The 72,089-nt window shown below is 43.5% G+C and overlaps 1 long non-coding RNA gene across 1 annotated transcript; it reads left to right on the top strand.

Moving 5' to 3' along the window:
- Positions 1-19,278: 19,278 nt before the first annotated feature.
- Positions 19,279-56,825, top strand: LOC138920374 (uncharacterized). Its single transcript, XR_011431450.1, has 5 exons — positions 19,279-19,553; positions 39,794-39,972; positions 41,498-41,692; positions 49,888-50,078; positions 55,874-56,825. It is a non-coding gene; the product is annotated as an uncharacterized lncRNA (long non-coding RNA).
- The last annotated feature ends 15,264 nt before the right edge of the window (positions 56,826-72,089 follow it).

Genomic DNA, 72,089 nt, shown 5'->3' with positions numbered 1-72,089 from the left:
GGCAAAATCTCAGCCCTTCACAGTCCTTGACATAACCTCTAACTGAAATCTAGCATTTCCTTCCATTTTAACGTAGGCAATAGACCTCATACTATGCACAGTACCCATGACTTTGTAACCAACAGAAAACACAGATATTTTCATAACATGTTATATTTGTATCAAATGTCTCTAAATAACATTTATGCACATCAACCCTTTGAAATCAAAGAACTTGATCTTATTAAAGTATAGATAAATAAGCACAAGTATTACTATATCACAAACTTGTTTTTTAATATATTGACAACTGTATTTCAATATGATTGGTTTCTTTTTTATTTTGTTTTTGTGAATTTAAAATTTTTATTCTGAGAAGAAGTCTACAGCCTTCTGATCTAGGCATTCTGTGTTCATTGCCTAAGGGTACGCAGAGCACAGGAAAAGCCAGAAATGAAAAAAGTTTCAATGATTGGTCTTTGAATTTCCAAAGCCCTGGAAAAATAGAGGGCCACGGGCACTTAGAGAGAAATTTGGAAGAAATGCCTAGAGAGAAGCCTAAATGCTTGTACCTGTATCTGAATCTAGAAGGGATTCCCTGGGTTGGGGGAGGGGACTGGACACAGGGGTGAGTCTGATGAAGTCTAGATGGAGTCCAGAATATGGGGGGTGGATTTCACCTCCAGAGGCCATCAGCCTCCTCGACTTCTACCCGGGCTCATGGGGGCATCTCCAGGTCTGCAGCCAACTGCTCTCCATCTGAGTGAGCTGTTCTTGCGTAGACCACAGACTGCCTCACTCAGTTTTCCTTCTCAGAGTCTGGTGAGGGTCACCTTCCTCCACAGCCAGAAGCCCCCACACACTGCCCAGGAGGACTGTGCTGTGTCGGCCACGAAATTGTGTTCAGTCCCAAACAATTCACCTGTCCCCTTTCCATAGCCCAGGATGTAAGCCCCCTGAGAAGCAGGGTAGGCCTAAGCCCTTAGAGGGGTGGTGCATTGCGAAACAGAAGGCCCTTCTGATCTAAATATCGGGGCACCTCTGTATTGAGTGAGATTAGTCAGAACCATCTCGAGATTTTTCCACTGCACTGAGTTAGAGAAAAACTCACTACCATCATACACAGGAGGGGAAGAGGTCTGGAGGTCTACAGTAATTTGCCCAAGAGATGATATTTCCTATTTTTAATGTCTATGAGCGAGGAAATGCAGAGTGGCTCCCTTAGCAGGCCTGGGGTGGCTGACAGAGAGCTGGTGTTGTGTCGGGGCAGGGTGCTCCCCACCTTAGTGCTGATTTCAGCAGTGTGCTCCTAGTGCTGTGGTAACAAGCCGTGAAGGCTTTTCAAGTGTGCCAGGAAGAGTAACCTTCATAAAAGGATAAATCAGGGCTACGGTTGGAAATATGAAAAGGAGTCAGAGTAGAGTGACATGAGAGTCTGAGTAAATGATGGAAAGAATACCTTAGTAGAGCGAGCTTAACCCAGGGGAGGAGAGGGGCTGGCAGAAGGGGCCCTCTTGGAGGGGCTCGGACGTAGCTTGTCCTACCCCCAGTTGCCTCCCTGAGAAAGTCAAACTGTTCCAGACACCTGATATAGCACCATGAGTTCTTTTTCTCCTTGTGTGGTTACACCGTCCTCTTCCCAATACATATGCGTATTTCTAAGCAAACCCTCCAAGAGAGAGAAAAGCACATATATCAAGGCACTAAGACTTTTGATAATTTTTTAAACAGGATCTTTTTCTGGGCCAGCCCGATGGCCGAGTGGTTAAGTCTGCTTGGGCGGCCCAGGGTTTCACTGGTTCGGATCCTGGGTGCTGACCTGGCAGTGCTCATCAGGCCATGCTGAGGCAGCATCCCACGTAGCGCAACCAGAAGGACCCACAACTAGAATATACAACTATGTACTGGCGCGGGTTGGGGGAGAGAGAAAAAAAAACGCAGATTGGCAACAGATGTTAGCTCAGGTGCCAATCCTTAAAAAAAAATAAAAGATCTTTTTCTTTTTCTCCACTAGCATAGAGCACTGTTCACATAGGGATCGAGCAGTTGGGAAAGGGAAGGAAGGAAGGAGGCGCAGACGACAAAGGAGGACGAGGAGGGAAGAATGGAGAGGGGGCTCCTAAAGAGGGGTGTGTGAATTGTCTAAGATTCCAGGACTAGTGTTGAAGAAAAAATTATTCCCGACACTTGTCAAAGGTGGGGAGGAAGACTTTGTTCAAGGGGGCTACTGCAATCGGGTTTTGCGTAGGAGGGCGAGACTGGGCTCAACTCCAATACGATAAGGAAAAGTGGGCATTTATGGCCGAGGAGCAGAGCGGAGGTCAGGGAATGGAAATTACCAAGAGGAAACATCAGGAGTGACGGGGATTCTGGCTAAATCAACCTCAGAGGATTCTTGCTGAAGGGTGATCAGACATCGCCTGGGGTGGTGAGGAGTGAAGAACCCCATCAGATATCGAGAGTGACCAGGCATGGAGAATGGTGGATTCCTGCTAAACTGACTTAGCAGGGTTCTTGCTAAAACTAGACAATGCAAAGACTTTTGAAAGCCCCAAAGTCAGGGCCTGGTTGAGAAGAGAGTTGCGAGAGCCTGACTAGAGTGACTAGAGTTTGGTCAAGGAGACAATCTTTGTTACTAGTCCTGTCCCCTTTGGTCAGTTTTCAGATGAGGAAATGAAAAAGGCAAGAGCTTCAATGATTCATTTAGACATCCCTAATGACAGAGTCATGAAATGATGATTTCTAAGACCCAGGTTAATGGGACTTATTTCTCCTGTGGATTAGGAACAACCGTATTCTGTCTTCATGCTTGATGACATCAACACAGCCCCAATTTAGGCATTTCTCCTGAAGTCTCAGATCGACCAAGACCTCAGATTGTGAAATCAGACACTTAGCCCTCTCATCAAAGGAGGTGACTGGGATTCCAAGAGGCCACCACCATGTAGAGTTGCCGGGATGGCTAAACAGTCCCATGTGGTGCCCGCATCGTCCGTCTCCCTGGATGCTTCCTCGGTGGTGAGGGCCTGGCTTCCCCTTCTCACTCTTGTTTGTTTCCCGTGACAAGAAACATCTGAAAATATAGAAGTAGTCAGAAATACATAGATGCATTTCTAGAAATAATTTACAAATTGGAGTTAGAAGCCTATTTCACTGATTCTTTGTATGTCATGAGTTTGATTTTAACTAATTTTATCAATTTTACAACTTCCATTATTAATATTTAGAGATCAGTAGTAGCTAATTAAATATTGTTTTCCAACTTATTAATGAAATCTTGTAATTCTTTATCGAATTTGCTATAGTGGTAACCAACAAACCCAGAAACAAAAAAACAGGAAAGAAGCAGAGGCAGAAGAGGGGAAAAGTAAGGTCAAAATCGAGGTTCACATACCCAGAATCCCTTTCTTAGCCATCAATGACAAAACAGGAAGAAAAAAAATTAGAAAAGAACATTTATCGATCTCAGCAGCTTTTCCTTCTTTCCTCTCTAGTTCCTCAGCCTTGCTCTCACTCCTCATGGAAGGGTGAGATGAATGTTAAAGCATAAACCATTTCTACTTTTAGGATTTGCATTTAATAAGGAATTAAATTGAAGGAATGAAGATCCAGCTTGGAATTTGGGGCATCATGGAGCAAGAAGTATGGAGGAAAGAGACATATGTGAAAGACCCACCAATCAGGTGGTTCCATCTGGACTAAGGCTGGATGAAAGGCCTCCTATGTAGACCCTTCTGAGTTAGCATCCTGTTTTAAAATGTACCTGGGATTTTGTTTTCATTCAGATATGGTGAGACCAACAGATCAGGAGACAACTGCCGTAGAAAGACAGTTTGTTACTCACAATTCCCAAGAGGAGGGTGCACACCATGCTATGGGGGGCGTGGGGGTTGGTGGAGGGTGGCCACAGAGAGAAGTGCCAGGGTTGGTGGAAGGCAGAGGAAGTGAGGGGCAACTGTGGACAAGAGGCTTTATTGTGGTTTCCCCTGGAAAGGAAAGGCAGGGCCGGGTAAGCAGACTTAGGACTGGCTATTTTGAGTAATTGCAGTGGGCCCTGGGGCATAGGATTGTCTCTGGTGGTCTGGCTCCTGGTCCTGGGTTGACTAGGGCAGGTGGACAGTGGCTGATAGAGTAAGAACCAGATGGAGGGGCAGAGGCGTGGGCTCTGGACAGACAGCTTTGCACTGAACCTTGAGGTGCACTTAAAGAGGAATCCTTTGCTATCTCAAGGAATTAGTTAACCGTGGGAGGGGCAGTGTCTCCTTGGTCACTGAGGACCCAGATCCAAAGTATCAAGAATACAGAAAATAAGAAAACAGTTAATACACATACCAGCAGTCATTAATCTCTGAGTTCTCTTGTGTGCTACCCCAGCACACACTCTTGAAACCTCCCAGTGTATTTCTTTGGGAAATTACAATAGCACTTGTAACTCTTGTAGATTCTGAGCTAAAATTAAGGTTTTTAATCAAATTTAAGAATAATATATCTTCAGGGGGAATTTAAAACAACGCACTGGACACCAACAAATTCTACTTATTGAAATATAAATTGTATAATATGAAACATAACCTGGGAACTGAGCTTGTATCATGACTTGTTCTTTGTTTATCAAACATGAGCAAAAGCTGGTTTTATTTTCTATATTAAGTTGCATTTTAAAAAATCCACAAAAATGTGGTCAATTGATATTTGACAATGGGGCAAATATAGTCTTTTCAAGAAATGGTTCTGGAACAACTGGACATCCACATACAAAAAAAATGAATCTAAACACAGGTATTATACCCTTCACGAAAATTAACTCGAAATGGATCATAGACCTATATGTAAAATGCAAAACTGTGAAACTCGTAGAAGATCAAGTAAGAGAAAACCTAGATGACCTTGGGTATGGTGATGACTTTAAAGATATAACACCAAAGGCGTGATCCGTGAAAGAAAAAATTGATCAGCTGGACTTCATTAAAATTAGAGACTTCTTCTCTGGGATTGAAAACTTACGTCCACTCAAAAATCTGCACATAAATGTTTATTAGCAGCTTTATTCATAATTGCCAAAACTTGGAAGCAAGCAAGTTGCCCTTCAGTAGTGAATGGATAAATAAACTGTGGTACATCTAGGCAATGGAATATTACTCAGCACTAAAAAGAAATGAGCTATCACGCAGTGAGAAGTCATGGAGGAACCTTAAATGCATATCACTAAATGAAAGAAGACATCTGCAAAGGCTACACACTGTGTGATTCCAACTATGTGACGTTCTGGAAAAGGCAACACTCTCGAGACAGGAAAAAGGTCAGTGGTTGCCAGGAGTTGGGGTAGGGGGAGGATGAATGGGTGGAGCAGTGAGGACTTTTAGGGCAGTGAAACTACTCTGTAATGATGGTACATGTCATTTGTTTTTTCAAACCCACAGAATATACAACACCAAGAGTGAACCTTAAGGTGAACTGGACTCATGGTGTGATGTGTCATTGTAGGTTCATCACTTGTAGCAAATGTATCACACTGGTGGGGGACGTTTATAATGAGGGAGGTTGTTCAGGTTGTGAGGAGGAAATCTCTGTACCTTCCTCTCAGTTTTGCTGTAAACCTAAAGCTGCTCTTAAAAAATAAAGTCTTAAAAATAATAATAAAAAAATAGCAGGTGGTACACTTGTAATCAAACTGTTTGTGAATCACGCTTCATCTTTTTATAAATTATTTGTCGGTATATCCTTGCATTAGTTTGCTGGGGCTGCCATAACAAAGTGCCGCGGATCAGGCGGCTTCAACAGCAGAAGTGTATTTTCCCACAGTCCTGCAGGCTGGCGGTCTGCGACTGAGGCGTGGGCGGGGTTGGTTTCTCCTGAGGCCCTCCCCTTGGCTGGCAGATGGCCTTCTTCTCCCTGTGTGTTCATGTGGCCTTCCCTCTGGCCCTGTCAGTGTGCTAATCTCTTCTTATAAGGACACCAGTCATGCTGGAATCGGGCCCACCCTAATGACCTCATTCTACTTTAACCGCCTTTTCAAAGACCCCGTCTCCAGCAGTCCCATGCTGAGGCACTGGGGGGTTAGGGCTTCAGCATATGAATTTTGGGGGACACAACTGAGCTCATAACATGTTGGTAAAACAAAGACTGTTTTGTTACTCGTAAGCACCTTTCTAAAAGTGGTTGTGGCAATAGAGAATTAAATAGACATCATTCCTTCACTACACGCTAAAACAAGTAGTTGCTACCTCTACTCTTATTAAAAAAAATAAACAGCGAAGTTTTAAAAAGAGCACAGACCTTGAAGTCTGGTAAATACTAATACAAACATCTGTGACAGTAGCCAACGATTTCCAGCGACTGCCATCTGTCACGCTTTGTGCTGAATTCTTAGTCCCTGCAATAACAACTCTATGAAACAGATATGACTGTTATTCCTATTTTATAAGTGATTACAGGTCTGGAAGTCAAGTGACTTGCTCCAATCATAGGAAGCAGTAGAGGTGGGCTCGGAAACCACATGGGTCAGGCTGCAGAAGCTGGGCTGGTGACTGTCATGCTGCACTGGTCATAGTTCATATTCTGATGGCCCTCCGAGTTCGTGGACCCCAGCAGGAGGCCTTTCTGACCAAGGTCTCTTAGTGGCCAGAAAACATGAATTCAGGTCAGGCTCTGCTTTCTAATATAAGACTAGACCACCATTCAGTGACGTGGTGTCCTTTCATATATGCCAAAAGGTTGTGTTTTCATGAGGGAGAAAAGAAACTTTCAGTGGATCAATTTCTTACTTGCATGTAATATTTAGATACAACGAAATGCACAGACATTCTCTGAGTTTTTGTTTTTTGTTTCCCACCTCAAAAGAGTGTTTTTATTTTATTTTATTTTTTCAGGTGTACAACAGTATAATTCACTAACTGTGTGCACTACAGTGATCACCACCAGGAGTGTGGTTACCGTCCATCACCATACAGTTGGTTCCCTTCATCCATTTCAGCTTCCTGCCCAACCCCTCCTCCTCAGGTAACCATCAATCTGTTCTCTGTATCTATAAGGTTGTTTTTTTGTTTTGTTTTGTTTGTTCATTTGCTGTGGTTTTTTCAGATTACACATATGAGTGAAATCATACAGTATTTGCTTTTCTTGGTCTGACTTATTTCAACTTAGCATAATATCCTCAAGATTTGTTCACGTTGTCATAAATGGCAGAATTTCTTTCTTTCTCATGGCTGAATAATATTCATACCACATCTTCTTTTTCCATTCGTCCCTTGATGGACACTTAGTTTGCTTCCATATCTTGGCTATTGTAAATAATGCCTCAGTGAACATAAGGGTTCTTATATCTTTTTCATATCCTATTTTCATTTCCTTCAGATAAATACCCAGAAGTGGGATTGCTGCATCATGTGGTAGTACCATTTTTACTTTTTGAGGAACTTCCGTACTGTTTTCCATAGTGACCGCACCAATTTGCACTCCCACCAGCAGTGTACGAGGGTTCCCTTCTTTCCACATCCTCTCTAACACTTGTTATTTCTTGTCTTCTTAATAATAACCATTCTGACGGGTGTGAGGTGATAACTCATTGTGGCATTCACTGGGTTTTGACAAACTCATTTGCCCGTGTAACCACAATACCCTATCAAGATACAGAATATTACTGTCACCCCGGGAGGTTCCCTCGTGTAATCTTCCAGTCAACCCCTGCTCATCCCGGAAAGCTAAGAACAGTTCTGATCTTTTTTTCACTTGGGTTGGTTTTTAAAAGATTTATTTCCCCTTATGTTAAGTTTCCCAGAGGCTTTCAGCCATTTTTTACGTCTTTATCAAACTCCTTCAAAATATAGTGGATGCTGGGGATTGAGGAAGAAAGATAGGGAAGGAAAATTGCATTTTTTAGTGTTTTTTAAAAAATCTATAGAGATGATTATTCTGAGTATTTAAACTAATTTTAGTTAGAACGAAAGACTCACCCCCAAGCAAATGATTAAAAAGAGCAGTCAACTAAGTCAGGCCCAGTTAATTCATACAGTTTCCAAAACACCACCAGACAGTTCAGGCTCTCAGAAAACAGAGAAGCAGGCTGGCCCTCCTCGCCCAGGACCACCAGTGAGCTAGTGTTCTATCTTCCCTGCCTGCATCCTTCCTCAGGAGTAGCTTCTTACTCCCTGTAGCCCTGTGGTGGCCACAACAGCCCCTACCAGGCCAGAGGAGCAGGAATTAGAGTCCCCGTGATACAGAAGAGGACAGTGGAGTTCAGACGGTAGACAGAGTGAACAGAACGGCCGGTCTTTCCATCCACCACAGCTGCCCCTTCCACACTAAGGTTCAAATGACTGACACGAGCTTGCATCAGACAGTCTCACCCAGTAGGTCCCAGCATTAACCAGTGTCCAAGTCAAGTCCTGCCGTTACCTCTTAGGACAGAGACCTGTCAAACTGTCATTGTATGAAGCGCTCTGAGAGAGAGACGTAAGAATTTGGGTGAGCGCAAGGTAGCTCTTCTCTGGGAAGAGGTTGAAAGCCTCTGTCTCAATTGCAGAGGCACTTGCTTTTTATTCCTTATCCCTATAGCTGAAGGATTGGGGTCTTGACCGTGGGATTTCAGGGCAGATCTTGAGTGGAGAGGCAGCTTTTAGGCATCTTGACCTTGAAGCCACATCACACTATGAGGCAGCCCATATGGCAGAACCTTCAAGAAAGCACTATAGAACCTGTCACCTGGCATGCCTGTTTGAAAAGTTAGTGTTGGGTCCAATCTTTAGGAATATTGATTCCGTAGGTGGAGTCGTGCCCATAAATCTGGATTTTAAATGAAGATCCTGAGTTTGCTCTACACTTTGGGAAATGCTACCTTGGGAATGAAGGAAATGGAGCATGACACAATGTTGACAATGCTGAGCCCTGAGAGAATCTTCCAGCCCAAACACATGGCAAATCGAGCGGTGTGTATTAGTGTCCTCGGGCCGCGATAACAAATTACCACAAACTGAGTGGCTTAAGAGAACAGAAACGTATTCTCTCACATTTCTGGAGGCAGAGTCTGAATTCAAGGTGTGGGCAGGGCCGTGGTCTCTCTGAAACCTCTAGAGAAGGATCTCCTCTTGCCTCTTCCAGCTTCCGGTGGCTGCTGGCAATCCTTGGCATTCCTTGGCTTAGAGCTCATCATTCCAATCCCTGCCTCCATCCCCACGTGGCCTCTTCCCCTGTGCATCTCTGTGTGTCCCCTCCTCTGCTTATAAGGACACTAGTGGTTGGATTTAGGGCCCACCCTAATGCAGTATGACTTCATCTTAATTTATGTCTTAAATATATCTGCAAAGACCTTACTTCCAAATAAGGTCACATTCAAAAGTACTGAGGGTTAGACAATGAACATATCTTTTGGGGAACACAATTCAACACATTACAGGGTGTTATCCATTGCTACTCTGCGTATGATCCTCAGTCCAGCAGCAGTGGTCTCACTTGGGAACTTGTTAGAAACGCAGAATCTTGGATTGCACCCCCAGCTACTGAACCTGAATCAGCATTTAACAAGACACCCAGGTGATTAGTCTTCACATTAAAGTTGGAGAAGTGCTGTGTTATAGGTCTGAATAGTTCTGAATAAAAAAGGACATGTGTTCTTTTCACACCTAACTCATGAAATTAGGGTTTGCTTTCCCTGGAATTTCCAGCTAGATTCCACCTATCCTGCTGGAATCATCTCTTTAACCCCATTGCAATACATTCTTTTGAGAACTGGTTCAGGCAGCTGGTTTTAGAGATGGCGGAGACTAATCACGTCCCCTGTCATTTGTTCTTCTATTCTTTTCAGAGGTAGGAAGGTTGAGATCAGTGGGGCGTGTGATGACCCTGAATGAATTCTTCATTTCCCCAGCTTCCCTGGCAGTAAAGCCTGCGCATGTGATTAAGTTCTGGCCAGTGGGATGTAAGGGGAAGTGCTGTATGTAATTCCTTGGACATGTCCTCACAAGGAGGGGATGTGTGCCGTTTTCCTCTTTCCTCCATCCTGCTTCAGTGTTCATGTGGTGCTCAGTCTTCTTGGGTCTTGTTGATGCAAGCTATAACTTAGTTATAACAAGAAAGAAGACTGGAATCCTCTTTTTTCTTTTGCTTAAAAATAAATTATAGCCCCAAAGTCGCCCCAGATGCTTTAGTATGCCTATGAAAAAAAATTGTTCCACACAGTCATTGTTAAGACATCTAACAAAATTAATAATAATTTTCCTAATATCATCTGTACTGTTCTTATTCAGATTTGCCTTATCTTGACCTGTGTTTGCACAATAAGCCTGTTGTTTTTTTCCTTAGGTTGTGTGTTTATCTGGGGTGGCTGATTAGGGGCTGCCCCTCCCCCATACTGCCCTGTGTCACTGGTCATAGCACTGGCACCCAATCTGAAGAAGCGCTTCGGTTCTGCCTGTTACATTCTATTTGTTTTTATTTATTTATTTATTTTGTGAGGAAGATTGCCTCTGAGCTAACATCTGTGCCAATCTTTTCTGATTTTGTATGTAGGATGCCGCCATAGCATGGCTTGATGAGTCGGAGTGTAGGTCTGTACCCGGGATCTGAACCTGCAAACACCGGGCCCCTGAAGTGGAGTGTGTGAATCCAACCGCTATGCCACCAGGCCAGCCCCTGCCTGCTGAATTTTAGATCCTCATGTCTTGGAATGAAAACTGGGGCTAAGCACCAAATTAAGCTTCTCAGCTCTTGCAAGACTTTGCTTCTAGTGGGCGGCCCTGCCCCAGACCATTGAGATCAGAGTCTCAGAAGGGATGGGGGACCTGAGCCTCTTTCTGTTACAGCTCCTCAGCTGATTCCTCTGGGCTGAAAAATGCAAATTGGAGATTGTGCATCTTCCTTAAAAGTCTAATTGTTGAGATTCTGCTTTTAGCCAAGGTGGAGAAACAAGAACCAAATTTACTCTCTCGCCTAAAATAACCAAAAAACCCCATATTCTTCTCAAGTGCACCCAGAACATTTACCAAGATAGATCACTTCTGTGCCATAAAACAATTCTCAATAAACTTAAAAGGATTCAAGTCATTTAAAGTATGTTTGATCATAAAGGAATCAAATTAGAAAAATCAATAACAAAGAGCTCTTGAAAATTCCCAATTGTTTAGAAACTAAATAACACACTTATAAATAACCCAGGACCAAAGAAGAAATCAAATGGGAAATTAGAAAGTATTTTGAAATGAACGAAAGTGAAAACACAACATATCCCAATTTGTGGGAGGCTGCAAAAGGGGAAATTTATAGCATGAAATGCCTGTATTAGAAAAGAAAGATTTCAAATGTGATTCCACCTTAAAAACTAGAAAAAAGAGAGAAAATTAAACTCAAGGAAGCAGTATAAAGGAAATAAATATCAAATTGGAAATTAGTGATATAGAAAAAAAATAAAGAAAATCAATGAAACCAAAATCTGGTTCTTTGAAAAGATCAATAAAATGATAAACTTCTAGCCAGATTGATCAAGAGAAAAAGGGAAAACACGAATTACTCATATCAAGAATGAGAGGGGTGTCAGCGACAGATGTTAAAAAGATAGTAAGAGAATATTCTAAACAACTTAATGCTGATAAATTCAACAACTCGTATGAAATGAGCAAATCCCTTGAGAGATATAAACTGCCCTACCTCACTGAAGGAAAACATGCATAACCAGAATAGCCCTGTATTTATTAAAGAAATGGAATTTGTAGTTAAAAACTGTTCCATAAAGAAAACTCCAAGCTGCTATGGTCTGAATGTGTCCCGCCAAATTCGTATCTTGGAACCTACCCCCCGAGGTGATGGTTTAGGAGGTGGGCCCTTTGGGAGGAGATTAGGCCGTGAGAGTGGAGCTCTTGTGGATGACGTTAGTGGCCTGAGAAAGCTCTCTCCCCCCTTCCACCACGTGGATAAAATGAGAAGTGGACAGGCTGCGACCGGAAGAGGGCTCTCACCGGAACTTGACCATGGAGGGCACCCTGATGGCAAACTTCCAGACTCCAGAAGTGTGAGAAATGAATTTCTATTGTTTATAAGCCAGCCGGTCTATTATTTTGTTACAGCAAACTGAAGGGGCTAAGACACAAGCCCCAGTGGCTTTACTGGTGAATTTTACAAAGCATTTAGGGAAGAAATAATAATTCTACACAAACTCTTTCCGGAATGTTGAAGAGGAGTAAGAAGGAATGCTTCCCCACTCATTCTATAAGGTGAACATCAACCTGATACTGACAGCAGTCCAAGGTGTCACAAAAAAGAAAGCTGCAGACTGTCGGGGAGCAGAATTTGCCACCCCCAAATGTGTGTCTTTAGCTTGAGGATTATTTTGGGCTGATGATTTTTAAGAACAAAGGTCTCAGGAAGGAACTTTGACCTTTCTCCTAACTGCTTCAGAGAATTTGAGATGGAAGGCCTGTCCCAGGAAGGAGCTCCCACAGGTGGCTGTGGTGTAACGTGAGCTGGGGGTGGTGGACAGAGAGGGCTAGCAAGGCCTCTGAGCAATGTCCCGTCCGTGTCCCATTGTCTGTAGATGGCCCAACAAACGCTTGTTTACGAAACCTTCACCCTTTTCCTCTTCCTGGGGATTGCCTCCTTTCTCTTTGAAGGCCCAGACCCTGCCCCCTACCCTTAGTCCAGAATGACATAAGTGTCTGATTTTGCCTGACTGCCTATGGAATTTTTCATGCGTATGTGACTTCCCTGTGTGCATGTATTAAACTTTGTTTGATTTTTTTCCTGTTAACCTGCGTTGTGTCATTTTAATTATTGGACCAGCCATAGAATCAAGATGGGAAGGGGGAATTTTTCCCTCCCCCACAAAACTAATATCTTTAATGAATATAGTTGCAAAACTTCTGACAAAATTTTAGCAAATTAAATCCAGCAATATATTAAAAGAATACTGTAACCAAGTGCGGTTTTCCCAGGAATGCAGAGTTAGTTTAACGTTTGAAATCAATTATTGTAATTCACCGTATTAACTAAAAATCCAAAACCGAACAGATAAATCATATGATCATCTTGACAGATGAGCAAAAAGTACTTGACAAAATCCTGCATTCATTCCTGATAAAATCCCTCAGCAAACTGATGATGAAAGGAAACTTCCTCAATCTGATAGAGGACACTTACAAAAAGCCCGTCTAACATCCTCGTTTGTGGTGAACAACTGAATCCTTCCCCGCCAAGAACAGAAGAGGACACGGATGTTTGTCCCCACCCCTTTCATTTAACATTGTACTAAGGTTGCAACTGGGCAAGAAAGGTAAATGAAAGGCATCCAGACCGGAAAAGAACAAGTAAAACCATCTTTCTTTGCATCTATCAGATCATGAGCATCCATCAGGTCATTCCATCAGAAAATTTAATGGAATCTGCAAAAAATTCCCCAAAAAACAACAAGAGAAAACTACTAGAACCAAGAATTTGGCAATTTCTTAAAAAAGTTAAACATACATCTACCATGTAATCCAACAATTCCACTCCTAGATATTTAACCAAGAGAAGGAGATGTTCATCCACGCAAAGATCTGTACGCAAATGTCCATAGCAGCTTGGTTTGTCGTAGCCAAAGACAAGACACTACCCATCAATGGGCAATGTATCTATATAGCAGGTGCTGCAATACAACTCAGCAATAAAAGGAGTAAAATATTGGCACACACAACAACATGGATGAATCTCAAAATAATTTTTCTGAGTGAAGAAGCCAGACAAAAAAAAGAATCAATACTGTATAATCCAATATATAGTAAAAAAGTTGAACTTTTTTTAGAATTGGAATTGGAGGAAGTTGGTCAAAAGGTACAAACCTCCAGTTAAAGATAAATAAGTACTAGGGATGTAATGTACCACATGATGACAATAGCTAATGCTACTGTAGGATATATGAGAAAGTTGTTAAGAGAGTAAATCCTAAGAGTTCTCATCAAAAGGAAAAATTTTCTTTTTCTTTTTCTTGTTATTGTATCTATATAAGATGAAGGACGCAACGAACTTACTGTGGTAATCATTTCACAGTATATCTAGGTCAGATCGTTGTGCTGTATCCTTTAAACTTATACAGTGACGTGTGTCAATTATATCTCAATAAAACTGGGAAAAAAGTCTACAAAATGCAATCTAGTCTATATGGGCAGAAAGCACATCATTGGTTGCATGGGAGTGATGAGGATCAAGGCTGCCCCAGGGAGAGAAATCAAGGCATCCTGCCCTACATACCGATCTATATCATCCTCCAGGAAACATAGGATGTCCTGACCTGATCCCATCTGATTCTTATCTAAAGTTATAGGACCACTCAGTAACCAGACCCCACCTGCACTGATACTATTTTAATGACTTTTTTACATGATCTTTCCTTTGTCTTGTAAAGAAATAACTCACACACCTATGCCTTATAAACTTAGCCCCACCCTCAACACATTGCAGCTCTTACTGCCCATGGGTCCTGTCCCCATGCCTGTAGCTCTTACTGCCAATGCGTCCTGTCCCCATGCTACTCCATGCTATTCTCTGAATAAAAGAGCACTACTGCCAGACCTTGAGAGTCCAAGAAGTCTTTCTTTCAACTCCTTGACTCGCCAAGCCCACATCAGGATGGGGAGTCGATGGGGAGGGTCAGGAGGAACGGACCACTATGGGGACCAAGGGGACTTTTGAGGGGGTTGACTATGTTCACTGTCTTGATTGGGAGGATAGTGTCACTGATCTGTATTGTCAGAGAGAAACAAAGCTGGCTGCTAGGTAAAGGCGGTAAGACAGACGTTATTCAGTGCCACTGCAGTAGGGGAGAGACCTCAGCATAACCTGAGCTCAGCTCTGTAGGAACAGAAGGCAGGAGGCCTTTTAAATGCTGGGGTGAAAAAAAAAACCAACACTGGGGTGAGCCAAAGGAAAAATACTGGGGGGTGTTAGGGGTGTGGTTGGGCATCTGTGTCTGCTAACTGGGGCTTATTGAAGTTGGGCTCCTGCCCTCCCACAAGGACTGGGCGACAGGGGCCCAGGTCTTCTTCTTCTTTTTTTAAAATTATTTTATTAAGGTCATATTCGTTTATAACATTGTGTAATTTCAGGCGTATGTTATTATATATCAGTATAGACTACATCTTGCTCAACCCCAATAGTGTAGTTTTTATCCATCACTGTATATATGTACTCCTTTACACTTTTTGCCCTCCTCCCACCCCCTTCTCCTCTAGTAACCACTGATCTGTTCTCCGTATCTGTGTTTATCTCCTATATATGAGTGAGATCATGCGGTGTTTGTCTTTCTCTGTCTGGCTTATTTCTTTTAACATAGTACCCTCAAGGTCCATCCATGTTGTCACAAATAGGATGGTTTTGTCTTTTTTTATAGCTGAGTAGTATTCCATTGTATATATATATATGCCACATCTTCTTTATCCAATCACCAGTCAATGGGCACTTGGGTCGCTTCCACGTCTTGGCTATTGTGAATAACGCTGCAATGAACATAGGGGTGCATAAATTTCTTTGTATTGCTGATTTCATGTTCTTTGGATAAATATCCACGAGTAGGATAACTGGATCACATGGTGTTTCTATTTTTAAGTTTTTGAGAAATCTCCATACTGTTTTCCATAGTGGCTTCACTAGTTTGCATTCCCCCAGCCACGTGTGAGGGTTCCCTTTTCTCTACATCCTCTCCCACATTTGTTATTTTTTGTTTTGTTAATTATAGCCATTCTGATGGGTATAAGGCAGATGAGGATCAAGGTTGCCTCAGGGAGAAAAGCCCAAGGTGTCCTGCCTTACATAAAGATCTACATCATCCTCTGGGAAGTATAGGATGTCCTGACCTAATTTGACCTGATTCCATCTGATTCATGTCCAAAGTTATAGGACCACCCAATAACCAGACCCCACCTGCACTGATACCATTAATGACCTTTTTTTTTTTTACATACTCTTTCCTTTGCCTTGTAAAGAAATAACTCACATACCTATGCCTTATAAATTTAGCCCTACCCTCAACACACTGCAGCTCTTCACTGCCCACGGGTCCTGTCCCCATGCTACTCCATGCTATTCAATGAATAAAGCAACACTGCTGCCAGACTTTGAGAGTCCAAGGAATCTTTCTTTTGACTCCTTAGCTCACTGAGCCTGCATCAAGGTGCTATCTCAGTGTAGTTTTTTTTTTTCCTTTTTCTCCCCAAAGCCCCCAGGTACATAGTTGTATATTCTTTGTTGTGGGTCCTTCTAGTTGTGGCATGTGGGACGCCACCTCAGCATGGTTTGATGAGCAGTGCCATGTCCACGCCCAGGATTCGAACCAACGAAACACTGGGCCGGCTGCAGCGGAGTGCGCGAACTTAACCACTCGGCCACGGGGCCAGCCCCCTCAATGTAGTTTTGATTTGCATTTCCCTAACAATTAGTGATGTTGAACACCTTTTCCTGTGCCTGTTGGCCATCTGGATATCTTCTTTGGAAAAATATCTGTTCATATCCTCTGCCCATTTTTTGATCAAGTTGTTTGTTGTTTTTGTTGTTGAGTTGTATGAGTACTTTATATATTTGGAAAATTAACCCCTTGTCAGATATATAATTTGCCCATGTTTTCTCCTAGATGTTGGGTTGTCTTTTCATTTTGTTGATGATTTCCTTTGCTGTGCAGAAGCTGTTTAATCTGATGTAGTCCCATTTGTTTATTTTTTCTTTTGTTTCCCTTGCCTGAGTAGACATGGTATTCAAAAAGATATTGCTAAGACTGATATCAAAGAATGTACTGCCTATATTTTCTTCTAGGAGTTTTATGGTTTCGGGTCTTAAATTCAATTCTTTAATCCATTTTGAGTTAGTTTTTGTGTGTGCTGTAAGATAATGGTCTCCTTTTGTTCTTTTGCATGTGGCTGTCCAGTTTTCCCAACTCCGTTTATTGAAGAGACTTTCCTGATGGTCACATTTTAAAGGAAAGGCTCTCAGGCCCTTGAGAAAGACATTCCTGCGTTGCATATATGTCCATGTCAAAAGGACAGGAGAAATGATTTACAATTGCAAGTTTCTAAAGTAAATGCTCTAAGAAAAGGGAGGTCAGGGGCTTATCAGGTCTTGGCTAGAACAAACAGTAAATTATTTTGGGAGCCTGAGCTTTCCCAGGCAAGATCTTAAGGGGGTTTGGGTCATCCCAGGGACACGGCCCTAGGCTACTAAATGCCATGCTGAGTTTGGTCAAGTCTCTTAATGTTGGGAGTCGGATGGACTCTTTCGTGTTGAGTTTTTGCAGTTCTCAGTATGTATGTCAAACATCAAATTATACACTTTAAATGTGTACAGTTTATTGTTTGCCTATTAAACCTCAACAAAGCTGGCTTAAAAAGACTGAGACTGACGTCTCAGATGGAAGAGGGAACAGAAATTCAGCCTCTCTCGATGGTGTTTTGACTTTCGGACTGGATGTGACCGAGGCATAGTGTTGAACACCACCTTTCTCAGACACGACCTTTCTAATATTCTTAGAAATAACTCACTGTCTTTGGAAACTCCAAGAGCCCTAGGATGCAAACCTTGGTTTAAATCGATCTGATGGACAGTTCGATTTCTTTTTTTGCTTACCCGTGTGGAAGATAAGTATTGCTTTCTGATAATTTACTCCTGGAAAGTTACGTAGCCTGGACTTTAAGAAGTGGCATAAATGCTTTTTGAATTTCATTTTCTGCGTAGGTAACACAGTCACATGATTCACACGTTGAATGTGTAGATAGTGAAAAATATCCCCTCCTGGTCTTCATTCAGCCAGCTCCCAGCCTGCAAGAAGACAGTCACTGCCATCAGTTTCTTGTACAGCCTTCCAGAGTTTTTATGCATGTGCACTCTATTCTGTACCATTGATCTATCTGTCTGCCATTACACCAATACCATGGTGTTTTGAATAGCGCAGCTTCATAATAACTCTTGAAATCAGGTAATGTCTGCTCTCTAGCTTTGTTCTTTTCCAGACTTGTTTTGACTCTTCTAGGCCCTTTGAATTTTAGAATCAGTTTGTCAATTCCTACAAAAAAGTGTGCTGAGATTTGAATTGGGATTGCATTGAATACACACACACACACACACACACACAATGTTGCTTCTCTTTATCCCAAATGAAGAATGCTATCTACAGGTGTCTTAGAAATTATTTTAAGTTAAATTCAAAAGATATCAAAAGATAATGTCATGCTGTAACAAATTAAAGATAAAGTGAGAAGTAAACTCCACTCCCCACCTTCTACCGCAACTCCTAGTCACGCAGTTTCTGTGCCTAAAGGAAATCTCTGTTGCCGGTTTCTGGGGAACGTGTCTGAGTTTATTCTCCGCATATTCCCATCCTCTCCTTCTGCCTCTCCACAAGTGGGAACACATCATACCCACTGCTCCGCTCTTTACTTTTGTCAGTGTCCAGTGTGTCTGGGGCTCGTTTCCTCTCAGCACATATGGATCTACCTCATTCTTTTTAGTGGCTGCACGGTCCTGACCTCAGTGCTTTAAAGCCATGCATGTGAGTGATTCATCCTCCGTTTGCTCGGCTCTGAGGTTATGGTTACACAGGCTTGCTCCTGGCAGCCCCAGTATCAGATAGGTGCCGCTTTTCTATTCCACCCCATCTTACTGTTGACTTTGTGGGTCCAAGAGATTACGAGTTTATTGAGGACAGGGACTCCAATCTCCATAGCTGATCCCCCACAGCAAAGTAATATTCTGCTCTGCAAATAGCACATACAAACTGAGAACAAAGTGCAAAGCTTGCACTCACCAGCTTCAACTTTGTAGAGCAAGCGACAAAGGCTCAGCGAGAATAAGCATCCTTTCAATTAGAGAAGTGGTGCCTGAGGGACAAACTCTGCATGCTTGAAAGGCTGTTCTGAGGTCTGTGATAACACCCCTCTGTATTTGGATTCATTTGCAGAGTGTTTGTCTTCTGGAATCTTTTCCACAACCTCCTTTAGAAGGGGTTTTGGAAGTTGTGGAGAAATCAGTGTATGCAGCCACTGAGAGGGCAAAAATCCAGTCGTAGTTTTTCACGGTCATTTTAACAATCAAGCCATGTTTGGACTGGGGATGGGGAGGGGAGAAAACAGGCTTGTGTCAGGCATTTTCTATAGAAGAGCTCAATGGATGTCTACTGAGAAGGGCTGCGTCACTTCTGCTTCTGGGGCCCCTCTTTGGCAGTGTGGGCCTTTGTAAGGAGCCAGCTGGGCCCCCAGACACGGGCATCGATTCTTTGGGCAGAGAGAAGGAACAGCTGTTCATTCGTGAAGAACACTGGCTGTCTCCATAACAACCACTGTTAGCTTGACTGTTTCCGAGATACTGGAGTGGCCCTCCGGTCTCCTGGCCTGGCTGCCACCATGCCTGAGGCTTTCGATTGGGCCCACTGAGTGCCTGCAGGGCTGTGAAATAGGTGTGATCTGGGTCAGCCTCCCACTGGGATTGGGACCCTGAAGCTAATGAACCTGTGGATGAGGCAGGGCAGTTTTCCAAGACTCTTCTGAAATGATTTTGAAATCGATGCTGTGTGTGTCTATGAGATCTAGCCTGGAGGAAAGTGCTGTGCTCATTTGTGACTTATTTTCTTGGTGGTAAGCTTTATATGTTGTCTAACTTTTATGTTTATTTGTTTTGTTACCGAGTAAGTAGCTGTCACAAGAACAGGGACGATTTACTTAGTCTTTGCAGTCTTGTTTTATTTGATTCCTCTAGGCAAGGGTCCACTTTAGAGATAAGAGCTTTGAGAATTATAAATTACAGATAGTTTTTGACCTTCAAACAAAACTGACATATTTAGACATTGGTAATCGGTATGTACATAAGATTTGGCAATATACCTTTCAATAATCATCACATTATTTGAAGTATTTATAAATTCATAAACATAAATGCACATTGAAACAATTTATTAACAAGGCCCTATAAAGAGTAAATGCACCATGAATACAAAATAAACTATTGGAGTTCATGAACAGTACCTGCATATTGAATGCAATATGAATTTTTTGTGACCTTCAGCAGTTCAGCAGACACTCAAAGAAGACAGAAGCTTAGCAGTAGGTTTTCTCTACCTGAGGACTTAGGTCATTGAAGAACATAAGTTCAGGCTTAGTGGATCTGCCTCTTCTGGATTGTTGTAAAAGTCTGGAAGATTCTTCTTTCTTGGTCATGCTAGGTATTTCACTCTCTAAGGCTGCAGTCAAGGGAACCTGACAGAATCTCCCTAGAAAGAAAACCACATCTTGCTGATCATAAGGATGAAGGTGAGGATGATGATGGTGGTAGTGCAAGCATCATGAGATGGCCAGAGCTCAAAGAAGCTCGGAGTAAGAGGCAACAAGCCACAAGGGATCTAGGAAACATGTATGCACTCACTCAGTGCTGCAGACTGGGTTGTGCCCTCCAACTTTATATGTTGAAACCCTGACCCTAAATGTGACTATATTTGGAGATGGGGCCTTTAGGAAGTAATTAAAGTTAAATGAGGTCATAAGTGTGGGGCCCTGATCTGATAGGATTAGTGTCATTGTAAGAAGAGACACCAGAGAGTGTCTCTCCCCCCCCCCCCCCGGCCCTCCCTCCCTTTGCCATGGGAGGACACAGCAAGAAGGCAGTTGTCTACAAGCCAGGAAGAGAGCTCTCACCAGGAATCAAAACAGCCGGCACTTTGATCTTGGACTTCCCAGCCCCTAGCACTGTGAGAAATAACTTTTTATCATTTAAGGCACCCAATCTGTGGTATTTTATTATGGCAGCCCAGACAGACTAATACACTAAGATCACTGATTTGATTACTCATTCATTTATTTATTCGCTCAAGAAATTCAATGACTCTTATTGAGTTTTTTATATACCAGGCAGTGTTCTGGGAGCTTGGGATATATTGGTGACAAAAGAGATAAAGATTCCTGCCGTTGTGAGTTTACATGTAGCGAAGAAGAGACAGACAGTAAACAATAGACAAAGGAAACTAAACCCAAAAAGCACTGTACATTTTGTAATGTGCTTTAATCGTCCATAAATGTTTTTCTTTTATGTAGTAAATGGCTAGTAATAATTATAGTAGCTAAAATGTATTGGGCATTTCCTGGTGCTGGGAATTATTCTAAGTGGTTTATATATTTGTGTGAACTCATTTAATTCTAGCAAAATCCCTGGATATTGTTTTCTACAACTGAGGCTCTTAGAGGTGAAGTTACCTACTCAAGGTCAGATGGTGGTGAGTGCTGAACTAGGATTTGAACTAGTGAGTGTGGACCCGTAGTAACCCTCGTCCCTCTCTATCGTCGTCACTTGTGGAGATGTTTGCCTTCCTGATGGACTCTAGCTCCGTGAGAGCAGGCCCACGTCTATCTGGTTCACTGCTTTCTAGGGTGCTTGGCAGGTGTCCACAAGTCTGGGAATATATGTAAACATGCATGATGATATCAAGGACATCTTCAATTTGTTAAAAATACAATATGACTGGTGACATCAGCATCATGGCAGAGTGAGCTCTCCCCTTATACTCTCCTCTCTAAGATACAACAAAAAAGACATTCATATACCAACAGAGGACATTCACACAACACAAAAGATGTCTGAGAGACCCATGCAGCCATACGCCTGAGGGTGGAGGTGCTTGACCCCCCTGCAGGAAGTGGAAGGAGGTGATGGGAATCTTCTGTCCTTCCCGAATGGCAGCAACCACGGGACTGCTTGAGACTCTGAGAGGAAAGGGAGGAGGGTTGGCCCTAGATGGGAACACTTTCACTCTCCAAGTTCCCTCACAGCCTGTGGGAAAGCCCCACACAGAAGTGAATAAGCTATCACGGGGGTGTCTTCATCAAGCTAGCACCCCAGAAGAGCAGATAGTAAGGAGTGAGCAAGAATGCCCTGGGATCACGCAGGTGAAAGAATGCACCCCCTTCTCCCACCAGGCACTCCAGCTCAACCAGGAGGCCAGAGTGCTGCACAGATAGATAAGCAGCCAGTGGCTGAAGCAAGCATGCCATGGATCATGGCAGACTCAGAATACACAGCTCTTGACTCCTACCCAGTGGTGGCTGGTGGAAACTGTGACTAGATACTATCACTATGTAGAGGCACAAATCCATGCCATTGAGCAGTATGAAAAAATCTACTCAATCCCTAGGCAAGAAGGAAAATGACAAGTACCCAGAAGTCAATTCTGAAGGCACAGAAATTCAAAATAGCTATCATTAAAAAACTCAATGAGTTACAAGAAAATACAGATAAACAGTTCAATGAAATTATGAACTTCTTCACAAAATAGACTGAAACTATAAAGAAGAATCAATCAGACATATTGGAGATGAAAAACACAATAGATGAGATAAAGAAAACTTTGAACTCCCTATACAATAGAGCTGATGTTGTGGAGAAGCAAATTAGCAATTTAGAGGACAGAAATATAGAAATGCATCAGATGGAGGAGGAGAAAGAACTAAGACTAAAAAGAATTTAAGAAATTCTCCAAGAAATATCTGAGTCAATTAGGAAATGCAACATAAGGATTATAGGTATTCAAGAGGGAGAAGAGAAGGAGAGTGGAGCAGAAAGCTTGTCCAAAGAAATAATAGCTGAGAGCTTCCCAAACCTGAAAAAAAGGCTAGAAATACAAGTGAAAGAAGCCAGTAGATCTCCTAACTACATCAATGTAGAAAGACCTTCTCCAAGGCATATAGCAGTAAAGCTGGCAAGAGTCAATGACAAAGAAAAAATATTAAAGGCAGCAAGGCAGAAGAAAATAACCTACAAAGGAACCCATATCAGGCTTTCGGCGGATTTCTCAGCAGAACCCTTACAGGCTAGGAGAGAGTGGAATGACATATTCAAAATCTTGAAAGACAAAAACTTTCACCCAAGAACACTCTATCCAGTGAAAATGTCCCAGTGAAGATATGATGGAGAAGTAAAAACTTCCCCAGATAAGCAAAAGCTAAGGGAGTTCATTGCTACAAGACCCCCACACACAAGAAATCCTCAAGAAGGCCCTCATACCTGAAGAAAAAAAAGAAAAAGGTTACAAAACCCTGAGCAAGGAGATAAATAGATAAGCAAAATCAGAAAATTGCAGCTCTCTTATCAGAACAGGTTAGCAAACCCTTAATTATAACATTACAGATAAAGGGAAGGAAAACACCAAAAATAAATATAATCTTGTCATTTTAATCACAAACTCACAACACAAGATGGAATAAGATGTGACAATAATAACTTAGAAGGAGAAGAAGAATGGGATGGAGTTGGCTTAATCTAAGGAAATAAGAGACTATCAGAAAATGGACTATCTCATCTATGAGATGTTTTATACAAAGCTAATGGTAACCACTAAACAAACAATTAGAACACAGATGCAAAAGGTAAATAAGGAGAAAACTAAGATAGCTATCAAAGAAAACTACCTAACCGAATTGGTAATCCAAAATACACAAGATGAGAAACAAAGGAAATGCAGAAGAGCTGGAAAGTGAGCAATAAAATGTCAGTGTGAAGCCCTGATACATCAATAATCACTCTAAATGTAAATGGATTGAATTCTCCAGTCAAGATACAGAGTGGCTGGATGGATTAAAAAACAAGACCCAAAAATATGCTGCCTCCAGGAAACACATCTCAGCTCCAAAGACAATTACAGGCTTAGAATGAAAGGATAGAAGATGATACTCCAAGCCAACGGCAAACAAAATAAAGCAGGTGTTGCGATACTTATATCAGACAAAGTAGACTTCAAGATAAAACAGATAAAGATAAACAAAGAGGGGTGGTATATAATGATAAAAGGAACGCTCCACCAAGAAGACATAACATTTATAAATATTTTTTGCACCCAACACAGGAGCACCAAAGTACATAAAGCAACTATTAACAAACCTAAAAGGAGATATTAACAACAACACAATAACAGTAAGGGACCTCAACACCCCACTTATATCAATGGATAGATCATCCAGACAGAAAATCAACAAGGAAACGGTGAAATCAAACAAAAAACCAGACTGGTTGGACTTTATAGATATATATAGAACATTCCATCCAAAAACAGCAGGTTACACATTCTTCTCAAGTGCACATGGAATATTCTCAAAGACAGACCATATGTTGGGAAACAAGGCAGGCTTCAATAAATTTAAGAAGATTGAAATCATATCAAGTGTCTTTTCTGACCATAATGCTATGAAACTAGAAATCAACCACATGAAAAAAGCTGGGAAAGTGACAGAGATGTGGAGACTAAACAATAGGCTATTGAATAATCAATGGATCATTGAAGAAATTAAAGGAGAAAAAAAAATATCTGGAGACAAATGAAAATGAAAACACACCATACGAATTCATGTGGGATGCAAAAGTGGTGTTAAGAGGGGAATTCATAGCAATACAGGCCCACCTTAGCAAACGAGAAATCTCAAATGTGCAGTTTTAAACCACCACTGACAGAATTAGAAAAAGAAGAACAAACAAAGCCCAAACTCAGCAAAAGGGGGGAAATATAAAAATTAAAGAAGAAATAAATGAAATTGAAACAAAAAAGGCAGTAGAAAGGATCAATGAAACAAACAGCTGGTTCTTTGAGAAGATAAACAAAATTGACCCTAAGTCAAAACCCTTAGCCAAACTCACTAAGAAAAAAAGAGAGAAGCCTCAAATAAATAAAATTAGAAATGAAAGAGGAGAAATTACAATGGATATCACAGATATACAAAAGATTATGAGTGAATACTATGAAGAACTATATGCCAAAAAATTGGACATTCTAGAAAAAAAAGGATAAGTTCTTAGACTCTTACAACCTCCCAAAACTGAAACAAGAAGAAATAGAGACTCCGAATAGATCAATCACAAGTAAAGTGATTAAAACAGTAATCAAAAATCTCCCCAAAAATAAAAGTCCAAGACTAGATGGCTTCTCTGGAGAATTCTACCAAACACTCAAAGAAGATTTATTACTTATTCTTCTCAAACTACTCCCCAAAACTGAGGAAGACAGAGTACTTTCTAACACATTCTATGAGGCCAACATCACCCTGATACCAAAGCCAGACAAGGACAATACAAAGAAGGAAAATTACAGGCCAATATTGCTGATGAACATAGATGCAAAAATCCTCAACAAAATATTGGAAATTGAATACAGCAATACATTAAAATGATCATACACCATGATCAAGTGGGATTTTTACCAGGGATGCAGGGAGAGTTCAACATCTGCAAATCAATCAATGTGATGCACCACATTAGTAAAATGAAGAATAAAAACCACATGATCATCTCAACAGACGCAGAGAAAGCATTTGACAAGATCCAACATCCATTTATGACAAAAGCTCTCAATAAAATAGGTATGGAAGGAAAGTATCTCAACATAATAAAGGCCATATATGACAAACCCACAGCCAACAACATACTGAATAGGGAAAAACTGAACACTATCCCTCTGAGAACAGGAACAGGACAAGGCTGCCCACTCTCATCATCCTTATTCAACATAGTACTGGAGGTTTTGGCCAGAGCAATTAGGCAAGAAAAAGAAATTTAAAAAATCCAAATAAACAATGAAGAAGTGGAACTCTCGCTGTTTGCAGATGACATGATTTTACATATAGGAAACCCTAAAGAATCCATCAGAAAACTACTAGAAATAATGAACAACTACAGCAAAGTTGCAGGGTACAAAACCAACTTACAAAAATTAGTTGCATTTCTATACTCTAAAAATGAACTGACAGAAAGAGAACTCAAAATACAATCTGGGGGCCAGCCCCGTGGCCAAGTGGTTGAGTTTGCATCCTCTGCTTTGGTGACCCACCCAGTGTTTCACTGGTTTGGATCCTGGGTATGGACCTGGCACTGCTTGTCAAGCCATGCTGAGGTGGCGTCCCACATAGCACAACCAGAAGGACCTGCAACTAGAATATACAATTATGTACTGGGGGGCTTTGGGGAGAAGAAGAAGAAGGAAAAAAAGAGGAGATTGGCAACAGATATTAGCTCAGGTACTAATCTTTAAAAAGAAAAAAAAAGTTTTAAATAAATAAAGAAGATTGGCAACAATGTTAGCTCAAGTGCCATTCTTCAAAAAAAAAAAAAAAAAAAAAAGAATACAATCCCAATTACAATTGCAACAAGAAGAATACAATATCTAGAAATAAATATAACCAAGGAGGTAAAAGACCTATAGAATGAAAGCTATAAGAAATTACTGAAAGAAATTGATGATGGACGTAAAGAAATGGAAAGACATTCCTTGCACATGGATTAGAAGAATAAACATAGTTAAAATGTCCATACTACCTAAAGCAATCTACAGATTCAATGCAATCCCAATCAGAATTCCAATGTCATTCTTTACAGAAATAGAACAAAGAATCCTAAAATTCATATGGGGCAACAAAAGACCCCAAATAACTACAGTAATCCTGAGAAAAAAGAACAAAGCTGGAGGCATCACAATCCCTGACTTCAAAATATACTACAAAGCTATAGTAATCAAAACAGCATGGTACTGGCACAAAAACAGGCACACAGATCAATGGAACAGAAGTGAAAGCCCAGAAATAAAACTACACATCTATGGACAGCTAATCTTCAACAAAAGAGCTAAGAACATACAATGGAGAAAAGATAGTCCCTTCAATAAACGGTGTTGGGAGAACTGGACAACCACATGCAAAAGAATGAAAGCAGGCCATTATCTTTCACCGTACACAGAAATGAACTCAAAATCGATCAAAGACTTGAAGGTAAGGCCTGAAACCATAAAACTTCTAGAAGAAAATATAGGCAGTACACTCTTTGACATCGGTCTTAAAAGGATCTTTTTGAATATCATGTCCACTTGGACAAGAGAAACCAAAGAAAAAATAAACAAGTGGTACTTCATCAGACTAAAGAGCTTCTGCAAGGCAAAGGAAACCAGGATCAAAACGAAAACACAAACCACCAACTGGGAGAAAATGTTTGCAAACAATGTATCCAACAAGGGATTGATCTCCATAAGATATGAAGAACTCACACAACTGAATGACAAAGAAACAAACAATCTGATCAAGAAATGGGCAAAGTATATGAACAAACATTTTTCCAAAGAAGATATACAGATGGCCAACAGGTGCATGAAAAGATCTTCGACATTACTAATTATTAGGGAAGTGCTAAAACTACTCTCAGATACCACCTTACTCCTGTTAGAATGGCTATAATCACCAAGAGAAAAAATAACAGATGTTGGAGAAGTTGTGGAGAAAAGGGAAACCCCTCATACACTGCTGGTGGGAATGCAAAGTGGTGCAGACACTATGGAAAACAGGAGATTTCTCAAAAAATTAAAAATAGAAATACCATACGACCCAGCTATCCCACTATTGGGATATCTCACTACTATTTATCCAAAGAACTTGAAATCAACAATTCAAAGAGACTTATGTGCCCCTATGTTCATTGCAGCACTGTTCACAATAGCCAAGACGTGGAAGCAACCCAAGTGTCCATCAACTGATGACTGAATAAACAAGATGATGAATAAATACTACTCAGCCATAGAAAAAGACAAAATCGTTGCATTCACAACAACATGGATGGACCTTGAGGGTATTACGTTAAGTGAAATAAGCCAGATAGAGAAAGACAAACACCATATGATTTCACTCATGTGGGAGATAAACAAACACATGGACAAAGAGAACAGTTGAGTGATTACCAGAGGGGAAGGGGGTGGAGGGTGGGCATAAGGGGTGAAGGGGCACATATATACGGTGACTGGAAAATAATAATGTACAACTGAACTTTCACAATGTTACAAACTATTCTGACCTCAGTAAAAGTGTTGAGACCAAAAAATAAATAAATAAAAATAAATGAATAAAACAAAATGTCATTTGTGTTTCCTGACTTTATGGACACCCTATAGGTATTCAATGAATGTATGTCACATGAATGAATGAATGAAATCTGGGCCTTTTATTTATCTATTATTTTTATTTATTTATTTTTTTGCTGAGGAAGATTCACCCTGAGCTAACGTGTGTTGCCAGTGTCCTTCTTTTTGTATGTGAGCCGCTGCCACAGCATGGCCACTGACTGACGAATGGTGTAGGTCTCCACCCAGGAACTGAACCTGGGCCACCGAAGTGGAGCATGCTGAATCTAACAACTAGGCCACCAGAGCTGGCCCCGGACGTTTTAATCTTAACTTTCTACCACATCACCCAAGCTTTCTAGGGAGCGAGGCTCTATCCCGTCACGGTTCTTTTCCTTGGAATGCAGATTTTTGATGGGTGAGAGGGGATAACATAACTGGCTTTGTGTTATTCAAGAAGGGGAAGTCATGCTTTCCTCCAACATTTAGATAACAATTGTGCAGGTCTCATCCTGCATGTCTGCAGAGAGCCCAGGACCCTCTCCAGGGATCACTGCTAAGGATTCTGGGTGAGTGTGTGAAGTTCTGGAAATCCCTTGCGTGGTGCTTGCCACAGCTTGCTGTCACTTGCACTCTGGTTTCTCCCACTTCTAGCCATCTCTGCACCACTTTGATGTCTGTGCGACTGTAGCAGAGATTTTGGTTGTGTACCTGCATTCATTTCCTATTGCTGCTGTAAACAATTAGCGAAATTTAGTGGCTTAAAACAATATGCATTTATTACCTTACAGTTTTTTAGGTCAGAAGTCTGATTTGGGTTTCATTGGGCTAAAATCAAGGTGTCCGCAGGGTTGCATTTTTTTTGGAGGTTGTATGAGAGAATCTGTTTCTTTTGCCTTTTCCATCTTCTAAAGGTCACCCACATTCTTTGGCTCATGGCTCCTTCCATCTTGAAAGCCGGTGGTGTTGATCACTCTGACACGGCTCCTGTTGTCACATTTCCCTCTGACTATAGCGAGGAAAGGCTCTCTGCTTTTAAGGATGCAAGTGGTGACCCTGGGCCACCCAGATAATCCAGGGTAATCTCCTCATCTCAAAACTCTTAACTTAATCACATCTGCACAGTCCATCTTGTCAGGTAAGGTAACGTTCACAGGCTCTGCGGATTATGACGTGGACACCTTTGGGGTCCATTATTCTGCCTAGCACACGCCGATATCACTCTCTCCTCCTTCTCTGCTAATAGAACTTCTGATCTCTAACGGAATTCCTGGGCACCCCAAAAAAAGTTACATTTCCCAGCCTCCCTTGCAGTGTGGTCATGTGAGTATGTTCTGGTCAATCAGGCGTGGGTGGAAGTGTGCTGTGGGGCTTGAGGAGGTGTCTCAGAGTGTGGAGGAGTGCCTCTCTTCGCCTCCTTCCCCATTCCTGGGAGTCGGCATGTGAACAGAGTGGCTGCCACTCAGACAATCACTCTGGACCAGGGATCGGTGTCACATGTTGGTGGAGCAGCAGAGTAAAAGGACCTGGGTTCCTGATGGTCGCCGGGCCCCCTTCCCAGTCCTGAACTGCTTATCTTTGGATTTTGTTTACTTCAGAGAGAAAACAATTTCTATCTTGTTTAAACGTCCTCATTTTCGTCTTTCTAGCACTTGCAAGTGAACTTAATCCTTATTTATACTGTGGGTTTTCTTCGTTCCAAAGTACGGCTGTTAAATTAATTAAACAGGGAGGCTGTTGGACTGAGGCGGCTCTGATGCCCCTACAGAAACAACCAAGATCGAAGGCTGTAAATGCCTCAGCGTAGGAAAGGGAACCCACGGACCGCCAATCGCGAACAGCCAAGTCGGCATTAAGCTGCAGCCCATCAGTACCTTCCTTGCTTCCTTCCCGTTTCCTTTTCTCTATAACAGTTTTTCCTCAGCTCCCATCCGGGGAGCACTTCTAACCACTTCCGGTTTGGTGTTGCCCTATTTGAACTGATTTTGGCTCAAATAAATTCCTAAAATTTGAAGATGCCTCAGTTTATCTTTTAACAGGGTGCAGCCCTCTGTTTCTCTTTTTTCTACAAGGCACCAAGAATACGAGATGGTCAGTCATAAGCACCTCCAGCCACAAATTAAAAATATGGAAAAGTGAAACTTCACACATATATCAGATATCTCAGCTCTGGAAGGCCACAGGCCACGTCTCTGTACAGGGCTCACCTGTTTTTGCCCTTCCCTGCAGCTTCGGTGCTGGGCCAGTGCCTCTCCTTACTCCAAGGAACCGCCCCCCCCCCACCACTGCCAGGACCACCCTCCAAATGACTTAGCATCCCCACAACCTCTGCAGAGCTGCCCTCTGCCCATAACACGAACTGCCTTTGGACGGGATCAGTTAGATGAAATGGTAACTATCTCAGTCTGAAGCATCTACTTTTGTGTAGGAACTTGCCTTATTTACATCTGCATGACTTGCAAAGAGGGCTCACCAAGGTGATCCCTCTGTGAACTGATGGAAATTTTCCTCTCAAATGCCCGCTTCCATCAATCAGTGTTTACAAATATTAGTATGGTATAGTTTCCAGCCATCAGATATATGGATGTCCACTGTAAGAACACACGTCTACAGTTATTGAGGGTGGTGGGGGCACTCCATAAAGAGGGCAGAGGAGAAAACTGAACAAGTGACGAGAAATGAAACCAAGAGAAGGAGCAAACAGTTTTGTGTTTGGATGGAGAAGAAAACAGCAAAGACCCAGGGATGCTGAGACCCATCAAAATAAGGCAAGTTGCTGCGTGAGCAAGAGCAGACTCAGCGCGCTGCAGAAGGAGCGTCTGGGCAAAACATCAGAATCTCACAGACCAAGGCCAGCTGCAAGGATGGCTTGAGCAGAAACTGTCTTCGTAGGTTCGCCAGAGAGGGAGGACGACAAGGAAGCGGCAATAACAAAGAGCTGTGAGCAAGGCATATAAATGTAGCTGTTTTGAGACCTCAAGGGTGTCTTTTCAAGCATTGCTGCGGCAGCGCACTAGATGGTCTGTCCTGGCCACGTGGTCCCCAAACCTGGCTTTAGATCCAGGGAGACAGCTCAGTGCTAGCGTTGCGCCTGAGGCAGAAACGGGAGGAAAGTTCCCAGGGACACTTGTCTCAAAGGTGTGTGGCATCTGTGCTTTAATAAACCACAACCAGTGTCTTATCACTTGAGCTGCTAGCTTTATTAAATACCACAGACAAATCATTTCTGGGCACACACACAGGTTTTTATTAAATACCACAGACAAATCATTTCTGGGCACATACACAAGTTTTTCTTGAGATATATGAACATTTTCATCTCTCTAGTTGGGTTTTGGTGTGGTCCCCAGGAGAGTCCAGGTGAGTCCTCAATGCCATCCACATATACAGCTCAGTTTAATTGGTTTTCATAAGCTCCAGAAAGGATTGCTTTGTTTAAAAGCCAACTATTAAGGACAAAGGCACTAAAGGACACTGATTTGAAACCATCCACAGTCTCACAGCTTAATTAAAAATACTGTCTATATTAATATGACTTTATTCTCCCAGGAAATTCTTGCCCAGGAAGATAAAGTTGCAAATAACTTAATGGTTTATTTCACGAACTTCCTGAAAATCCATTTACCTGAATGACAGGCTCCACAAGCTCTTATCAAGCTAATAGCTCCCTGTTCAGAAAAGTGGATTGACCTACTGGGTTTATCAAACTACTGATTATTCTCTAAGGCTCAGTTCCAAACTCCAATCTCACTGACTGTATTAAATAACGAACTTTGGCAAGCCCTCCCAAGTCCCACACCTGCGTGGAAGGTCTTAAACCAGATCTCCAGAACCGTAAGCTTGCCCTCCCCATTCTGAGATGCCGCTGTGATTATGGCAGCAGTCACGGAGTCTCCTCTACTGCCACAAGCAAGAGACCTGATTTTGCTTGATCAACAGGTTTCGTTGGTGGTGGTCCTTCAGGAGCCAGCAGTCAGCAACGCCTACATCAAAGCTTAATCTTACATCAACTGAAGAATTTTTACGCACCAAAGGGTACAATCAACAGAGCAAAAAGGCAACCTGTGGAGTGGGAGAAAATATTTGCAAATTATCTATCTGAAAAAGGGTCAATATCCAGACTATATAAAGAACTTATACAGCAACAAAAATCAAATACTCTAATTAAAAGATGGGCAAAGGACTTGAATAGCTATTTCTCCAAAGAAGATATTTGAGTGGCCAATAAGTGCATGAAAATATGCTCAACATCACTAATCATCAGAGAAATGCTAATCGAAACCACAGCGAGATGTCACTTGATAGCCATTACAATGACTACTGTTAATAAAACAGAAAATAACACGTGTTGGTGAGGATGTGGGAAAGTTGGAACACTTGTGCGCTGTTGGTGGGAATGTAAAACGGTGCAGTTGCTAGGAAAAATAGGATGGAGGTTCACAAAATTAAAAATAGGACTACCACATGATCCAGCAATCCCACTTCTGGGTTTATATGCAAAAAATTGAAAGCAGGGTCTGGAAGAGGTGTTTGCACACCCGTATTCACAGCAGCGCTATTCACAATAGCCAAGACAGGAAAGCAAGTGCACCGTCCATTGGATGAATAGATAAACGAAACGTGGTCCATACACACAAGGGGATGCTATTCAGCCTTAAAAAGGAAGGAAATCCTGTCACAGGGTACGACATGGACGAATCTTCAGGACACTATGCTGGGCGAAATAAACCAATCACAGAAAGACAAATACCATGTGATTCCACTTATTATGAGGCATCTAAAGTAATCAAATTCGTAGAAACAAAGTACAGGGGTGGCTATCAGGGCTGGGGGAGGGGAGAAAGGAGTTGTTTAATGGGTACAGAGTTTCAGTTTTGCAAAATGGAAACGTGGAGATCTGTTTCACAACCGTGTGAATATACTTAACATTACTGAACTATGCTCTTAAAAACAGCTAAGGTGGTAAATTTATGTTACGTGTTTTTTACCACAATAAAAAAATATACTTAATCTCGAATTGATGGGGAATAACAGGTATCAAGAGTGATGTGCCAGGTACTGTGCAAAGTGCTTGACGCACAGAATCTAAATTTTTGTAGTTACTACGTGGGAGGTAATAATGGCCAGCACTTATTGAGGCCTTAATATGGGATTGGCATTGTGCTAAATGCTTGGTATGTGTTATCTCATTCAGTCCTCACCACAAACCCAGGAGGCTGTAACTTCCGTTTTGCAGATGAGGAAACTGAGGCACAGGGAAGTTGAGTCACTAACCCAAGGACACACAGAGGGTGAACGGCAGAGCAAGGGTTTCGGTTCAGGCTTCCCTTGTTATTTAACCTCTATTGTAGTTGACACATGGCTCAGAGAAATGTCCTAACTTGGCCAACGTCATGGAGTTGTAGTGATAAAGTTCGGGTTCAAACACAGGATCTTGAAACCGAAGCTGATCATAACCATATTGGTGTTTGTTTTTATTCTGTTGGTAACATGAGTGTTTCTTCCCTTTTTTTAAGAGCAAATATTTGACAAAATATGTGTTCTTCACAAGTTGGTAAGTTGTATATAAAAGATTTTTGGTTTAGTTGTTTTTTCGAGGCTTCGAGGTTGTGTGTTAATCTTTATTCCTTTTTCTTTCAAATGGTGAATTTACCTCATGTTGTTAAAAGGTTCAATGAGTGCTGAAGTCAAGCTTCCAGCTGTCTTCCCCACGCCGTGCGCCAGCCTCAGGGGGAAACACCTCAACTCCGGGTTTGGGCCCTTCCAGATGTTCTCTGTGCAGTTTTCTATGTATGTAATTAGCATAATAGGTTTAAATTTCAACTTTGTGGGAAATCCAAGCTATGATATTTGTCAAAGAAGACGTGCATTCTAAAAAGCTGTTCCATGGGGCCAGCCTGGTGGCACAGCAGTTAAGTGTGCACATTCCACTTCGGTGGCCCAGGGTTCATCGGTTCGGATCCCAGGTGCAGACATGCTGTGGTAGGCGTCCCACGTATGAAGTAGAGGAAGATGGGCGCGGATGTTAGCTCAGGGCCAGTCTTCTTCAGCAAAAAGAGGAAGATTGGCAGTAGTTAGCTCAGGGCTAATCTTCCTCAAAAAAAAAAAGCTGTACCATTTTACACAGGAACCCTGAATGTGACCAAACCTTATCTATGTCAGTCAGGTAAATATAAATAATTTCATTGATTTACTTTGCATTTCTTTAGTTATGAAAGATCTTTGAGTTGTGAGTACCTTTAGTTATGAGTTTTTATGTGTTGTGAGAACATTTTTATATGTTTATTGATCACTTTTATTCTTATCTTTTCTGATCTTTTGCCCATTTTCCTATGGGGCTATTTGTCCTTTTACATTGCTTTATGAGTACTCTTTGTACTAAAGAAATTAGGATATTGACTGTTATGTGTGTTGCAAATATATTTTCTCAGCTTGCATTTTTTCCTTAGCTCTGCAGAGGATTTTAATTTTCAGTGATTCAAATTTATCAATTGTTTTATTTATTTATTTGCCTCAGGCTTAAAAAGGTCTTCCTCTCCATGATTATTAATATGTTCTTCAATGTTTACTTTTATTCCTTTTTGGATTTTTGTTTTTACCCTTGAATCATTGATATATCTCAGTAGTTTTTTGATGTGAGGCATTTTTCAATTTTATCTAATGAGAGACATAAAGTCCACAATGTATTGAAGAAAAATATGCCTCAAGATAAAATGTAGTTCTGGGTATAAATGAATTTTTGGACTGCAGTATCAGGAAAATTTAAAAAGTCAGTGATCCTTTTAGACATTTATTCTAAAGTAATATCATTTAAAAAAAATCAGAAGCTGCATCACAAACACTTTTATACTTTTTATTTATAATATAAAAATTAAAAACAACCCATTTCTAGTAATAATTAATTGTGTTATTTTAACTTGAAATATGTTTCCTTTAAAATTTTAATTGTCAAAACTATATAAAAACATGAAAATGAGTACAAATTATTATAAGGAAAATGCAACATTGTATTTATGCAATGATTACAATATATAAAAAGTAACATAGAAAAACGAAAATGGGAAGGTTTTTCCCTGAGAGTCTCAGGATTTTTTCTATTTTTCATTTGCGGTAATGTTAGAATGTTCACTGGTGCAGTAAAATTTTAACCCCCCCACCATATGTCCACTTACAATATTATAAATATCTGTAAACCGTAACTGGATGAAAAGGCAAAAATGCCTTTTGGATGATAGGAAAAAAAAATCAAGGGGCCCACCCTGCGGCCCATTGGTTAAGTTTGTGCCCTCAGCTTCGGCGGCCCAGGGTTTCATAAGTTTGGATCCTGAGCGCAGACCTGGCACCGCTCATCAGGCCACACTGAGGCGGCGTCCCACGTAGCACAACCAGAGGCACTCACAACTAGAATATACAACTATGTACTGGGGGGCTGTGGGGAGAGGAAGAAGAAGGAAAAAAAGAAGATTGGCAACAGATGTTAGCTCAGGTGCCAATCTTTAAAAAAAATAATAATTCAGAAGCAACCGTAATGAGATCTTAGCTAGAAAAAAAAGAATTAAAGATGGGAAGGCTATTTGAGGCAAACAAAGTCATGCTAATTTTAAGAAACACAAAGGAAAAATACGAAATATTCTTAAAATCTCATAAATGTGGAATAAAACAACAAAGGAAGGTCTTGCGTCTAATATTCAATCTGAGAAAGGAATTGGCCATCAGACAGAGGAAAAGTATTGTGAAGTTTGTGTTGCTGTCCTCAGCTGGGAAACTCAGTAGCCAAGTCTTCTGATGGGATAAAAGTCATGGCTACCTTTTGGTTTTGTGCAAACCAACACGTTTCCTTACAATTTCCAAAAGAAACTGAATGAGGGTTTTGTTTTCAGTAGACTATTTTTTTAGCAGTTTTAGGTTTACAGAAAAATTGACTGGAAAGTACAAAATGTTCCCATAACCCTCTCCTCTTCCACTCTCGCCTGTTATTAACATCTTGCATTAGTGCGGTGCATTTGTTAAAATTGATGAACCAACATCGATACGTTACTATTAACTAAAGTTCATAGTTTACATTAGAGTTCACTGTTGGTATTGTGTATTCTATGGGTTTTGAAAAACGTATAATGGCATGTTATGCATCGTTGTAGTCTCATCCAGAACAGTTTCACTGCCCTAAAATGCTCCATGCTCTGCCTGTCCCTCCCCCCCTCCCTCCCAGCCCCTGGCAACCACTGATTTTTTTCACTGTCTCCATAGTTTTGTTTTTTCCAGAATGTCCTATAGTAGTGGAATCATATAGTATGTAGCCTTTTCAGACTGTTTATTTTACTTAGCAATATGTGTTTAAGTTTCCTCCATGTCTTTTCGTGGCTTGATAGCTTGTGTCTTTTTATCTTTGAATAATATTCCTTTTTCTGGTTGTATCGCAGTTTATTTATCCATTCACTCACTGAAGGATGTGGTTTGGGTTTTAATCACAAGTTCAGTCGTAATCAGCATAAGTGGTTAATGATAAACTTCCAGATATGCTCATACAATGAAGATCTGGGGTGAAGGTAAAAGGAAGTAGCAATGAAGTGGGTTAAAGTCTGGGAGCAGCCTACTACCCTGGAAATTCATATTCTGGCTTTTAAAAAACAAGAAACCTCACTTCTTTGTTCTTTCATGCTTTATTATACAATGAAAACAATCAAATACTAGAAGATGTTGAAGACATTTTCTGTGTGAAGTTGCGCTGAGTCTGTTTTAATATTTGTGATTCAAGTAATACAGTTATCATGAAAAAACTAGAAAATGCAGGTTGGCAAAAACAAGAAAATTTAAATGACCATAATTCTATTCATTACCTAGAAATAATGACTGTGTGCCTGTGCATATTCTTTCAGATTTTTGTATGCATTTGCATATAGGTGTGCATCACGTAAAATTCACTGAAATGGATGTACTGTTGATTCTCATTATTCACAGTGGCTATGGTCTATGAAGGCAGCACAAACACTGAATTACAGAATACTGAACGTTACTCCTAGAGGAAAGATAGGGATAGGCTCCTATGAGGCTTTGAGCATAACATTTTCGTCAACTGGTCAATACGTAGCCATGTTTTATGTGTGTTTCTGTTTAATGACCACTTATCTAATATATATTGTTGATTCACTAACATTGAACTCGTGGCCAGCAGCATTGTAACTCATGCTTGATCAATGCTTATCTAACACATGTATTTTCTCCGTAAGACACATCGCAGCCTTCTTGCACTTAGCAACGTTAGACAGCACTTCAATACCATACTTTGGAGTCATTTTAAACAGTGAAATCACCAACAAAGAGCACAGAAATGTGAAAAATGTGGCCCTAAATAGACTGCAAAAAGGACATTTGGTTACAGCATGAGAGCTGACACAGGAAGGCAGAGCATTTCCTTGTCTGGTCTCAGCTGGGAACACGCACATCCGGCCACTTCAATTTTTGGCATCTCTATGTATGTTGCAAATGACTGTGAAATGACATGGGTGTTGATGTTGAGGTTACAAATAAATTTTAGCAAGTAGGCAAATCCACAAATATAGAATCTGCACATAATGGGGATTGACTGTATATGCGCCCAAATTAATTATGCTGTTTTGTAGCTGGCATTTTTTTCTCCCCAAAGCCCCAGTGCACGGCTGTGTATCCTGGTTGTAAGTCCTTCTAGTTCTTCTATGAGGGACACCGCCCCACCATGGCAGCTGACAGATGGGTGGTGTGGTTCTGTGACCAGGAAGCAAACCCGGGCCGCTGCAGTGGTGGGCGCAGCATTTTTGTTTAATAATATGATTAACCATCTTCACATCACCAAGTGTGTTTCTCCATGATCGTTTGTAATGAGTTTAAAAGTATTTTATTGTGTGACTGTAAGAAAATCGATTAAGACAGTCTGATTAGTTTCCTGTGGCTTCTCTATCAAATCATCACAAACGTAGTGGCTTGAAACAACAGAAATTTATTCTGTCGTTGTTCTGGAGGCCGAAAGTCCAAAATCACTATCACTGGGTGGAAATGAAGGTGCTGGCAGGGCCGTGCTCCCTCCTGGGGCCCTAGGGGAGAATCTGTTCCTTGTTCCTTCCAGCTTCTGGGGCCGCTGTGTTCCTTGGCTTGTGGCCACATTCCAGTCTTCAAAGCCAGCCTCCCCAAATGTCTCTCTGCTCCGTCTTCACAGCCCCTTCTCCTCCGTGTGTCACATCTCCCTCTTCCCTCCCTTTGGTAGAGATACTAGTGGCTGCGTTTAGGGCCCACACTGATAACGCAGAGTGGGTGAGAATGAAACCTCAGTCAGAGCTGGGATGCAAATTCCATTTACTGGGATCAAGTCTAACAACACAGGTTTCGGCAAGAAGAGAGCACTGACTGAGGGCCGCTTCAGGGTCGCCTCATGGGAGACAGGCTCGAGGGGGTGGCAGCAATGTCGGAAGGTCTAGGGTAAAGTACCCCACCCCACAGGAAGCCCCAGACCAGGGTGTCTTAAACCTCTTGTACCCCCAGCAAACCTTGGAACCTCAACACAATTAATCTTCGTGGTTGCAAGACTCTCTTAGAGGAGCAATGTCAACTACTTATTACGCCTAGCTCTGAGTTGATATTCTTGCTGTGTCACCAGTGCCATAAATGGTGTCTGTTGCAGGAGAGCAGAATTTGCTACCCTACAGTATGTCTCTTGACTTGAGGATTATTTTGGGCTGATGATTTTTAAGAACAAAGGACTCGGGAAGGAACTTTGACCTTTCTCCTAACTGCTTCAGAGAATTTGAGATGGAAGGCCTGTCCCAGGAAGGAGCTCCCACAGGTGGCTGTGGTGTAACGTGAGCTGGGGGTGGTGGACAGGGAGGGCTGGCAAGGCCTCTGAGCAATGTCCCGTCCGTGTCCCATTGTCCGTAGATGGCCCAACAAACACTTGTTTATGAAACTTTCACTCTTTTCCTCTTCCTGTGGATTGCCTCCTTTCTCTTTGAAGGCCCAGATCCTGCCCCCTGCCCTTAGTCCAGAATGACATAAGTGTCTGATTCTGCCTGACCGCCTATGGAATTTTTCATGCGTATGTGACTTCCCTGTGTGCACATATTAAACTTTGTTTGATTTTTTTCCTGTTAACCTGGCTTATGTCATTTTAATTGTTCAACCAGTCTTAAGAACCAAGAGGGGAAGGGGGGCACTTCCCCTCCCCCAGAGTCATAGGTTATGTAATAAAATACTATAATCGTGTAATGATGAGTTTATTGTTATTACACGCAAGTGTGTATTTCTTGCATATAAGGCCTGGGGATGTGCCCAGAGGCCAGCTGCTCTCCTGGCATTTTCAGAGCCTTGGCTGGGCCTGCAAAGACTAAGGTTCTGGGATGGCAGGAATGGAATCTGGAAATGGGAAAGAAGCTAAAGATGACCAGAGCTAGGACCTGGGGGAGCTGCTGAAGAACAGACAGGAGTAGCTGTGGGGCTGGATTGGAGATACAGATAATATATGTACACACACATGCAAAATATATTCACATATATAGAATTCCGCACTGCCGGGGTTCAAGACCTGCTCCTCCAAACTATGGCACCTTGGCTTACTGAATATTTCAAGCTGAAGGAATTTGAGAGACAGCGTGTGCAGGAAGGATTTTCTGGCCTTCACCTGAAGCAGGTCATAAAACTTTCATGTGAGATGTGCCCTCCCTATTCCCGGAGGAGAGGGGCACCCTTCCCCAACAGACGGAGGGCCCCTGGGAGGAGCTGAACCACAGGCCTGGCTGTTTCCCCAGTTCACTGCACTCACCTCGTGTCCCTTTGTGCTGTCATGTTTTCCCACCACCCTCCACTCTTGGCAAACCTAGCCTAGAAACACTCAGGCCTAACCGCTTCTTCAGGTCTTTGCTTACTCATGAAGACTCCCATGTCATGTAAAACTTATGTTAAATAAATTTGCATGCTTTTCTCTTGTTAATATGTCTTTTGTTACAGGGTGACCAGCTGAGAACTTAGAAGGTTAGGAGGAAAAGGCATTTTTCCTCCCCAACAGCACCGAGTCAAGGAAAACTTGGACCTAACCTCCATGAAGGGTTTCCGGGCTTCGGGAGTCAAAGGCCGGTGTGGTTTGAAGAACTGACCAGGATTGAGAACTTTTATTTTACCAGATAAGGGTATGTAGTGGAGTTGGGGAAATAATTAAAAATAAGATCTCCTGCCAACTTAGAAAAATCCTCTCTACAAGTTATTAAAAAAAGAATAAAACCGTTTTACTATTGAACAAGGATGAAACCAGACTGCGGAGTATTACAGGCAGCCCATTAAAGAGCTGGCAAAGACAGAAAGAAAGCCCACCCTTCTACACAGCCAGGCAGATACAGTCCATTACATACGTGTGAACTGTCTCTCGCCAAGGAAAGATTAAAGTTCTCAGATCTTTCTGACAAGCAGGAGGTTACAATTTGGAGTCAGCACCAAGGCTGACTCCCACAGAGACAGAAGACAGAAGACAGGCTGCCCTCCTCCTTGATGTTCTCATTCCAAACAGATGGCTCCAAGGCCCCCAGGAAAGACGCTCCTGTGATGGAAAACTGGCATAGGGCCTATGCAGCTTTTAAAAAGATTTGCATCCATCTCAAAGACACGGAGACAGGACTTACAGTTACAGGTTTCCTAGAGGGAACGCTCTAAGAAAAAGGGATGGTGGGAGCTCTCTTTCCCTTTGGCACCAGGGGAAATTCAACTACTTCTTAGATTTGTACTTGCCCTCACAGCAGAGACTGCTGATTGTCACCCATGGTGGGTCATTTCCTTCCTCCACAGCAGCAAAGTTTAAGCCGGTTGCAAAGCTGCAGAGAGTGAGCGCGTGTTCCCAGCCTCTTGTGCAGCTGGCGGTGGTTCCGGTACCAAGTCCGGGCTAACGGCCGTAAAGAGGAGAGTGCAGCTTCTGAGTCGTCTCCAACCTGAAGGACTGACGGCCTGCCCTGGAGTTCTCTCCTTTGGTGTTTCCATAACCCAGGTTTGACCATGTAGACAGGACATCCCGCCCAAGGGGGTGAGATGGTGAGATGAACCAGGATTCCTGAACGACGGCATGGAGAAGAGCGGCCCCACTGACCTGGTCTACTCACCACGGGATAATTATGTGGGCGACGAATAAGCTTCTCTCCTCAAGGCATTGAATATGGGGCCTTTCTTGGCACAAAAAGTAGTTGGCCATTACTCTGAACAAGATAGGATATTAATATATGTTAACATCAATACACATTAATATTACATATAAATATATAGTGTGTATCAATGGCCTGTATTGTTATATACATATCACCTATATTGTGTGTGTGTGTCTCACCTTATCTTAGAAAAAAAAGTGTCAGTTTAGCTCCATGAAAACTCAACCCATGGGGGCTGGCTCCATGGCGGAGTGGTTGAGTTTGGCTCACTCTGCTTCCACAGCCTAGGTTCATTGATTGGGATCCCGGGAGCAGACATACACTGCTAGTCAGCCATGCTGTGGCAGCAACCCACATACAAAACAGAGGAGGATGGGCAGAGATGTTAGCTTGGGGCTAATCTTCCTCAAACAAAAAAAAAAGTGGAAGATTAGCAACAGATGTTAGCTCAGGGCAAATCTTCCTCACCAAAAAACAAAAAAAAGATGAAAAACTCAACTCATGCCCTTATTTTCCTATTTTGCAGCTGACCAGTCAATGATCTCTCGTGGACCAGCTGCAGAACATGCACTGTTCTTTGGGATTGCTGCTCTTCATTGTGAAGAACATATGATCCGATCTCACCATGCATGTGGGGCACACGAGTAGCAGGAAATAGATCACCTGAAAGCCCTATAATAAAACCTTTCTGGGGAGTAGCAGAGAGAAAATCTTCTTGAAGGTAAGTCCTTCATGTATGCATTCATTGAACAGCCGTGCGTGGAATGCCTCCCTGTGTCACAAACCATGTTCCTTGTTGGGATCACAGAGGAGGAAAAGGGATACTTTCTGCCTTCATGGAGCTTACATTCTCATGAGTTACAACACAGTATGAGAAGTACCAAAAGAGATACTGCACAGCTGTTCATAGGGGATTTCAGCGGTGTCTGACTCAGCGTGGGGAACGGTAAATTCTAAGAGGGGCAACTCCTGAATGCGGGTGGACAAGCTGGGGCTGGGGCTGCGGGTGGGAGGCATGTCTTACATACAGGCATGTTCATCCCTAAGGGGTGCTTGTAAATATCCTCCATCCTCTGTGCTGCACATCATATTAGTAAGATTTTGAATGATTAGCTCATCACATAAAAGAAAAATAAAAGGAAAAGGAGCTTTGGGTTTTTTCCCTGCTGCTATGCATTCATATTTTAATTAAATTGAATATGTCTGAATAAAACAAGCCCCCTCCCTAAAACTAGGCATTGTCTCCTACAATCAAGGCATAATTTGCAAAATGATTTGTCTTTAGCATAAAGTCGATTTTCTCCCAAAACACAAAAGACATGCTGAACTAAATAAGGTCAACAAGAGGGTCTTGAGGAAATGGGGTATTTTTTCAGGGTTTGCTTTACAGGTTACTTCTGCAAGCCAAACATTTTAAATTAGCTTTTAAAGAGCCTTGTCCCGAGTCACACGGTACATCTTCAAATAATGGTTTCTTCCTGAGGAGGTCACATGCAACAAGACTACGTATTCATACTCAAGTGAGTCCTGCTGGATAGCGGGAAATCAGACAGATGTTCACCGAGATGATTCGTGGTTGGACCCAACACCAAAGACAGAGGACGTCGGATTTCAAGGCAAAACGGATCGGGAATCTGTAGCACCAATTTGTATTTTACCCCGTAGATGCGAGAAAGCCTTCAAGTGAGCATCTGTTTTTTGAAAGCTGCTGATCTTCAGGGAAGGCTTGATAACATCCTTTTGGACTCAGTCGTGTCTCTCCTGCGGTCTCTGCACCATATCCACAAGCCCGCCTGGGTCTGCAAGGATGGGGACTTGGCTGCTTCTTTATCAAGCCAAAGCCTGAGCCCCGTGGCCTGGGCCTCCCCGGCGTGAGGAGCAACACGGCCGCAGAGCAAGGCAGAAACAGTGCGTGCATTGGTCAGAAATGGTCTGGGGGTAAGAGACAGAAGCCCATCTGAACAGAGGGGCTTTATGGAAGGGACTCGCCATGCAGTCTCTCGATGTCTGAGGAGTGGGAACCCGCCGGACCTGGTGCAGGGAGGGGGCCCACGCACGAGGACCGCATGCCCCTTCACTTCCCTTTCACCAGGAACGGTGGCCTTCTGCTGCTGATTTTTATTAGGCCCAATTCACATACCATAAAATCCACTCTTTTGAAGGGTACGATAGGTGGCTTTTTAGCACATTTGCAGATTTATACACCTGTCACTACTATCTAACTTCAGAATATTTCGTCACTTCAGAAAGAAAGCCGTACCCGTCAGTGGTGAGTTCTCATCCTCCACTTCCCCTCAGCCCCGGCAACCATGAGTCTCGTTTCTGAACGGAATGCCTCTTTAGATTTGCCTGTTCTGAGGTTCTTCATATAAATGGAATCATACACCATGTGGTTTTTTATGACTGGCTTATTTCGCTTAGTGTGTTTTCAAGGTGCATCCATGTTGTAGCATGTATCAGTACTTTGTTCCTTTTTGTGGCTGAATAATGTTCCCTTGTATGGATATACCATATTTTGTTTGTCCATTGGTCAGTGATGGGCATTTGAGTTGTTTCCACTTTTTGGCTATTATGAATAATTCTTCTATGTACACATTCTGTGTGTGCAAGTTTTTGGGTGGACATATGCTTTCATTTCTCTTGGATGCATACCTAGGAGTGGAAATGTTGGGACTTATTCAAGTCTATGTTTAACTTTCTGAGGAACTGCTAGACTGTCTTCCAAAGTGACTGCACCCTACTACACTCCCACCAACGGTGTATGAGGGTTCCTAGTTCTCCACATCCTTGCCAACACTTGTGATTGTCCTTTTTATTTTAGCCATCCCATTGTGGTTTTGATTTGCATTTCCCTAGTGACTAGTGATTTTGACCATCTTTTCGTGTGCTTATTGGCTATTTGTACATGTTTCTTGGGGAAATATCTATTCAGATCTTTTGCTCACTTTTAATTGAGTTATTTGACTTTTTATTATTGAGTTGTAAAATTCTTTATATATCCTAGAGACATATATTTATCATATATATGATTTGCAAATATTTTACCCTATCCCATCATTTGTCTTTTTGTTTTCTCAATGATATCCTTTGAAGCACAAAAAGATTTTTAAATTTTTGTGAAGTGTAATTTATCTACTTTTTCATTGTCACATGTGCTTTTGGTGTCCTATCTAAGAAACCATTGCCTAATCCAAGGTCATGAAGATTTATTCCTATGTTTTCTTCCATCTTATGGTTTTAGCTCTTGCATGTAATTCTATGATCCATTTTGAGTTCATTTTTGTATATCATGTGAGGTAAGGATCCAACCTCATACTTTTACGTGTGTATACTCAGTTGTCTCAGTACCATTTGTTGAAGAGACAGGTTTTCCCCATTGTCTTGGTGCTCTTGTAGAAAACCCATTGATCATAAATGTGAAGGTGCGTATCCGGACTCTCAATTCTATTCCATTGATCCATGTATCTATTCCTATGCCAGTTTGACCCCGTCTTGATTATAGTTGCTTTGTAGTAAGTTTTGAAATTAGGAAATGTCATTCCTCCAACTTTGTTCTTTTTAAAGATTGTTTTGGCTATTCTGGGTCTCTTGCAATTCCATATGAATTTTTAAATCTGCTGGTCAATTTCTGCAAAGAAGCCACCTGGAATTTTGATAAGGATTGATTGCATTGAATTTCTAGATCAATTTGGGGTATATTACTATCATAATATTAAGTGTTTGCAATGTCTTTCATTTATTTAGGTCTTCTTTTTGATTCCTTTCAACAATATTGTTTTCAGTGTACAAGTCTTGCACTTCTTTTGTTAAATTTATTCCTAAGTATTCTATTCATTTTGATGCTATTGTAAATGGAAGTTCATTTCCAGATTGTTCATTGATAGTGTGTAGGAATACAATTGATTTTTCTGTATTGATCTTGTTTTCTGCTACTTTGCTGAACTTGTGTATTAGTTTTAATATTTTTTTTGTATGTTCCTTAGGTTTTTCTATATACAAGATTATGTCACATGAGAATAGAGAGTTTTACTTCTTTTTCTCCAGTGTGGATGCCTCATTTCTTTTCCTTTCCTGGTGAGAACCTCCATTACGGTGCTGAACAGAAGTAGCAACAATAGACATCCTTCTCTTGTTACTAATATTACGAGGAAAACTTTCAGTGTTTCATTATTAAGGATGATATTAGTTGTGGGCTTCTACTTTTTTTTTTTGAGATGAGCTGTCTCTCTCTGCTTCTTCACAATTTCAGTCCATTTTTTCATGCCACGGGACCACCTCAGCCCTCAATCCTCCTGGCCTTTCAATTGAAGGGTCCAGCATCCTCTGACTAATTCGCTGTTTCTCTCCAGTTCCAGAAAGAGAGAACCTTGTTGACTCGGCCCACCCTAGGGGTTGGTTCCGTCTTCGGTCTGCTGTGGTCCAGTCAGTTGTGGGTAGGATGCAGGGCGGGGCATGCACACACATGTGCCTGCTGAAGCCCACATCTAGAATGACCACCTCATCCTGGTTTGCCTGAAACTTTTCTGGTTTTAGCACTGTAGGTCTCACAGACCCCAAACCCTCACAGTCCCGGGCAAACCCAAATGGCTGCTGACCGAATGCCTCCTCCTCAGCGACACCTGTGTGTTTGTAGAGCTGAGTGGGTCATTTGTAAGAGGGGCATTGGGGCACATTCAGCACAACGCTTTGACTCTCAGAGTAAATCAGATTGGTAATTGCATTCAAGACTGCAGTTCCAAAAGCATGATCCATGCTTGCTGGGCACTGTGTGCCCAGCGCCATGATGTAAGACAGCTGTTAGGCATGGACCTTGGGAATACACAACAGTAAACACCAAAAGAAAGGCTGTGTACAAAAGATCTAAACCCAGTGGCTGGAATCTGGTGGCCCACAGGACAAGCTCAGTTGTCAGCAAGGTGGGGTCATAGGATTTGTGTTTGAATGCTTCTCAGGGTGTCCCGGCTCCACCTCTTTATCTTCCACGTGCCCTCTCCACACAAGATCCGGGAACGTACCTCGAGTTTGTAATCCCTGACCTAGAGAGTATTGTGAGTACCACTGCTTCTTCTGGTGGTGAGAGAAAGAAAGGTTAAGTTCAGGAGTTGAGAAATATTGCCAGCTGCAAAATGATCACTGGTGCATTGGAAAAATTGGGTATAACTGAAGTGCGTAACATGAGTGATTAGTTAATAACACTTATTGAACATCACTGGTACTTAAAACAAGGGGGAATTCCTAGGAAAGGTTAGAACTGGCATGGAGGAAACCATTAGAAAATTTACAAATCTGTGAAGATTTGTGTGTCCCCAGAAGCAAACCCCAGGATAGGATGTGAGTGGAACCGTTCAACGGGAGGTGATCCCAGGCCCCCTGTAGGGAGTCGGAACCTGACCAGGGAAGAAAGCCAGTAACAGGTACGCCAGCCTGCTGCCCCTGGGAAGTCTGGGAGAGAGTAGACGGAGGCTTGGAGCTCTCCTTCGGAGGAGGGAGTGCAGGGTGGGTATTTCTTCACCAACCCCTGTCAGCCATGGGGTGAGAGCTGCTCCCTGGGGACATAAAATCCCTGACACCTCCAGCCTACCCCAAAGGAAGCCCTGAAGTAAATAACGCAGCTGCTGGCAGTTGACATTCAGGCTGAGTTCTCTGGCCTGGTGCCTGCTGAGGGTGTGGGTCCAGCATGTTCTCGCACACACACATGCTCTGTGTCACTGCACTACTCAGATCTTACAGAGACATCAAATGTCTGTCCCAAAAGGCAGGCAGTTTGGGATATTAGACTTTGTCAGTCAGAGTTCCTGGTTGTGGAGCACCAGAGTTGCCTCCAGCTGAGGGAAGCAGAAAAGGAATTTATTACTGAGTATTAGGTGGCTCACAGACTGGGAGAGTTAGGGGTCGGCCCCACCACAGGATGCTCCAATGAAGATGCCATTGTCCCTCTGCCGGGCCAGACTCCACATCTCACAGAGCTGTCACTGGGCACTATCCCAGCGGTCTCCCAGGTGGAAATGTATGAAGACCACGCAAAGGAGAACAAGCAGGGGCTATCTATTCAAAGCGCTGCAGCAAGGGCATCAGCCACCATCACTCGCATTTGGCAGTCAGGGGAATGGGGAGGCTATAAGGTGATGAACAGGGAAGCTGCAGGTGTTCCCACTGGAGCTGCGCGGCATCCCATGTGACTGGTTAGAGGAGCATGTGTGGCTTTCTCAGGTTGGTCCTGAGTTGGAAGCAGAGGCAGAAATTGGGGAAGCTGGTACTTATTGACCAAGTCCTGACCATTTGGGGCCGAGTTGCTGCAGTTTGTGGTTTGGCTTCCTGGGGGCTGGTGGTGCAGAGGTTGTGGGTCAGAGTTCTATGTCCATTTGTATCTTGAGTCTCGCACGCTGAAAGCTAACGCCTCTGCTGTCGCCCCCTCCAGTCGGAGTCCAGCGGCGCCTGCTTCCTGGCATTGCTGTCTTCTGAAGGGACTCCTGCTCCTGCTGGAGAGACCAGATCAAAGGCCTGGCCTCAGCGGGGTGCTTGGCTCTTCCCTGGGGTGGGGCCTCCAAGAGAATGAGGGGTTGAGAGATGCTGGGCAGCCACACAACATGACCAGCGTTCACCGCGTGAGCACAGCCAGTGAGCAGAGAGGCTCACGACATCGGAGAGTAGACCAGGAGGGTTTCCTGAATCAATGGATAAAAAGAGAAATGATTCCAGGGTACATTTTCCTGCAGGGGGTGGAACTTACGCCTATTCTTCCAGAGAAAGTACAGAAAGTTTAAAGAAGAGCTGGAAAACCCTCTTCATCTCTCCACCAAACACAGCCCTTGTTACCATTTCAACACAGTGGGCTTCTTTGGTCTTTTTCACGTTGTTGAAATAACGCCGTACACACAACTTCATATTCTGCTTTGTGGTTTAACTCTGCGTCATAAGCATTTCACCACTTTTCTAAAACTCTTTGTAAACAGCATTTTATGACGTCATGCTACTCCATTGTGTGGCTGTGTAGACGTAATTTAGGCAGCTGTTCCCAGAATGTCAGCTATTCAGATTGTCTCTCATTTTGTTGCTATTATGAGTATAAATCCTACCTTCGTTTCTAAGTGGGAGAGAGATTCAGGAGGGAATTACTAAGCAGTGGGCATGAATGTTTTGCTTTTCTTGACCCGTGGTGCACAGGACTATGTGAACAGACAGGGGGTGAAGCCCCTGTGGTCGTCTTTGCCCCGCCCGTCTCTCTTTCTGTAGGCACGGCTTTCACCAGGAGAGCGGGACAGGGGCACAGAGGACAAGCTGAAGAAATACACACTCAGGACGGAGAGGCTTTCTGAAGAGCTGTCCTAGATGCCTCCTGGCTTGGATTATACTATGAAACGGTTTATTGTCTGCTGAGGCGCCCTGCAAGTGTACAGGAGAGACTTTTTGCTAGCTGTGGTTTGGAAAGAGAGCAGAGCAACTCATCCTGATTCTGAATAAAGGATGGTAACATTTTATGGTAAATATAATGGCAGGCAACCATGATGCTCTGTTTTTTAATTGCAGTGAAAAATCGATGGGCTAGTCTCTTTTACAAATGCATATCCCAGTATCGACATGGAGGCGGGGCTTCAGAAACGTCAGTGGCCCATCAGAGTCACCCAAAGGGCTCGTGAAAACAGATTCCTGGGCCCCGCCCCAAGGATTCGGATTTGCATTTCTAGTGAGTTGCTGGTGCAGTTGGTCCTGGGGACCACACTTAGGGGTTTTGTTAAATGTGATATAAAGAACTATAAAGAGAGGAATCTTAGGTGCCTTCAAACAATGTAACTTGAGAAAAGGGGCTCTTGAGGCTCACTACCCGCTCGACCCTGAGCGACGGTTACTGTGCGTCGTTGGACTCAGTGTTTGTCTTCTTGTGGCTTTTTTCACTTAGCATAATGTCCTCAAGATTCACCCATGCTGCAGCATGTCTCGGGATTTCTTTCCTTTTCAAGGCTGAATAATATTCCACATGCCACATTTTGTTTATCTGTGCATCCGTCGATGGACACGTGGGTTGCTTCTACCTCTTGGCTGTTGTGGATAGTGCTGCTATGAACATGTGTGTGCACATAGAGAGAGCTCTTTCTAAGGGTCTACAAGGAGAGCCTGCAGCACCTGCCTGGTCATTGTGCACACCCGTGCCTGCAGCCAGGTGGCAGATACCTCTGACATCTGCTTTGCGCTCCATGGGTCCCCTTCTGCCTTCCTGTGGCTCTGCTGAACAGTCCCAAGGGAGCTCAGCCTCACCAACATCACCACCCAGTCACCCACCTTCTGCCCCAGGCCCTTCTCACAGGCCACAGGGGCTGGCTTGGCTTGGAAGTGCAGGACAGTTAACACCCAAAACAACTCTCAGCCAATGGGCTCTAGTTGGTGGACAATGCCAGGTCTTGCATCCTTCCAGTGGGCAAATCTGGAAGGCATTCAGCTTCCCAGAGATACCAGGAGAGCTGAGGGATCTGGATAACGCGCCCTTAGATTTGTGGGTCGTCCTACCCTGTCTCACTCTCCCTGCCCCTTCTCACCTGCTTCCTGGGATGGCCTCCAGGTAAACACCTGCTCCCAAGTCCCTGCCTCTGGGTGATCCTGATACCTCTGAAGTCTCAGAATGTCTGCTTTATACTGATGACTGGTTTGAATAAAAATGGCTTTCCCTTACCTTGACCTCAGCTTCTGCATGGGGGGAGGCGGAGGTCCCCCGCCCTCTGTCCCTGATGCTTGCTCTCTACCCCTCCTCACTGGTCGCCCCTGGGAAAGAAAAGACCATAAGCCCCTATTTCATATGGACGATCCCCACAAATGTGAGCTTCTTCTTCAAGAATGGGAGACAGCCTCTAAACAGTACAGCACTTGCTACCTAGACATAAGACTGACAACAAAGCCTCAATGAACTTATGTTTTTCCTTCCAGTCATTATTCAGTAAGGATTTGCCTGCCGCTGGTGAGCTTGTAAGCCAGGCCTGGCGGTCTAGCGGTCAAGATTCAGCTCTCTCACCGCCGCGGACCGGTTCATTTCTCTGTCAAGGAACCACACCAGTCGTCTGTCGGTTGTCATCCTGTGGCAGCTGCCTGTTGCTGTGATGCTGAAAGCTCTCCCACAGGTATTTCAGATACCAGCAGGGTCACCCATGGTGGACAGGTTTCAGTGGAGCTTCCAGACTAGACAGACTAGGAAAAGGAGCTGGCCACCCACTTCTGAAACACTTGGCCGTGAAAACCCTATGAATAGCACAGGGCATCATGTGATATAGCCCTGGAAGGGGAAAGGATGGTGCAAAAAGACCAGGCAGAGTTCCGCTCTGCTGGACACAGGGTCGCTAGGAGTTGCAATCGACTTGATGGTACTAACAACAAACTAACTTGTAAGTTTTACTTTTTTTCACACATTTTATGATCTCTTATATGATTTAGTTGTTTTAAGTGCTTGTGAATTATTGTTTAGAAAATTACAAAACAACAGTGTGAAAATTAATGACAGTTACCAAATTGTATCAGTTGTAGTTGTCGACGAAAATAATCCATAACCAATCTATAAATGAAAATTTGGGTGAGTTTATTCTGAGCTTAAATTTTAGGATTATAACCTGGGAGAATCTTTCCACAAAGGAACAGAGCACTCCAAAGAAGTGGGGGTATAAGGGTGGTTATATACCCTCAAACAGGGTGTTTCACATATGATTGAAATGTCCCTCCCACAATAGTCACACGATTGCCCTGTCTGCACAGCACTTGATGGACACAGCAGGTAGTGGGTCTGCTATCTTGGTGGGCGTAGCAGGAGGCAAGTCTATTGTTTCAAGCTGGGAGGTCACAGGTGAGCCCAGCAATCAGTTTCTAGCCTAAGGAAAGATGCTTAATCCTTAAGGAGATGCCAACGTTAGGAGGGGGAGGGAAGTTGCACCTTTATCTCAAGGGCCTTTTGCTCTTGCCATAGGGAATCTCTAAAGCAGATATACAATGCATGCTCAACGGCCTCGGTCAGGCCCTTTTGGAAAGACAAGGTCAGGCCGAATTAGGTTTACACCAAATGGCTTCCTCATATATTCCAATATATCCTATTACTTGCCATTTTTATTTATCATAGTAATTGATTCAGTAGCAAGATTTGAAAGATTTTCCTTAAAGGTGCATTGGATTCTGTAGGGGAGGAAAAAATCTTTTCCTCTCCCCTCGTAGGTTTTGTGATTGGGGGCCGCAAATTAAACTGACAAAAGATAGGTTAACAGGAGAAAAGATTTACTTTGTATACACATGGGGACTGTCACAGAAAATAAGTGAAAACCCCTAAAAGTGGTTAATCCTGGGAGCTTTTATATCATTTTAACAAAGGGCAATAAATTGTGGAGAAGTGACGAGACAAAGGAAAGGGAGTTTTGGCTTCTAGTGATGCAGGGTCGGTGAGCCGAGGAGTCGAAAGAAAGATTTCTTGGACTCTCAAGATCTGGCAGTAGTGCTGATGCGGGATCGGTGAGCCGAGGAGTCGAAAGAAAGATTTCTTAGACTCTCAAGATCTGGCAGTAGTGCTCTTTTATTTAGAAAATAGTGTGGAATAGCATGGGGACAGGACCCATGGGCAGTCAGAGCTTCTGCTGCCGCCGCTTCTGCTGCCCCTGCTGGCATGGGGACAGGACCCATGGGCAGGCAGAGCTGGTGCGTGGGGACAGGACCCACGGGCAGTCAGAGCTCCTGCTGCTGCCCCGAGTTGAGGGTTAGGGCTAAATTTAAGGCATGGGTATGTGAGTCATCTCTTTACAAGACAAAGAATATGTAAAAAGCTAAAATGGTAGATAAGAATCAAACCGGATTGAGTAAATGGCAGAAGTCACCGCTTGAATTTTATCCTCGGCTAAAGACAAAGGAGGATTTGTCGGGGGGGAGGGTCAGTTACATGAGGTTGCCAGACAGTAAACAACTTAAGTTCTTGCCTTCCCCATTAAGAGTTTCCAGAGATAAGGCCATCCCCCCTTCCTCCTGGCTCAGAGAGGGAGGCATCTTCACAGATAGAGGTTTCCCTTAGAAATGTAAATGTTTCCCAACAAAGGAGCAAACAAATTCCAGAGAGGGAGGCATGGAGATTTCCTTCACAAATGCAATTGTCTCTGATCAAAGGGCAAACAAATTCCACTCCTTGGAGCCTGCTTCTTATCTGTAGTTTTAAAAGTAACCAGCCTAAAAATCCTCATCATAAACTGTTTTAAAATTAAGCAGCCTAAAAATCCTCATCAGTGCTCTTTTATTTAGAGAATAGTATAGAATAGCATGGGGACAGGACCCATGGGCAGTCAGAGCTTCTGCTGCCGCTTCTGCTGCGCCCGCTGGCATGGGGACAGGACCCACGGGCAGTGAGAGCTCCTGCTGCTGCCCCTGCTGCCCACACTGGCATGGGGACAGGACCCATGGGCAGGCAGAGCTGGTGCGTGGGGACAGGACCCACGGGCAGTCAGAGCTCCTGCTGCTGCCCCTGCTGCCCACACTGGCATGGGGACAGGACCCATGGGCAGGCAGAGCTGGTGCGTGGGGACAGGACCCACAGGCAGTCAGAGCTCCTGCTGCTGCCCCGAGTTGAGGGTTAGGGCTAAATTTAAGGCATAGGTATGTGAGCCATCTCTTTACGAAGACAAAGGAAAGAACATGAAAAAAGTTAAAATGGTATCAGTGCAGGTGGGGTCTGGTCGTTGGGTGATCCCATGACTTTTAGACAAGAATCAAATCGGATTAAGTAAAGGTTAGAAAGGTTAGAAGCCACCACCCTAAGTCAGTTACATGAGGTTGCCAGACAGCAACCAACTTAAGTTCTTGCCTCTGGCATTAAGAGTTTCTAGAGATAAGGCCATCCCCCTTCTTCCTGGCACAGAGAGGGAGGCATCTTTACAGACAGAGGTTTCCCTTAGAAATGTAAATCTTTCCCAACAAAGGGACAAGGAAGCAAATTCCACTCCTTGGAGCCTGCTTCTCATCTGTAGTTTTAAAAGTAACCAGCCTAAAAGTCCTCATCCTAAACCGTTTTAAAATTAAGCAGCCTAAAAATCCTCATCACTAGGAGCGGTAAATTCTGGGAGGTAAGTATATGGGGAAGACTGATGGAAGATAGGAGGTAAGGTTTCTCATGCAGACTCAAGTCGGTGCTTTCTCCAGTGATGAGTCGTCATGTCCTCTTCCTAGTACAAAAAGGAGAGGAAGGACACTGTCACAAAGGGAAACTTTATGCCCTACTTTTAGGCAGAAGGGAGTTTTCCTGCATTTGCTGTTTCTCAGTTCCCTTCAGCTTAAAATAGTCTTTATGCCAAAGTGGAATAAAAAATTGGGGGATGTCATTTTCTGATCCCTTTTAATTCAAAGGCCATAAAGACATCCATTTGTTACTATGGTGTTAGAACTTTTCACCATTCTCTTATTACTGAAGAATAATGTGTTTAAAACCTGATTTCTTTCTGAAAACCCATAACATCAGCCCAATAAAGAGAAAACATCAGACAAACCCAGATTGGGGAACATTTTACAGAGTATCTCACAGTACTCCTCAAGATGGGCAAAGTCACGAAAAACAAGGAAGGACTGAGAACCTGTCACAGCCCGCAGGAGACTGAGACACGATGGATGACGAGATGCACCATGGTGCCCTGGCTGAGGTGGTGGAACACCAATGGGAACACCGGGGAAATGTGAAGCAAGGGCAGTGGGTATTCAGTAGTCACCTACCAGCTTAGTTGCTTAGTTTTGACAAATGTACCAGCGTAATGTAAGACGGTGTTAGGGGAAATGAAACTGGATGGGGTGTATACAAGAACCCTCTGCACTGTCTTTGCAATTCTCCTATAAATCTAAAATTATTCCAAGATAAAAGTTTATTTTAAAAACGCTATGGTAAATTATATCTAATGATCAGAGTAGAATTACATTTCCTGAACTTCGGTGATTTGTGTACAGTCACGAGCCTGCTTTCTACTGTGTATTCACACCATCTGTGACACAGTAAGAGATACATACATGATCTCCGCCCCAGGTGCCTGACAGAGCTCCTAAAACCCTTTCCATTGCCTGAGTTACAGGGATGATAGGAGCACCTTTGGTTATAATATTCGGTCTTAGTCCCTGGTTCCGGACACTAGGAATCTCGGAAATGATGAGTGTCTTTCTGCTAATGAAGTGACTGTTGGTTGGGGACGGGCCACCTAGAGAGCTTTGGGTTGGGGCTGGTTGCCAGATCCAACCATGTGATTAAAAGATTGGACCTTCCAGTCTCATCCCCCCACCTCTGGGGAGGGGAGGGGTGGAGATTGAGCTAATCGCCAATGGCCGATGATTTAATCAGTCAGGTGCACCTATTGGAACCTCCCTATAACACCCTGAACAGCAGGGTCTGGGGAGTCCACTGACGCGCTGGGAGGGCGGCACCTGCAGAGCGCGGGAGCTCCCTCCCCTTTCCCGGACCTCGCCCTCTGCATCTCTTCCATTTGGCTCTTCCTAAGTTGTATCCTTTCTAATAAACCAATGATAATAAGTAAAGTGTTTCCCTGAGGTCTGTGAGCCATTTTAGCAAATTATCAAACCCAGGGAGGGGGTCACGGGAACCCTCAATTTATAGTTGGTCACAGGTGTGGGCGGCTGGATATGCGATTGTCCATGAAGTGGGGGCCGTTTTGAGGGGTGGAGCCTTCATCTGTGGGGTCCGCACTAACGGGTAGTTAGTGTCAGAACTGAAGTAAATGATAAGACCCCCAGCTGGTGTCTGCAGAGAACTGGAGAATTACTTGGTGTGAAAATCCCACACATTTTGGGTCAGAAGTGTGAGTAGGGAAACAAATGTTTTCTTTAACCATCCGCACTAATTGCACAGGGTTCCTGAACCCGATTCCACCGTGTCTATAGAGGCTTCCCCCCACCAGCCAGCAGGGGGTCCGAGAATTCAACCCGAGTCTGACGCTGCCCACCCCGGGGCGTCGGATTCGGCAGGTGAGGGCTCAGGCCCGGAGACTGCCCTTCACTTCCGAGGCCCGGCCCGAGAGACCTCAGGTTGTTGCCTGCGCTTCCGCAACCGGGTGCGGACGGGAGGCTCCCACGCCCCCTCGGGTTGGATAATTTGCTAGGATGGCTCACAGACCTCAAAAACCCGTTTATTCGCTAGATTACTGATTATTACAAAGGATATGGATCAAGAGCCAGATGAAACGATACTAGGGCGAGATCCCCTCAAAGGAGCCCCCGTCCTCGGGAGCTGGGGCCCAGCACGGTGGCACGTGGAGTTGTTCAGGGGCCCCAGCATGGAAGCTCTCTGAGAAGGAGCTGCGAGCTGTCCTTTTGGGTTTTATGGAGGCTTCATTATGTGGTCAAGATTGACTAAGTCATTAGCCGATGGCAGTTGATTCAGCCTCCAGCCCTGCTCCCTCCCCAGGAATCAGGGTGGGACTGACTGGAAAGTTCCAGTCCTCGGATTACTTGGCTGGTTCTCCTGGCAACCAGCCCCACCCTTGGTTGGGTCCAAAAGTCACCTTCATTAATGGAAACAAGACTCCCATTTCACCTTTATGGCCCTGAAGAGCTTGTGGGAACTGAAGACGAGACCAAATAGTATAACAAAAGATGCTCCCATTGCTCTTATCACTCAGGAAATTCCAAGGGCTTTGAGAGCTGTGACCCAGGAACTGTGGATGAAGACCAAATATATCTGAGAAATATATTTCAGCCATCTGAGTGACCAAATTTATATATTTCTTATAAATCACATTGCACTATTTTCTCTAAATTGAATACTTCTAAATATTGTAAGTATATACATTTGCATTGAGGTTATTTCCTATAACCTCAATATAATGGTATAAGTTTAATGTTATTTAAATATTTTTCTAATACACATTTTTTAAAATGTGAATTTTAACCTTTTTCCCCTGGAATCCAGCCGTGATGTCACGTCTCTGTTCGGTTTTGCTGGTGCGTGCCTGCAGGACCTTGGCAAGAGCTGCTCCTGCTGGGTGGGATGCTGTGCCCATCTTCCTCCGCCTGGGAAACTGCTACTTATCCTTCATCTCTCGGCTTAAACATGGCTTGCTCAGGGCAGAGCCACCCCATCTTCCTGGCTGGCTCTCATAGTGCTGTATCGCTCTCCTTTTTGACATTTTCCACAGTTGTATATTGCCTTTCACAGGCTCTCTCTCCTTTTTCACATCTCCTCCTCTGCCCCAAATAATCAGCCTTCAGAAGCAGCAGCAGCCCCAGGGTTGGCCTTTCCTGGAGTCACCAGGAAGCCTGGGGTCCACTGGCAGAGGCCACTGCAGGAGGTGTGGGTGGGGCGAGAGACAAGAAAGGGCAGTGATCCTAAGGGAAAGGATGCAGGTTGAGGGCATGGGAACTGAGGCCAGAAAAGGACTTGATTTTCTGCTTCTAGGAGAAGGGAAGGGAGAAAGACGGAGGTGATGGGGTCCAGAATATGCCACTCTGGCATAGGGATTACTTTGTCCTGAAAGCCATGGAGAAAAAGCATACACAAGAAAACCTCTGCTCTCCCCTCTCTACCAGGAAGGGCAGGATGATTCTTAATAATCAGCAGAGATAACTCTAGACACTTATCAGCTCAGAGACAGCACCAAAAGAACCCACATAATAAGCCTTACTGACTAGCCCTTATCTCCCACAATTTTCCTCACACATTTGCCTTCCCATGGTTTGCCGCCCCTACAAGCTCAAAGTCCCTTCCCTGGGTCTTGTTACTTCTCTACAAATTTATCGTTCTTTTGTTAAGATGCGGTATGCTACCCCAAGTTCTAACCAGCCCTTTGAGCTACTCATCACTGAGCTCCCACGTATATGTGTGCCATATGTGTTAATAAACTTCTGTTTGGTTTTCTCTTGTTTATCTTTTGTCAGTCTAATTTACAGGGCCCCAGCCAACGAACCTAAGAAGGGTAGAGGAAAAAGATTTGTTCCCTCCTCTAGAGGATAGAAGAGAAGAGAATGAGAATGTCTTAGGTCTGGGATGTTGGAAGGATCGTAATTTGGAAAAGGAGAAAGGATTAATGGTACTGAGCCGGATATTTAGAATTGAAAAGCCTGGTAAAGAACAGATTGTATTTGACAAAGGGCAAGCCATGTTCTCAACAAACGCACAATATAGGCAGTCCAAATCCAGCTTTCTTGTATGAAAAATAGTTCCACGATGTGTGGGTTGTGAAGAAAGTGGAATTATGGAGTAAATTGAAATATTCTGATATTTAATGCTAATTAGGAATGATGCCAGTTCAAGCTCGATTGGGATGTGCTCCTAATAAAGGCCAAAACACCTAGAAATGAAAGGCGGGCCCCTTTGCAGTAAGACAGCCAACTCATAAAGGGCTGGTATATTTATTAGGAATCAGAAACATATGACATGGAACAAACGAATGATGCAATGTGATGCAAAATTCAAGGAGGTTTTTTGGATTCATTTTAGTTTAATAAAATTTTATTAAGAAGCATTGTGCTCCCGCTGAGAATTGAAGTGCTTGGTTGGTAGAGCAAACGAATTTGCATACAACTGCCACACACAGTGGATAAGTGTGTGCACTCGTACATGTGTGGGAGGTCAGAAAGTGGTTCAGAAGAGGGAGTAATCATGCGTGTGGCCAGGTGTGAGGGCTAGAAGAGTTCAAAGAAGCAATAATGTTGCATAACAAACCATCCCAAACTTGGTGGCTTGCACTAACAAATATTTGTTTTTTCCACTCAGGGTGTGCAAGTCGGCAGGAGGGAGGGGTTCAGGTCTGCCCCATGGGTTTCTCATCCACGTTGGATCAGTGGCTACCCCAGGACATGTTCTCATGGCAGATGGCGAAGTCCAAGAGGACAAGTGGAAGCGTGCAATGCCTCTAGGGCCTTGGCTTGGCACTGTCACTGTACCACCTCTGCCGACACATCATTGGCCAGAACAAGTCAACACGGCCAAGCCCCACATCCCTGGAGTGGAGAAGTGTCCTCTGCCCAGTGTAGTGGGAGGTAGTGCAAAGTAACGCGGCAAAGGGGGTGGGTGCATAGCTTTAGCCTGGGGAGGGATGGAGAATGGGAGCGATAACACACACCTTCTAAGGAGGTGATGCCTGAGCCGGGTTTGGAAGGACAAATGCGAGTTAGCTGTGCAGTGAGATAGGAAAACTCCATTTTATAATAGGCCTGGCTCAGGCTGGAGCCAGTTACTGAATTTCTGGGAGCCAGGTGTGACCAGGACCCCCTGCTCCTCTAGTTGAGACCTTATTTCTTAATCCTCCTCCACACAGTCCTCAAGGGGGTTGCTTGTATGGCTTTTTGTTCCACCTGAACTTTGCAAAAGTGAACGGAGGAGAAAGGCCCTGTGAACCGTGACCCTTGGGGGGAGGTGATTTGTGCTGTTGTGAAGCATCTGCGTATTCACAGGGCAGCTTGGGGGCCTTCCCGGTGAGTTAGACGTAAAGGGCCCTATTTGCTAGAATCTCTGGCCCTGCTGAAGAATCTCAGTGTCTGCAGACGCTTCTTTCTTTTTTCCAGTTTTATTGAGAGATAATTGACATGTAACACTGTATAAGTTTAAGGTGTACAACATAATGATTTGATATATAGATGCTGCGAAATGATCCCCACAATAAGTTTAGTTAACATCCATCACCTCACAGAATTTTTTTTCTTGTGATAAGGACTTTTAAGGTACATTCAAATATACATTTCAGTATTGTTAACTATCATCACCATGCTGTACGTGACATCCCCAGGACTTAGTTACTTTATAACTGGAAGTGTGTACCTTTCGAACACCTTCACCCATTTCACTCACCCCCACCCCCGCCTCTGGCAACCTCCAACCAGTTCTCTGCCTTGTCGACCTTAACAATAAAACAGCCAGTTATTTTACCAGCAAAACGAGTTTATTCAAGAATAGCTGAAGAATTGCAGTTTGGGATGTGCGTGCTATGGCGGACTGTAGGCAAATCCAAGAAATAAGGCAGAGGAATGTTATTTTATAGAGAAAAAGGAGGAAATTCGGAGGGGTTGTTTTGAATGAAAGTCCATTGGAGAAAAGCAAGAGTTTATGGTGGTGCTGGATTCTCATAGACTGAGTTCCGAGGTAGTGATTTCTGTTTGGGATGCAATGTGTATTCTTTCTGCAATTGACGATTCTTTCCTGTTGAGACTTCTGTTTGGTCTGTAATTGACTATCTTTCCTGTAATTGGCCTGAGTGGCACTACCCAGGACCTCTTCCTTCTGGCCTCCTGACTCCATTTTTAAATGAGGTTTCCCTTATTAATTTTCACAGTATCTATGAGCTTCATTTTTGGTTTGTTTGTTTTAGAGTCCACATGTAAGTAAGATCATCCTGTGTCTGTCTGTCTGACTTACTTCACTTAGCCTGGCTCTCTCTCTTTGCGGCCACGCTTCCCCTTAGCAACCGCACGCGTCTCCTGGTCCTCAGCATGCCGATCTGGTGCCTACCCTGTAGTTTTTGCACCAACTGTTCCCTCTGCCTGGAGTGTTCTCCCTTGTGTTGGCAGAACTGGATTCTTCCTGTTATTCAGAGCTCACTTTAAATGTTTCTTCCTAGAATGATTTTCCTGATCACCCAAGCAGAAGCAGTGCCCAGTTCCCATCTCCCCTGGCTGTTTCTTTCTTTACCAAGCACTCTCACCATCTCGTCTCTTTGCGTACATGTGTGCTGCATGGTTATACGTTTGTTGCTGTGTCCACACACTGGAATGCAGACACATCATCCGTATCCCAGCATGTGGTACGGTGCCCATCACATAAGGGCCGCTCAGTAGACATCTTTCTAATAACCAAATAATCTAATGGGCTCCCAATTCAATAGCACTATATTTCTTTTTTGGCTTCTGGTACAAAATCATTACTCACATAGAATCACTTGTGCCAGGCTGTGGAGAATCATATTCCATATTTTCATTGTTCTTTCTTTACATATAACCTATACATTTATTGCAATTCTGAGCAAAATTCCAATAGAACTTGTCAGAGAGTTTCAAAAGCTGATTCAAAAGTTCATATGGAGGACGTAGGAATAGAAGAATGCTGTAGAACGAGCTAAAATAATTTTGAGTAAGAAGAATAGTAATCTAAGATATGTGTACAAGAATGTGTACCTATAGCATTGGAAACATCTTAAGTGGGATTGGGACTGATTAAATAAATCATGAAACATCAGCACAATGAAATACTGTGCAATCGTTAAGGAAAAAGAAATCGCTCTCTATTTGCTGATGTGGAAAGGTCTCTAGATGCTAAATGAATGATATGTGAAGTATTAATTTGTGGCAGACTAAGCGTTTGAGTCATTGAATGACCTGTGAGGTCCTCATGCTGCTGAGAACAAAGACAGAGTTCTAAAAGGCTTGAGCCAGGTCTCTGCTCCCACTGAAGGTGCTATGAGACAGACCACGTCTTTATACCAAGAACAGCTGGAAGGCACTGAGTGATGTGAGCGTGTGTGAGAACTGAACATGATTAGGCTTGTGTTTTGCAAAGATCACTCTGGCTGACCTGTGGATAATAGATTAGAGAGGATTGTAGAAGGATTAGAAACGGTGCAAAGAGACCAACTGCAGCAATCCAGAAGAGAGAGGATGGCGGCTTGCAACATGGAGGTGGTGATAAAGATGGAGAGAAATGAACGGATTTGCCAAATACTTATGGGGTAAAATGGACAGGACTGGTGATGAGTCTGGGAGGTGCATGAGAAGAAGAGTCAAGAATGACTTCCAGGCACTGTCAGACGTGGTTCCTGCCTTCCGGGAATCTACAGTGATTAAACCAACACAATAACAGCTGCACTTAGTCTTCTTAGGGCGTTTTTAGTAAGTGAGTGATGACATCTCCTGTCTTCACCAGGCCAGCCCCCTTGCATCGTCTGTGCTCTCATCTTCATCTTGGATTCTGCATTAGCACCTAGCCAGCGCCTGGACGTGGTAATCAATGCAGGTTGTGGAATGTGGCGGAGTGCCGGTCACCATGGCATGCACTGAGTACTTAAAACCTTCTAGCCCCTTTGTAAAGTGGGGTGGATTCAATGCTGGAGGAGCCAAATCACTCTTTTTTGGAACGGGATCAGTAAAAGCATAAGCAGTTAGCAGAATGTGAGATGTGGTGTAATAACTGATGAACTAAGTTAGAAAAATTACATATTTTTTAAAGTCTAAAGAGCTTACCAAACATCAATGTAAGGACTAAAGTTTACTGCTTCTGTCCCCTTATACCTGTGGAACCTCTGCTAGGAACACCCTCCTTCCTGGGGCCATAGATACACGGAAAACTCCAGTTTACTTTTGTGAGACGAGGCTTAAACACCTCCACCTCTGAGAAGCTTCTCATGATCCATCCAAACCAAGGGGACATCAGCGATGGCATTTATACAGGCCCCTGCTTCCGCTGCTGCATTCAAACTGGCTGGAACCTTCTTGTGTCTCCTGTCCCCACTGAGGGCAGGGCACCTGCTTCATTCCTGTTGCATCCCTCATGGTAGGCATCTCAATCTACAGTCCTTTTTGGGTCAAAGTGATTATAAAGATGAAAGAGAAAGAGAAAGGTAGAAAGGAAGGAAGGAACAAGAATGGTCAATAAGTTACTGTGATTGAAAATGTTAGTAAGTAAAATCTTACTGAGGTACATGAAGCACATTTTATTCAACTCAACTTAGGGGCAGCATGGTTTAGAAAAAAACGTACTGAACCTTGGCGCAGAAGTGCCGGTTTTGACACTTGACTGTTCCCTCTGCTCACCTTGCTGGGTTTGGGTTTCTCACCTGTTAAGAGAGGAAGGACTGGGCCACGTCTGTAAGGTCCTTCCTGGTTCTAAAGTGTCAGGACAGCAAACTCGATGTCAGGAGGGCCGAGTTCTCATTCTATTCACCCATCAAACGTCACAGCCAGGTCCTGTGCCAAGCCTGGCGGTAAAGTGACAACTGAGAGAACATTTTGTCTTTTGTGCTCACAGACCAGAGAAGCAGACCGGCACCGAAGAGAGAAGGCCTCCCTGTGGGTACGTCCAGGGACACATGGAGCCCATGCCTCGCTGGGCCTTCACACCCCTCTCTCCTCTTGGCTTCCGCCAGCCCTTATGCCTTGCACAGGTAGTGTTCATGAAAGAGTTGTTGGTGAGTAAATGAAAAAGTGAGTTGTCGTAATGGAGATACGGCCAGGGTATTCTGGACGAGGGAGGAGGGGTCCCTGACGGCCTGGGCCCAGGGACTAAGGTAGGGGAGAGATGAGAAAGCCCTTCTGGACGGGATCTAATATGTAGGATCAGGCACGGGGTGCACGACGAAGCTCCCAGGCAGAGGAGACGGTGGAGAGACAGCTGGCGGAGGCCGCCAGCGGCCAGGGTCGCTGGGTGTGATGTGTGAGGCAGGACACAACGGCAAGTGGGAAGCAAGAGAGGTCTTGAGTTCCACTCAGGAACCAGGACTTTCTCCTGCAGGCGAAGGTCTGAACAGTGAGCCAGAGAGTCGGGTTTACCTTGCAGATGGCCCACCTCCTACTTTGTGGAGTGTGGATGTGAAGTGGACAAGGCTGGAGGCAGGAAGATCGTCCCCAGGAGGCTGTCCCAGGGAAGACGTAAGAGTTACAGGGGGCAGGCAACCTAGGGCAGAGGTATTAATAATGGAGAGGTGACAGACAAGAGAAGCGTGCAGGAGGCAAACCGACTGCATTTTGTAGATGTGGAGGGTGAGGGAGGGTGGTGGTCTCGGGTCCCCACCTGGAGCGTGACTTGGATGACAGCTTGGGACCATTAACTGAGATGCGGAACAGAGCAAGAGCAGCAGGTGGCGAGGAGAAGAAGAACGCATCCTGCAGTGCCTCTGGCAGACGTTCCAGCAGGCGCTCCAGAAGGCGTGGCCGCAGACAGCGATTCAAGAGTCCTCAGAGAATCCCTGGCGTGTGGAAGCCTGAGGAGATGTGATCACCTGGGAGAGTGGACGGCAAGAAGGGCGGGTCCCTTCCCAAGCCTTCCCCACTCAAGACACCAGCGGTCTCGGTGCCCACGGAGCAGTCAGACAGAGCAGCTTTCAGCAGGAGCTGAGGTCTGGGGCCTGCGAGTGAAGGCTGCCCTTTGGAGAGCTCTGGATAAGACAAATTTGAAAAAGACTAGATGATAGACAGGGGAGGACATGGGTTCTAGGATGGGGGGTGGGATTTGAGTGTATTTAGAGGCCACAGGGAAGGGTTTTGTTTCACAGGGTGTGACAAGTGATCTAGGTCTGAACAAGCGTGACTGAGGGAGTTGGGGGCGCAGTAGGCAGGGGGACCCGGAGAGAGAGAGCCAGGGCGGGGACCGAACCTGCAGGTCCAAGGGCTGTAACGCTGAAACAAACCCAAACCATGAACAAAAATGCCTGTGGTGTTCTTCAGACAACTGGGTGTTCTCCAAACAGCTCTGGGGACATTTTTCAGGTAGATTGATCATATAGTTTATTAGCAAACTGGGTCACTTGGGAGAAGCACGGGGCACTATTAATAATTGTCAAGACAATAGGCATAAACAGGGATTGTCCCTGGCCAACTAGGATGGGTGGTCATTTTATTTTTAGATCTCTATTACCGTTTTTGTAAAGTAATCAGGGGCAGGTTTCTATTGCTTTGGTTATATAAATGTCTTGAAAAACTTAATTCCTAGACAAGTATAGCTGCCATCTGTATCTGTGCGTTCTGCATTCACGGATTCAAGCAACCATGGACCAAAGGCCTACGATGGTTGCGTCTGTACTGAACATGTATGGACTTTTTTCCTTGTCATTATTTCCTAAACAATACAGTATAACAACTACTTACATAGCATTTACGTTGTACCAGGTGTTATAATAATTTAGAGATGATTTAACGTATATGGGAGGGCGTGCGTAGGTTATAAGCAAATACTGCACCATTTTATATAAGAGACTTGAGCGTCCACAGATTTTAGTACCCGTGGTGGTCCTGGAACCAATCCCCCGAAGACACTGAGGAAGGACTGTGTTCCAGACTATTTCACTGACTCCCTGCAGACCCTGGCCCCAACGTCACCCAACCCAACAGTCTTAAACACAAGCCTTTCTTTTCCAAGACTACTTCATATTTGATGATTCCCTGAGTGGTCATCCCAGCCAAGCGTGTCCTTTCTTCTATAACGAAATTAGGAATATTGCCTTGAAAACATTCTAAATAGAAACATAGACCTGCAAAGAGTTGGCCTTGTCTTCAAAGTCTCTCTGTGTGAATATGTGCATTATTTATTAGATTTTTGGTGACATCTTCTTCACAGGGTACAAAAATGTCCCGGGTAACAAGAGAAAAGGATAGGAGAGAGGGGCCTGGGCATAGAGGAGGACAGCAGATCGGAGCGGGTGGAGCAGCACGGAAGGTCACGGGATGGAGCGCTGTGGAATCCAGAGTCCTTAGCAGGCCTCAGGTGTACCCCCTCCAGCCGGCGTCAGGGGCCTTCACCCACGGGAGCTGTGCATTAGTAAATGTGCCTCTTTCACCCTCCTGCCTTGTCCCTGTGGGCTCCCCGAATTTGACTCTATGGAGAGGTCCATCCACGACATCTACCTTGGCTTATGAGGCATTTTGTCCCCATTATGGGGCTGCTGAAGACTTCCTGGGCGTCTCTCAATAGCAAATGCCCCCAAAGTGCCTGAGGAGTCTTACAGGAACTCCGGCCGGCTAGGGTGCAGTGGTGATAATCAATTGAGCTGTTGCTCGCAGTGCTGTCATCAATTTCTGTGTCTTCACTCTTTTGTTTGTTTCTATCTTGCGTCGAGGGTTCCATTGCATTAACACGTGCACACGTATTAGGGGGACATGGTCTTTAGTGCGTAGCATGTAACAGCCGGGAAAGAGCTTCGAAGGCCGGTAGGCAGCCTCGTTACAGATGAAAGGGCAACCGTCCAGTTACGTTGTATGATAACTGACGTGAACTATTGACGTGTTATCCATTTTGGTGGCAGTTGGTGTCTTTCTTTTTTTAAGCATGGATGGGTATTTATTTTTTTCATTGAAATGAATGGTAATTACATTTTTAACATAGGAGGCAGTTCTCCTGGGATCTTTTTTTAATGGTGAAAAACACGTAACATGGATTTACCTTCTTAACAGTTTTTAACTGTTGTTGTTAACCATATGTCAATTGCTGTACGACAGAGCTCTGGGACTTCTTTACCTTGCTTGACCGAATCTCTATACTCACTAAACCACAGCTCCTCATTTCTCCTCTCCCCCTAGCCCCTTTCTACTTTCTGTGTCTGTGTGTTTGACTACTCCAGACCCCTCATGGAAGTGGAATTATGCAGTGTTTGTCTTTTTGTGGTTGCCTTATTTCACTGAGCGTAACATCCTCAAGGTTCATGCATATTGAAGCTTATGAGAGGGTTTCCCTCCTTTTTGAGGCCGAATAATGCATATATACCACATTTTCTTGTTTTTTTCCTGAGGCAGCCTGGCCCTGAGCTAACATCCGTGCCCATCTTCCTCTGCTTTATATGTGGGATGCCTGGCTCAGCATGACCTGAACTGTGTGTAGGTCCGCACCAGGGATCTGAACCGGTGAACCCTGGGCTGCCGAAGGGAATGTGCAAACTTAACCACTGTGCCTCGGGGCAGCCCCACACCACATGTTCTTTATCCATTCATCCAGCGATGGGCATTTGAATTGTTTTCACCTCGAGGCTGCTGTGAATAATTATGCTTCAGTGAACGTAAGTGTGCAAATGGGGATAAAAAAGTGACTACTTCATAGGGTTTTAGTGCAAATTAAAGGAATTAATGCTTAGTGCATGCCTGGCACATAATAACAGTGCAAAAATATTAGGTATTATTTTTTATCTGTTAATCTGTACTAAGAATTCCTCTGGTAATTGGTTTGTAAACTGCAAACCAATATGCAAAAATAGCCTAAAAGGTGTCATAATCCTTGGATTTTTATGTGGTGAATCCTTGGTTGGTTATGAAAGTGACTCTATTTATTTATTTATTTATTTTTAAGAATAATTTTTTTTAAAGATTGGCACCTGAGCTAACAACTGTTGCCACTCTTCTTTCTTTTCTTCTTCTTCTTCTCCCCAAAGCCCCTCAGTACACAGTTGTATATTCTAGTTGTAGGTCCTTCTGATTGTGTTATGTGGGAAACCACCTCAACATGGCTTGATGAGCGGTGCCATGTCCACACCCAGGATCCGAACCAGCAAAATCCTGGGCCGCTGAAGCGGAGCACACGAACTTAACCACTTGGCCATGGGACCAGCCCCTGATTTTATTTATTTTAAATTAGCTTTTTATTTTAGAATAGTTTTGGATTTACAGAAAAGTTGCAAAGGTGGCACAGAAGGTTCCCACATGCCCTTCATTTCCTTTCCCATGTTGTGAGCATCCGATGTACATTTATCAAAACTAAGGACCCAAAGTTGTTACCTTACTGTAACTAGGCTCCACACTTTATTCAGATTTCACTAAATCCTTTCAGTGTCCCTTTTCTGTTTCAGGATCCCATCCAAGACCACATCACTTTTGGTCATCATGTCGCCTTGGGCTCCTCTTGGCTGTGACAACTTCTGGGACTTTCCTTGTTTTGATGCCGGGACAGTTTGGAGGAGTACTGGTCACGTATTTGTAGAATATTCCTCAATTTGGGGTTGTCTGATGTTTTTCTCACGGTTAGACTAGGGTTCTTGCTTTTTGGAAAGAACCCCACAGAGGTGAAATGCCTTTCTGGTGGCACATCCCATCAGGGGTACGTGGTATGGACAGGACTTGTCCCTGTTGACGCTGACCGTCACCGCCTGGCAGAGTCATGTTCATCATGTTTCTCCATGGCACAGCTGCTCTTTGTTTCTCTCCCCTTGTCTGTGCTGCACTCTTTGGAAATAATCACTCAGCGCAGCCCACGCTCAAGAGGTGGAGATCTGAGCCCTACAGCCTTGAGGGCAGAGTTTTGACAGAAATCATTTGGAAGTTTTCTGCACAGGAGACTTGTCTATTCCCCTCCCATTTATTTTTTTATTCAGTCATTTATTTATATCGATACAGACTCATGGATATTTATTTTGTACTTTTGGTTTTAACCTCTACCATGGTTCTTATTTTTTTGCTCGATTGTTCCAGCTTTGGCCATTGGGAGCTCTTTCTGTTGGTTCCTATGTCCCTTTGGCAGACCTGCACTGGTTTGCTTTTTGAGCACTCCCTTTAGTTTCTGGCACTACAAGATGCTCCGGGCTCATCTTGCATTTCCCTGCTTTGGCCCTAGAATCAGCCATTTCTCAGGGAATCCTGATTCCTTTTATGAGAGAATGGTATTAGAAACCAAGATGTGTGCACTGGGTGTGCTTGTTGCTACTGGAGTGTCATTGCTTCTAGGCCCTGTCAGTGGACAGCACTAGGAAATATATGTCCATACCAGCCCACACTGACTGGTAATTATTTCAGGATCTATCCATTTGTATATACACAGCTAAACATGAGTTCACGGTGATGTCTGATTCTAATCCAGTACCACATGGGTTCATTCTAGTGTCAAGAGGGTGATCTTAAGGAATGAAACACTGAAAGTGAGAGAGAGGAAAAGGAAGATGGGCAATGCAGACTCAGATAATATTGAATTAGAGGAGAATATATTCAGTTAGTCACAGAACTGAAAGGAATCTTGGAGAATGTGTCACCCAACTTGTTCACTTAACTGGTGAGAAACTATGATCCAAAGATGTGAAGTGAGTTATTCAGGATCCCAGATCCAGTTCGTAGAGGCCCGTTACTCTGACGACAGCCCCTTTTGCACTCTGTTGGACACTGTCTCAACGGCTAGGTACACTCTTTCCGAGGGCAAAAGGACAAGGAACTGCCAAAAGATTTCAAACAGCTTTTATAATGTGCTAAGACTGTCCCACGAAGTGGTCATAGGGATGGAGACGCAGTATTTTCCCTTTAGAAGCTCCGAGCCTAGAGGAGGAAACAGAATTCATACAGTAGATAAGAGGTCAAATGGAAAGTTGAAAGAGCTCTGGGCACGCCAAAGGTAAGAACCTATTTGTGCCGTGCGTGGCAGTTTGGGGCAAATTTGGCAGGGCACGATATTTCAGATGAAACCCAGACCCAGACACACTGAGGGCCTCCCGAAAGGTATCTCCTCGTAAGGGTGGACTCCAAGCATTTTGGCACCTGTCAGGCCTCTTTGCTTTGGGTCAAGAGTTGGCCGCACCCTTAGCCAGTGTCTCCTTAGTTTCACTTTGCCCTGCCTTTTGCGAGGGGTGTGGAAAGCATTTCAATTCGCCTTTTCTCTTTCCAAGACACTCCGTGGCACGACAGCCAAATAAGATCTTCCAGGGGCGTTGTTTCTGAGTGAGTCCCCAGCCTTCCTTGTCATGCTCTCTTCCGTGTAGAGCGCTCAGCCGGGAACAGCGGGACACTGGGAGAGGAGTCGGGCCTTTGTGAGCAAGATTCTCTAGGGAGAGATGTCGAGTTGCCTGTTCAGAGAGGGGTGGGAGGGGACAGGCCCTAACTCAAATTCAGGTTCTTGTTATCAGCCACTAGGGGGCAATGGCACGCAGGGAGACATACTCAACTTCCAACTTTAGGATTATGCATTTCAGCTTCAAGAACATTTTTAAAAATGTTAAAATTGGACCAAGTTTTGTTTGGAACAGAGGCGTTCCCAGCATAATGGATTCATTAAAATAGCAAGCTCAAGTGTGTTTAAAAAGATTCAGTTCTTTTTTCAAACCTTCATTTGCTTATAACTTGTCATAGACATATACAAATCTATAAGATAATGTTACACATACTTACTAGAGTAATAGCATGAATGCTGTTAGTATTATGGTCATTAGTTTTTGATTTGTTGGAATTCATCTCCATATTGTTATATTATTGTAACGAATATAAATGGACAATTAAAATCTATTTCGAAGACCTGAACATATTTTAAAGAAAAATAGAGTGCAATTTCTTCATTCCGTAAGCCCCTCAAAGCATTTTATATTTTCCCTATCTTGTCTACTCTCCTCAGCCTCTTGATTTTTTTCTCCTATATGATATTGTCTTAAGTAAGACTCCTTAGGAGGCAATTAATAGCTACCTAGTTGATCTAGATTTAAGCCACAAAAGGGGGAGTTTATTATAATGTTTCTGATGCGTCTGATGGAGCCCCAGCGCAGGCTCATGGCCAGGGAAGAAATGGAATGAGGAACAGAAACCTGCTAGAGACCCAGCATCTACTCTCTGGATTACTCTCTCAATTCAGATTGTTTCTTGTCTGACTGTGCCTGTGTTACTCTCTTGCTGTAGACAATGTTTCTTTCTTCTGTGTGTATCTGGTTGGAAAGGGCTAGCTGGAGCTCCCGGATTTACCGCACCACAGGTCAAAAGAATCATACATACTGAACTGAAATGTCCGCTGGAGAAGGTCCCGTGGCCTGCTGTGAATCAGGTGCCTACCCTTAGTCCAATCGGCTGAGCCCAGGGTCCAGGGCTCTGGTGTACAAATACGGCTGCAGCATCCCGTGGGGCACTTCACGAAGAACAGTGGGTTGATGGGAACTGGGCAAATAGCTACCACTGAGTCATCTACAGGTAGACATTGATATTTATAGTTCTGTCTGCCCTTCTTTGATCTTTCACTTCTGATATTCAGGAAAGCTATCACGTTTCACAATTCGGAGTCGTATTGTCTGGTTCCGTTTATAGGAAATATCCAGAGTAGGTAAATCTGTACAGACAGTGACAGACTGGGGGTTGCTAGGGGCTGGGGGGATGGAGGAAGTAGCTTAATGGATACGAGGCTTTCCTTTGGGGTGACGAAAATGTTTCAGAACTAGACAGAGGTGATGGCTGCACAACGCTGTGAATGTGCTAAACGCCACTGAATTGTTCACATTAAAATGGTTAATTTTATGTTATGTAAATTTCACCTCAATACAAATAAAATCAAGCGTCTCATTCTTTCCTGAAAAAGTATGGCAGTAATAGGAGTTGTCCCGGGAGAAATGAAGAATGTTCATTCCTTTTGACAACTTTCCCCTAGGGCTTCCTCAGTGTGCTCTCTGCAGACAGGAACCCATGCCCAGACCTTCCACACTTCCCTTTTTGCAGAAAAAATCACCTGTCCCGACGGAGAAGATACAGGGCTTAGTGACAGTGAATTCTGGTCACAGGCGTGGGTGGGCCCCCGTTGATGTCCTTTGAGACTCCTTTTGGCCCGTGTTTGGGTTAGAAGTGGTTGGTTAACTTCCAGGTGGTTGGAGGTTTCCTGTGGTTTTCTCTGCTTCTTATTCCTCTGTTTCCCTTTTCTTACCTTTCTGTGGGTTATTTGAACATTTTTTTTAGGATTCCATCTTGATTTATCCATAGTGTGTTTGGGCGTATGGCTTTGTATAGTTTTCTTAGTGGATGCCCTAAGGCATCACAGTACCCGTATGTTACTTGTCACAGCTACTGGTATCAATGTTCCACCACTTCCAGTGAAGTGGAGAAGTCTTACTTCCAGTTAGGGCCCGTTACTGTTTCCACTTTTAAAATATAATTGTCTTAAGCATTTCCTCTCATAAATTGAACCCACCTCAAATGGTATTATAATTTTTGCTTTAATCATCAAATATGATTTAAGAAACTCATGAGAAGAAACTGCCACATTGTTTCCCAAAATGACTGTACTATTTTGCATTCCTGCCAGACATGTTTTTGTAAAATTTGTAAGATTTCAAACTGATATAAAGCAGGAAAGAGATCCACCTTGCTGTTGGTTTTTTTTGTGTGAGGAAGATTGGCCCTGAGCTAACATCTGTTGCCAATCTTCTTTTTGCTTGAAGAAGATTGGCCCTGAGCTAACATCTGTGCCAGTCTTCCTCTGTTTTATGTGGGACACTGCCACAGCGTGGCCTGACGAGCAGTGCTAGGTGTGCCTACAGCTCCCAGAATCTGAACCTGTGAACCCTAGGCCGCCAAAGTGGAACGCATGAACTTAACCGCTATGCCACTGGGCCAGCCCACCATGGTGTTTTATTCGTTATGTAGTGGCCTTCTCTAACCTAAGATACTAAAAATATTCTCCTACGCTGTCTTCTAGTTTATTAACTAATTCATTTATTCAATATTCTCATCACTTATCCAAGTGCCTTATAAACAGCAGAAATTTTTTATCATTTTATTGTAGGAAAGGTCTTCTTAAACAAGACCATAGTAAACCCAAAGCCATAAAGGGACTGAATTTCAGATTTGACAGCATAAATTTTTTTTTTTAAAGATTGGCACTGGAGCTAACAAGTGTTGCCAATCTTCTTTTCTTTCTTCTTCTTCTTCTCCCCAAAGCCCCCCAGTACATAGTTGTATATTCTAGCTGTAGGTCCTTCTGGTTGTGCCATGTGGGAAACCGCCTCAACATGGCTTGACGAGCGGCGCCATGTCCGCGCCCAGGATCCAAACCGGCAAAAACCTGGGCTGTTGAAGTGGAGCGTGTGAACTTAACCACTCAGCCACGGGGCTGGCCCCATGACAGCATAAACATTTTTAAAGGACTTTTTTTTTAATTTAACAAAAGATAAAAGCAAAATTAAAACACAAAGAACAGTCCTGAAGAAAACGTTTGTCACATGTATGACATTCAGAGGATTAATCTAAATGACTCCTATAAATCAGTACGAGTAACGCAAATCATCTGGTAGGAAAATTGGCCAAGACTATGAATAGGCGAGTCACAGAAAAACAAATACAGGGATACGCAAATTAAAGTGAGCGTTCTTTCACTTGCAGGACAACGTGAAAAGAGATTGTAAAAATGATTGGTGACATTCGGCGCCTGTAAGGATGTGGGAAGGAGGTGCTCTCAAGAGCTTTTGGTGCGCGTTTAAACTGGCAAAACCTTCCTGCGGCTTTTTCCACCTTGAGGAACCTGCGTCCCAGCGAATCCACATGCGCGATGACTGGTTATGGTGACAAATGGTCAGTGTAGCGATGGCAGACAATTGATCACGATCTGAGTGTCCGTCAATAGAGGAAAGGACGGAACAAAGCACAGTAGTTATGGGAAATTATATTATTTAGAGTCTGTAGCAACTGCAAATAATCAGGTTTCCCCACAAGGATGGACTTGGAAAGAAGTCGTTTCAGGACACGATGTAGAGCGTGTTTTGATAAAAAGTAAGCATTATAGA

The sequence above is a fragment of the Equus caballus genome, chromosome 23 (genome assembly GCF_041296265.1).
Source record: "Equus caballus isolate H_3958 breed thoroughbred chromosome 23, TB-T2T, whole genome shotgun sequence".
Taxonomy (NCBI): Eukaryota; Metazoa; Chordata; class Mammalia; order Perissodactyla; family Equidae; genus Equus; species Equus caballus.
The sequence above is the reverse complement of the archived record's forward strand: the minus strand, read 5'-3'. Positions and strand labels throughout refer to the sequence as shown.